Raw genomic sequence first — 72089 nt, 5'->3', positions numbered from 1 at the left:
ATGAAAAATCATTACTGCAAATATTGCTGTTTCAGGATGTATTTTACAAATAAAATTGCAGTAAAAGAAATTGAGAATTCCACCAGTCATGACAAATAAACAACTAAGAATATTAATTAACTATGTAAAACGGTTGAAATTTAATGCAGAAAATCTTGAGTTTGTCAGCATAATCCTCTGTTCATTTTTCACTCACTGGATTGAACAGCTTTACTTTAATTACATCTATACAGTTTGCCTGTAGAAACTGGTGTAACATTCTTATCGCCTTTTGGGTCTGGAAATTCCTCTGTGTTCTTTATAACTACCTTTCAAGAGAACTCCACGAGCTAATTTCTTAATCAGGATACATCTTCTTCTTCTCTTCATGTGTCTTGCGCGTTACGTGCTTGGCCGATCATGGATCTCCACATCGAACGATCCCTCGCAGCGTCAATGATATCTTGCACATTTAGATCTGTTATTTTTTTCACAGTGTCCATATATTTTCTTCTTTGCCTTCCTCTTCCACATTTCCCTGGTATACGGCCTTGTAATGTAAGGCATTCTATTTCTGTGATTTATTTAGATGGGATAAAATCAGGATACAGTGTTTCAATATATTATAAAAATAATGCTAACATTTCACAAAATGTTCAATAGCTGCTGCTTCAAATATTGCTCAACATGGTACTTGTGTGCCAGGAAAAGGAAAAAATGTTGAAATTATTTCAGTTTATTTAGATACAAATACATATAAAAAGTTAGAAATTTCTTGGTAAATACTTGCTCTCAGCAGTCAATAAGTATTGCCTGCATCGAAGAGCAATAAACTACAGGAGGTGTGAAATGCTAGAAGCACTAGGAATATCAGTCAGCAGTTGTAGAGAGAAAGCACGGTTAACATGTGAGATAGGTGAATTTTCATCAGAACTGGGCATGTTTAGAAAATAGCATGTTTTAAGTTATGAGAAAAGAACAAAATCATTAATTGTAATGGAATAGAAGCCAAGAGGAGATAGATTGGTCAATTGGGAAAGGTGGCGGAAGCTGCCTGAAGAAGGTGCAAATGGAAGGTAACCAGAGGAAAGGGAAAACAGCATTCTGCGACTCTGAGGTGCAGAATGAAGCAGTTGTTGTAAACCATAAGAAAAAGTGATCATTGGGCAAAACATTTGAGAAGCTGTTCCTCAAGCTCATATTTGACTCTACTGAAACTGTGTTAAAGATCAAAGACAAGGATTAACTGGAATTTAGAACAGGATGGGTAAAAGCAATTAAAACTATTTCCTCATAGGGAGGATAAACATCAATACGAGTTGGACCAACTGGCCAATTACTAAGTTGTAACTCAACATGTCACTATTTAAATATGGAAGACTGCCATTTTTTATGTGTATGGCAGAAACTATCTACGCCCAAGTCAGTAAACACTAACATCCATTTCTTTTTCCCACAAGACAAGTGCTATATGATACATTGGTGCTTTTGAAACCGTTTCGGTACTATATCAAGATAAAGTGGTTTTTAATTGATTACTATGAGAGGTGTGAACATTTATCTCAATCTGAATCAGGTTTGATATCACTGGCATATGTTGTGAAATTTGTTGTTTGTGATATCTGTGAAATGGTATTCTGCCAGATTGTTAGTGGAAATGCAAAGAGTGTCTGAAGCAAACATCTTTAAAAATATTAGTGACTGTTTTTTCTCTCTCTTCAGAGGCTGAGGACAGGGCTCCAAACAGGTTAGAAAGAAAATAGCTTTCTTTCTTGGTTTCTCTGACAGCCTGCAGACCTCCTAGGGCCATTTTCCATAAAAAGACATGAGACAGCAGGGCAATGACAGCCAGCAAATTATCTAAGTTTGGTAATCTTTACAGCTAAGTCTGACCTCTTCTCACCTGACAACTATGCACACATACCATCTAGAAGAGAGAGTTCAGTGAAAGAAAAGAAACACATTGAGTGCTTTCAACGACTTTTCCCATTACAATTTGAAGACACATTGCAATCACACATAATCATAACTTGGTGAGAGAAAGGGATGTTAAAATAGAGTGAGAGAATTGTCCATGAACTTCAAGCTCCAATCTGCTTTGGAACACCTTGATCTACAATATATGTGTCAAGTACATTCACTAGAACTAATAGTGACATTTAAATTTAAATGACGGAATTGAGAACTGATTCAAATATTAACCACAGGGTTCCATGGGCCTTCACTAAACTTGCCTATAACAAAAATTGAAACAAGGTCGGTCCATAATGCCAAAGCTATTTATAGATAAAGTTGTGTTTCAGAATGGATTGACGGAGAGAAGAGTTGATAACTCCTGCACAGTTCATTTTACATTTGTTTAAAAGTGTTCTGATTCCAACCTTCAACTCCACAGATGGCTTTTTGCATTCCCTCTGATAACATATTATAACTTGCGCAGAGTTAACATACTAAGAGATCTCAAAGTATATCTAAGGAACATCATTAAGCAGTTGGAAATCTTGCAGCAGATAATCCAAAGATAATTATAGAGGTCCATTTCAAAGGTTTCTCAGAAGTGGAAAGAAAGGATGAGAGAGAGATTGGTAATTGTTAATTGGTTTATTTCTTTTCACTTGTACTGAGAGACAATGAAAAGCTTTGTTATATGTGCCATTCATGCACGTCATTTCACAACATAAGTACAATGAGGTAGTCCGAGGGAAAAACAACATCAGAATGCAGAGTGTTCCCATTACTTTTACAGAGGAAGTATGGTGCAGGTAGACAAATAAGGAGGAAGCACCCTGATGAGCTGGACTCTAAGCTTATGCCATCATTAGTGATTATTATTTATTTCAGCAAAATACCATTTTCACATTCTCTGTATTCTTGGTGAGTTGTTATAAAACTATTTATAAAGTACTCACAAATCTGAATTATGTTTCTCCTCTACCTTAAGAATACTGTCTAGTCTGGAAATACCTCCTGCTTTTAGCTGCATTACCATGAGCTGCTAATGAATGGTGTTACATCTTCTGCATGCTTACTTTTATATTTGTTTAAGAATGGTCTGATTTCAACATTCAGTTTAGCAGAAATCCCATGCTCCCACAGTCCTGTGTGTAACACATTGTTCCGTCTTCAGTTTTTCTGATCTAGATCGTGACAAATGTTTGTCAACCATAGATTTCTATGATCTTTCTTGTTGGTATTACAATTGAAGTCCTATCACATCATCTGTTCATTCTAGGTTTCAGTAATCTTGCAACTATTGCCAGTATTGCTCCGAATCAGTGATTCATCCTTCACTGGGCTGGGCTGAGCTGGAAATGAACCCATGCTGTTGATATGTCTATATGCCAAGTGGCTTAGGTACGTATCTGAGCATGCTTATTTTGTCTTTCTCAAACAACATCCAGATTACAGCCTTGCCTACTTGCAAGAGACTATAATGATGTTTAATCCCCAAATTCTCTTTTAACTGCAAACTTACCTGAAGTGAACAGTGTCCATCACAACATTATCTCTAATACAGATAATCTAGCAAAAAGTCCAGCAAACGGAGCCTTCATCCTTGAAAGACAGCTGATGACATAAATGAATTGAGGTAGACTATTTCCATGAGGATGAAGAAAGTAATTAATAACCACTAAGTAATTTTGTCCACAGTTTTGAAGGGATCCATTGCTACACTCACTTAACTCCATCGATCTGCTCACATCATATTTTCATGTGAGATCCTTCACTTATATGTATCTGTTCCCAGCTAGAACACTAAGTTGTAAGATCTCCCTAAACAGTCATTCTCTCCCAGATGTATTGAGTGTGCTTGCTCTAGCATTTCTCTCTGCATAAACTCCACATCTGTAAAGCAATCTCTCAGAATTGCTGAGTTCACTTCAGATGTCCAGGCACATGGACAGAACAACAAATTTCACGATATATGCCATTGACATTATGGTTCTGATTTGAATGTCATCATCTGCAACTCTTTTTGTCTCTATCCATCACCTCTCATCCCCTGTTGCTATTTCCATTCGTCCCTCTTACATTTGCCTATACCATTTGAGCGTAGAAGGTGGAGGGGGGACTTGACAGAGGTATTTAAAATTATGAGGGGGATAGATAGAGTTGACATGGATAGGCTTTTTCTATTGAGAATGGGAAAGATTCAAACAAGAGGACATGAGTTGAGAGTTAAAGGGCAAAAGTTTAGGGGTAACATGAGGGGGAACTACATTACTCAGAGAGTGGTAGCTGTGTGGAACGAGCTTCTAGCAGAAGTGATTGAGGCAGGTTCAATGTTGTCATTTAAAGTTAAATTGGATAGCTATATGGACAGGAAAGGAATGGAGGGTTATGGGCTGAGTGCAGTTTGGTGGGACTAGGTGAGAGTAAGCAATCGGCATGGACTAGAAGGGCCGAGTTGGCCTGTTTCCATGCTGTAATTGTTATATGGTTATATTGCAGGACTTTGCGGAAGCACCTACTGCAGTTCCATCTATTTGCTCATAACAACTGTATGCAATTTTTGCAGCAATAATTTCTTCATTAATGGTTTTGCAGTAAGTACATAGATCTGCTCACATGTTCAAAATTTTTCAGTTTTGTGTATCTGTAATCTGACTTCTTTGTGGGAACATGAAGATGATGCCTTGTGTCTATTATGTACTCTTCACTCCCTGGTTGGTAGACAACATGTACATTTTTTATCTTTAGCCCAAGTTCTTACTGGGGCTGGGCAATGATTCTTCATTATTGCCTTAAAAGAGGTTTGTATTCTGTCTCCCACATGTGTGTGCAGGGAATTTTAAATATATCAGAGTCAATTAGTTCCTTTTCAATGTTCATGTTAACATCTCAAATCTCTCCCTATTTAAGCTATTGCTTAGCCATTTATATGAAAGCTGTTCCAAGATCATTTTGTGAAATGTTGACTTGTAGAATTAGATCTTTTTCTGTCCTGGCTTTGATTTCTTTGATTCGTTCGACTGTTTGCTAATATTTGTCATCTACTGCACCTTTCACATTGTTCCCTATCTCTTGTGTCTTTCGTTCATATATTAGGCAGAATTTTGCTTAGGTGGTTTGCAAGTACTTGCAACTAGTTTCACTGCATCTTGTTTGAGACAGTCTGTGGTGTCAGCTTAACCCTTGAAAAAAAACCTCCTCTATTCCAAAGGTGCATTGATCCTCACACCCTTCTGCAATGGTCTATGTCCGTCTCTACAACACAGTCCTTCTCCCAAGACAATAATGACCTTTTAGGGTCATTATGCCAGCAAAATCCTCAAGCTCCTGTTCAGGCTATACTGGAACTTTTCAGGTACAGTGTCATTCTGTAATGGCATCTCTAGCCTCTGATAGCTATGAAAAGGTGCAATAAAGCTCTTTAGTAAAAACAACTCCCACAGTCAAGCAGATTGTATCAAAACCCATTTTGACATACACTACATTGTAGATTTTTGCTCTTCATAACTCAATTATTTTGATCCTTTTTCTAACATTGTATATGCAACCAATCTATAGCTATATACACCTAAAACCATCGGACTGGCTTGTCTTTCCAGTCAGATTTTGGAGGCAATCTACCTTGTAGTATACAGCTGAGATCTGGCATTCTTTAGCGAGAGGATGGTGAATTTGAGGAATTCATTGCCAAGAATAACTGTAGAGACCAAGTCATTAGGTGTATTTGAAGTGGAGATTGATTGGTTCTTGATTAGTAAGGACGTCAAAGGTTACAGGGAGAAAGCAGCTGATTAGGGTTGAGAGGGACAATAAATCAATCATAATCAAATGGCAGAGAAGACTTGATGGGCAAAATGGCCTAATTTTCCTCCGGTGTCTTAGTAAAATCAATAGATCCTGACCAGACAAATAGTTCATAATGATATACCTATCAAACATTAGAATTAATCCGGATGTTCAGACATCCATCTGTGCTCAACAAACCCAACACAAAGTACCAATTGAATTTGAGATCATTCATCTAGAATCATAGTTTTTGGATAAAAATAGAAAGAAATCAGTGTAGAATGAAGTCTACTTGCCTTAAATTTTGTTCCACTCCCGGTGAAGTTTAAATTCTAACTCCAATCCAGTTTTATATGGTGTTTCCCATTGTAAACACTGAAATCAGAGAAAAACTCATTTATTGCTTAGTGGAAAATTGAACTCTCCGGGGAGGAGGCTGTAACTTTGAAGGTTGTGGTAGAATGGACTCCTGAAATGGGTCAAACGTCCTCCTGGGATGGGATTATGGTTCATCTCTATGTTTTCATGATATTTGAGAAGTACATTTCCACTAACTACTACTATTTTTCTTCTTCCATGTTAGGTCAATTTTATTGTATAGTGTGAAGTGTGCCACTGCTCAAAATCAAAACCTCTTTCCTTTTATAGTTGGACAATGGAAGATGAATGAGAATTAATTACTTCTCCCATTGATTACTACCCTAGCTACATCTAATTCCCAGTTGTATCCATTGTCTCCTTTCAAAAAACAGCTGTTACAGCACACTTCATGGACAATAAGAAGGATAATTATTCAAATAACCTGTACCACCATGTATTTATTGAACAGATTCTATTGTAAAATGATTTGATACAATAAAAGCTATCAAAATTATGATTTAACTTCAAAGCTTCAAAGCTGAAAAAATATAAATCTGTAAAAAATTTTTTTTGAGTAGATGTACAAGATTAAAGCTATTATTTGGAGTAGGATAACCTTGGAAAAATAGATCGTTTATTGAAATTTGTAATGAAGGATACACATTGAATTGCAGTGAAGGCAATAAGAACATGTTATTAGATTTCTCCTGACCCAGTAGAAATATTAGCTTATTAGATAGAATCATGAAGGGATCAGATGGTATGTCGGAGGTTATTAGAAAGCTAAGGTCTGAACAAGATTTGTGTAGATTGACAACTTTTTTTTTAAAAGGTGACAATTATGCAGACATAGAATGTTTATCTATTAGTAGAATGTTAGAGAAAGAATCACTCCCATTAGCTGAGATCATGTGGGAATTTTTATTTAGACTACTAATATAATTATTAGTAAAGTCACTAAACCAAAATATATTTTCAGCATGTTCAGCCTACTAATAAATATAAGACTTCTCCAATTTAAATGACTTCAGTAAGTTGAGTGAATGGGACCCAAGCATCTTAATAATATGCTTTATGGGAACATGTGGAACCAATAACTGGTATGACAGCACAGAGAAGTGAAGTACCTGGGAACTGTGCCTAAAATATGTCAGGCAGGATTCATTTGACTAGCTATGTGCCACCATGCTGTGTGTCAAATACAAAAATATTTTACATCTAGCTAAATAGGATATAATAATTCTGTATTGTTTTTAACTTTTATGAGTTTCTTTGTACATTTTATCTGTTATAGGTTTACAAAATTCACCAATTTGTGAATCTGGGACCACATAGGAAAACAAATAAGCAATCTAAATTGTACTTCACAAGACTATCCATGAGGAAGGGATTGCTTTAGTCTAGGGTGAGCATTACAGATAATAAGCACTTGCTTATGATTGCACTTATTAACAATTATTTTTTAAATAACAAAATTAATCGGACTGATCCCAATGAAGCTGCTGGATAAACTTTATTGGCTGACTGTGATTTAAGAAATTGAAGGCATCTTTTGTGAAACGATGGCTTGGGATGTCTCTCAAAAATGGAACCAACATGTTGACACCGATGGAAAGAAGCAATAATCATTAGGGGATTTTCTTATCTGATTTATTGGATATGAACTACAGAAAATAAGAACCATATTTAAAATCCTTAAAAATGCATCTGCAATGAGTTTTATTGCAGCATATGCAATCTACAATAAAAAAAGAAAATGCTGGAAACACTCAGCAGTTCAGGCAGTACCTGAGTCATTCCAACATTTTCCAATTTTATTTCAGAGTTTTGTACATCTGCAATTTTTTGCACCTCAGTAACAGTTCTGGACCATGATCCTCTGTTTTACTGAAAGGTCATCAATCTGAAGCATTAGTCCTGTAACTTTCCTCAAAGATCTTGCCTAATCTTTTGATTATTATTAGCAATTTTTCTTTTGATATTTGCCATTTTCCTTTTATTCTTAACACAAGAGGTTTTTGTCCCTTTATTTTAATTTATATAGTGCAAGTCACACTACTGAAGGGCATTGCTATGCCATTTGTAAATATTCCTTAGTTGTCTCCATGTTGAATAGAAATACATTCATGATTACTATTCACTTAGTTTAGACTTTACACTCAATTGTATTCATTCCCCTAAACTCAAAGTGCTCAATATTGGTGTGACTGGCTGAAAACACTTGTAGAATTTCAATCACATTCATTTACACTAGTTTTAAAAATATTCTACTGGAATTAGCTATTGCTCAAAATTCTGGAAATGCCAAAGTAAATTAATTATCAAAGACACTTTCCATTAATGATGCTCATTTGCAGCTTTTTGAAGCAATTCCAAAATATTCTGTTGAATCTTTGATTAAGCTATTAATTGGTACATTTTGAAATGCTTTGAACGTGCACTTTTACAATCATTTTTCATTAAAAATAGAAAATAGTTTTTATACTTTTGAAAAGTTATTTTAATTAATTTTAAACTGTACTTTATTCATAGGTTATAGATTTTTGTCACAAATTTGTATTCAAGTCTTTGTAAGCAAACCTTATAAGATAACCATTCTTAAATACAGGTTACAGGTTGTTTAAAAAAACAGTTGTTTTAATAATGAGTCCTGACGAACGGTCTCGGCCTGAAACGTCAACTGCACCTCTTCCTAGAGATGCTGCCGAGCCTGCTGCGTTCACCAGCAACTTTTATGTGTGTTAATTGTTTTAATACCCTGGTTTTGCATTCACTAGTATGCCAATATTTGAAGGTGAAAAAGAAATTTTCAGAATAGCCTGTATCTGATTGTAATTTCTATTGAATATCTGTGCTCAACTGAGGAGTTTAATACTTCTATATAGTCATACAGCATATAAACAGCCCTTTTGGTTTACTATGTCCATAAAAATCTTCAGGTAAGCATCCATTTCCATATCCATTATCAATATTTGGTCCCTAACCTTCTATTTATTTTACTTAATTGTCGCCAAACAATTGATACAATTATCACAGTGATATTTGATTCTGCGCTTCCCGCTCCCTGGATTACAAATCGATAGTAAATATTAAAAGTTTGAATTATAAATCATAAATAGAAAATAGAAAAGGGAAAGTAAGGTAGTGCAAAAAAAAACAAGAGGCAGGTCCGGGTATTTGGAGGGTACGGCCCGGATCCGGGTCAGGATCCGTTCAGCAGTCTTATCAAAATTGGAAAGAAGCTGTTCCCAAATCTGGCCGTACGAGTCTTCAAGCTCCTGAGCCTTCTGCCGGAGGGAAGAGGGACAAAAAGTGTGTTGGCTGGGTGGGTCGTGTCCTTGATTATCCTGGCAGCACTGCTCTGACAGCGTGCAGTGTGAAGTGAGTCCAAGGACGGAAGATTGGTTTGTGTGATGTGCTGCGCCGTGTTCACGATCTTCTTCAGCTTCTTCCGGTCTTGGACAGGACAGCTTCCATACCAGGTTGTGATGCACCCTAGAAGAATGCTTTCTACGGTGCATCTATAAAAATTAGTGAGGGTTTTAGAGGACAGGCCAAATTTCTTTAGTTTTCTCAGTAAGTAAAGGCACTGGTGGGCCTTCTTGGCAGTGGACTCTGCTTGGTTGGACCAAGTCAGGTCATTTGTGATATTGACCCCGAGGAACTTAAAGCTTTTGACCCGTTCCACTTGCGCACCACCGATGTAAATTGGGTCGTGCGGTCCGCTACTCCTTCTGAAGTCAACAAACAATTCCTTCGTCTTGCTGACATTGAGGAATGGGTTATTGTCTTCACACCATGTCACCAGGTTCTTAATTTCCTCTCTGTACTCTAGCTCATCATTACCCGAGATACAGTCTACAATTGTTGTGTCATCAGCAAACTTTTATATTGATTTCAATGGAAACTTGGCTGCACAATCATGGGTGTACAGTGAGTCCAGCAGGAGGCTGAGTACACAGCCTTGTGGGGCACCGGTGCTCAGAGTGATTGTAGAGGAGAGCTTGTCCCCTATTTTTACAGCCTGGGTCCTGCCTGTGAGGAAATTAAAGATCCAGCTGCAGATTTGAGTGCTAAGGCCCGGAGCTTAGGAATCAGTTTATTTGGAATGATGGTAGTAATTAGCAATAATTAGTAATAATAATTAATAATATTTAGTAATAATAATTAGTAATGATTAATAATAATAATTATTAGTAATTCAAATGCTTTGCAATGCTATGAATGTTAGGTTACGTCCACACTAGACCCAATAAATCCGTAACCGAAACTTTTTCTTTTCATTTTGACCCTCCGTCCACACTGAAACAGCGTTTTCCTCCCCCGAAAACAGAGCTTTTCTAAAACACTCCCCAGAGTGTGTAAATCTGAAAACACCAGTTGGCTGTTGTAGTGTGTTACGGGTAACTGGCTAATTTTAAAACTGCTGTCATGACGTGCCAGAACAAATGGTGGCGGCAGAGCGGCATTTCATTGTTTTCTTGAACACAACCTCCAACACCACAACAACAATACCTGACAATAGATGTGTAACAGCCTAATGTAACATTGTATGGAAATACAAGATAACACTGATGCAGACATGTTTTATACATTTAACAAGATGCTTTATTTGTCATGGTCCCTTCTGGCAATTCCCCCCCTCCCCTTACTATTTACCTCAGGAATTGGGCCTCAATCCTCTTGTTTAATTTCCAATCATTCCCAGGTTCCGCTAACTACACACACCTGCTTTCCAGCAGAAAATGCAGGATAAAGACCCTGTGATCACAACAATGAGCTGCCAGTTCGTTGTTTGACTCTGGTGTGAGTAACCTTGTTTCATGGTTTGTAGAACTAATAGTTCTAAGTCTAGCATCACTCCTTGATTCTCTTCAAACCCAAGACTTCGGGTAAAGACTCTCCTGGAAACTGATTCCACACCCGACTCTGACCCGTGTCCGTGTTCTGCACCTGGCTTCGTCCACCGCCACGCTTGTGTGTCATTATAAATATATTGCTTGTGCAAACATTCAATAGGTGCAATTGTCACTTTTGCCCAGTAACTCATTTTATTGCACATGTTAAATACAGCAAAATAATACACAAAGACATGGCAAAAGTAAAGGCAAACAAATGAGGTAACAGCAAATTTCACTTTTGCCCAGTAACAAGCCTTACTGCATTTAGTTGTAGCTGTCGTCCCTTTCATCGGTGAAGAGACTATGGCTGTAGGAAATGTTTCTGGACAAACACGCACCAAGTATACCGTTTCCTCTTCGCTTGTTTTCTGTGTGTCCTGCGCATGTCCAGTAGGAGGAGATTTGCCCAAATATCCATTCTAATGTGGACAGAGGTAGTCTGAAAAATGCCTGGTGTGGATGCCTATTGTTTTTACACGAAACCAGTGTTTTCAAAATTATTCGGTCTAGTGTGGATGTAGCCTAATTGTCTGTATTTACCATGCCCTCAGGCAATATGCTTTAGATTTTAACAATTCTCTGCCTAATTTGTGCAGAGATTAGGGAAGAAATTTTTCCCCAGATCTTTTTCAATGGCAAAAGTTGTTTCATTTAACTTTTTTTTTTGTCACGTAATCCTGTCCTAATAATATATGGTTTATCTAGTACAACACCAGTTCTGATTAATTTGGATAAACAATATATATTGTTCCTTTTCTGACACAAGGAGGTTACTGTTATAAATTACAAATTTGATCAGAAATCTGTGTCAATCTCGCTTGAAAGAACAGTTTGGATGCCATAATTAAAACTTAACTACACTTCAACCAAGAGAAGCAAGAGATTATTTCTTCACTTAATTGCTATTCAAAAATGGTTGTGGTTATTACATCAGAACCAGGGGATTTAGCAGTTTGTCTATTTGCATAATCTGCAAATTTACATCATCTTGCCTTGGTAATAAATAGTGATTATTTGACTGTGGAATGGAGGGCCAGTATTCAACCAAAGAGTTTTAGGTTAGAGTAGTGGCATTTCTATGGGCAGAGTTTAATTTAATGATCGCAGTTTTAATTTTTTTTTGTTCAATTTACGAAATGTAGGCACTGCTGGCATGGCCAGAATTTGATGAAACATTAGTGGTGAACCAACATCTTGGACTGCTAAAATGCTTCTAGTGAAAGTACTTCTGAATCAAAATCAGAATCAGTTCTATTATCACTGTCTTACATGATGTGAAAGTTGTATTGTGGCAACATTTCAGTGCAAAGATATAAAATTGGTATAATTTACAAAATAAGTAAATAGTGCAAACAAGAAGGAATAAAGATGTAGTGTTTATAGGTTCAGGGACTGTTCAGAAATCTGATGACGGAAGGAAAATTGCCATTTCTGAATCATTGAGTGTGGGTCTTCAGGCCCCTATACCTTCTCCAAGATGGCAGTAACAAGAAGAGGGCATGTCCCAGATAGCGAGGGTCCCTTGTGATAGATGCCACCTTCTGGAGGCACCACTCTTGAACTTGTCCTCAGTGGTGGGGAGGGTTGTGCCCTTAGTAGAACTGACTGAGTCTACAAAACTCTATAGCCACTTATGATCTTGGACGTTCAAGCCTCCATACTAGACGGTGGTGCAACCAGTCAGAATGCTCTCCATGGTACATCTGTAGAAATTTGCTAGAGTCTGATCAAATTTCCTCAAACTCCCAATGAAGTAGAGCTGCTGGCATGCCCCTTTCATGATTGCATCAATATGTTGGATTCAGGGTAGATTCACCAAGATGATGACAGCCAGGAATTTGAAGCTGCTCACTTTTTCCACCACTGATCTTTCAATGAGGACTAGTGTATGTCCTCACAAATTCCCCTTACTGACGTCCACAATCAATTCCTCGGAGTTGCTGACATTAAGTGCAATGTTGATGTTGCAGCACCATTGAACCAGTCAATCTAACTCATTCCTATATACCTCCTTGTTATCGTCTGAGATTTTAACAACAACAGTGCTATCACTTGCAAATTTATAAATGGTGTTTGAGTTATACCTAGCTATACAGTGAGTGTAGAGAGGGTAGAGTGGTAAGCTAAACAATACTGTTGGATGAGGAAAGCCAAGGATTTAGATCCACTGATAATGAGGATACAGCAGTATATTTCCTGTACATGATTTGAAGTGGAAACTGGAAGTAATTGATGCAAAGAGAATTTGTATTTAAAATATCCAATTACGTTGTTAGGCTCTCAGGATTTCATGATCTTTAGAAATGATGAAACCATCAGATGAACTGCCCTCAGGTCTTCTGAACATATGGGATTTTACGTGTGGATTGGAACTAGGAAAGAGCAAATATACAGCTGTGCACAATCTTACATGCAAATATAGATGCATTGGAAGTCCACGTTAAGGTTTTTGGCTTTCAATATAGATGACATTGTACACGTGGGCAAATCTGCATCATGTAACTTGAGTATTAAAAGTGATAGAAGTTCTTCATAACCAGTGCCATGGCTGTTGCAAAGATTGTAAATATGGTGTTAGAACTAGAAAAATTTACTATAACATTTTCATAGTTCAGGCATAGCTTTGCCAATGTTTTGGATTGTACCCTTACCACACTCCAATGTTTCAAGAAAGCAGCTCGCTCCTCCCTCCTCAGAAATAGCTGGATCTGGGAAACGCATCCCAGCCTTTTTGGCAATGCCCAGAGTTCACTTCTTTATTTTCCAAAATAAAACATCAGAAGTATCTCTAAGGCAGGTTAATTTGTTTGTCTACCTTCTTCCTCTTTTATACAACTGCTCTGAAATCAATATTTAATCATCTGAGTTTTAATTAATCTGCTGAATAGTTCACCTCCTAATCAAACAGCAGAAATTGGTTAGCTATCTGGCATGGCAGGAATAACAGAAGACTAGCATGCCTAGAAATTCCACTGCATGAGATGATATAGCATCAGGGATCAACATACCATCTTGTACCTATTTTTTCCAGAGGTTGTGGGAGACTGCCAAATCTCGTCACTTTAACAAGGTGGGGTTTGGGGGTGGGGTGGGTGAAGGATGAGGGACCGTAGGATGGGATAAGTAGCATAAGTTCAAAAAAATGAAGGGTTGAAGCTCATAATGGCAGTCTCAAAGATGGAGGAAGCCTATAGAAGCTATATCAGAGATCATGACATCATGGCCTGAGACACAACTGTGGACTCAGAAGGGTTAGGACCTGATGGGGAGGTGGATCTTGTGGAGAGCATGGGAGATAATGGATAGTGCCTGAAAAATGGGTGAAGAAATTCATTTGTTAAGGAAGTATTTAATTGAAAAAAACACATTTCTGAAGACTAACACCAGCTGCTCCTTGAACAATATGATCCAAATTCCACTGCTATGCTCCAGAACAGTTATGCCTAGGAAACAGTGTTATCGATGCACTCCTGGTGTAGAAATCATTTTTCCAGCACAAAGTTCACTTGTGCCATGAAATCACAACTGAGTTCCCAAATTCACAGTCTACTGGGAAAAATACATTTTGGAAGTAACAATCTTATGCAGTTGACTTTCTGGGGTGCAGGTACATAACAAAATGAACCAAGCCTGAGAACATAATGGATCAAGCAATAATATCTCCACAATGGAATCTGTATGAAAACACAGAACAGAAAGTAAGAGAAGAGTCAAGATGTTTAATTTCATTTTAAGTATTTGAGAATATAAATTTTCTTATTGTTTGCAGTAAAAATATCAATGCAAGAAGGGAGGAGGATGTACGTCTCCCACAGGATGTGGGAGTTTAGAGTAGCAGATTTTTGCACAGACAAAAATATCTGCAGGGTGTCTCCTAATGAAATTATTCAGCTCAAGATCTCAGAACCTGAGGTGAAATCGGAGACAGTCTGACATGAGGAGGGATGGTTCTGAAGTCAGCGTTTCAGAGTAGCCACTTCACTGAGAAATAGTGAACTGGAAATGAATGGGAAAGCTGGAAGTATCCAAAGTTCAGAGAAAGGTGAAGGGATATGTTAGAACAGAATAATTCAAGAAGATAAACTTACTTAACAAATTTAAAACACAGGCTTGCTGTAGGGATATTCAGAATTTTTTGTACCATCAACAAAATGGTATGTTATCCTTCATTATAAGAGAGTTTGATTATAGGGGTAAGGAAGTCTTGTTAACGTATAAGAGACCATACCCAGTGTATTGTATATACCGTAGTTTTAGTCACTTTTCCAAAGTTAATATGCCATTACTAAAACAGGTCTAATGTGTCATTGCTGTCACAACCAAAACCTAATTTGCCATTCTTCTAAACTCCAAAGAATATAGTTATTGGTTACTTAATTTGTCATCACTAGAACTAGTCTAATGTGCATTTTGGAGTGTCGTGTCATGTGGAAAGTACAGAAAAGGCACATTAGACTCATCCTAGTGATGGGGATGGCTAATGAAGGAAACCAAAACAGTAGTTCTTAGAGTTTAGAAGAATGAGTGAGGATCTCATTGAAATTTAGAAACTTCTTAATAGGCTAGATGCAGATAAAGATTCTGAAATTAGAAGTCACAGTTTTTGAGATACAAGGATGGTATTGCAGTAGAAAGATCGGCCATGATCATGATGAATGGCCAAGTGAGTGTAATGGAGCAGATTATTCGATTCTATAGTCTCTCATGTACCCTGTTTCTAGGTATTGCGCATTATGTTTTACAACATAACAGTGGCATCAAACACATGGTTCAGGAAGGGGTGGGGGCATGATGAAGATAGGTCAATCAGGTTGCAACATGGTAATTGTGAATATTCATTAATTAAGGGATACTATTTGGTAAAACAGATGGAGAATCCCGGTTGTCATTCTAATGAGAAGGTAATTAATATATTCCCAATATTGGAGAAAATACTAAGACAAAAAATAATCAATTTTAAAGCAATAGACTCTCACAGAAAGAATGTATTTATATTATAAGGAAGCTAAATTTGTTCAAACAAAAGTTCAAATGTGTTAATCTCTAGATGGCTAACCAATCATATCTTGGAACTATTTGTTAGGAAGATAAAGGGCTCAGCAGGTGATTAAGGGATATTGCCAATATTAGAGTTGCATTTCTGGAGCATTCACTCCAGTTCTAAGGAAATAAAACAAAACTATGCTAGAGGGATGGTTGACAAGTAAACAGGAAGTTAAGTAATGAACAGACAAAGGCAGAGCGGTGCGGCATTTCTCTTGGTAAAAAATGAAGTCAACTCATTAGAAAGAGGTGATAAAGGGTCAGAAGGTGCTGAATCATTGTTGATAGAGCAAAGGAACTGAAAGTGTAAAAAGACCCTAATGGGAGTTATATATGGACCCCCAAACAGTAGTAAGGATGTGCTCTACAAATTACAATAGGAGATAGAAAATGCATGCCAAAAGAACAATGTTACAATAGTCATGGGTTGAAGATTTCAGTATGCAGGCAGATTGGGAAAATCAGATTGGTGCTGGATTCCAGGAGGGGGATTTTCCAGAATGCCTAAGAGATTGCTTTTTAGAGCAGCTCACGGATGAGCCCACTAGGTGATCAGTTATTTTGGATTGGGTGTTGTGCAATGAACTAGAATTGAATAGAGAGTTTAAGATAAAAGAATTCTTTGAGGTAAATGATCATAATATGATCAAATTCACTCTGAAATATGAGGAGAAGCTAAAGTCAGATGTATCACTATTACAGAAGAGTAAAGGGAATTACAGAAGCACAAGAGAGGAATTGGCCAGAATTGATTGGAAAAGAACACTAGCAGGGATGGTGGCAGAGCAGCAATGGCTGGAATTTCTGGAAGCAATTCAGAAGGCACAGAATATATACATCCCAAAGAGGAAAAAGTATTCTAAAGGAAAGATGACACAACTGTGGATAACAAGAGAAGTCAAAGCCAACATAAAAGCCAAAGAGAGGGCATATAATAGAGCAAAAATCAGTTGGAAGTTTGAGGATTTTGAAGCATTTACAAAACCTACAGAAGGCAATTAAGGAAGTCACTAAGAAGGGAAAAACTGAAATACAAAAGTAAGCCAGCCAATAATATTCAAGAGGGTACCAAAAGTTTCTTCAGATACATAAAATGCAAAAGAGAGGCAAGGGTGGATATTGGACCCCTGAAAGACGACACTGGAGAGGTAATAATAGGAGGCAAGGAAATAGCGGATGAACTGAATAAGTGTTTTGCATCAGACTTTACTGTCGAAGACACTAGCAGTATGGTGGAAGTTCTAAATGTCAGGGGGGATAAAGTGTATGAAGTTACCATTAATAGAGAGAAGGTTCTTGGGAAACTGAAAGGTCTGAAGGTAGATGAATCACCTGGACCTGATGGTGTACACCCAAAGGTTCTGAATGAGGTGGCTGAAAAGATTATGGAGGCATTAGAAGTGATCTTTCTAGAACAACTAGATTCTGGAACGGTTCTGGAACACTGGAAAATCGTAAATGTCAGTACACTCTTCAAGAAGGGAGAAAGGTAGAAGAAAGGAAAACATAGGCTAGTTATTCTGACCTCAGTGGTTGGGAGGAACATGATAAAATAGGCCATAGTCAGCATGGTTTCCTCCAGAGATAATCTTCCCTGGCAAATCTGTTGGAATGCTTTGAAAAAATAACAAGCAAGATAGACAAAGGAGAATCATTTGATGTTATGTACTTGGATTTTCAGAAGGCCTTTGACAAGGTGCATCACATAAGGCTGCTTAACAAGCTACAAGTTCATGGTATTACAGCAAAGATTCTTGCATGGATAAAGCAATGGTTGATTGGCAGGAGACAAAGAATGGGAATAAAAGGACCCCTTTCTGCTTGGCTGCTGGTGACTACTAGTGTTCTACGGCGGAGTCGTGGTACCGATTTGGTACCAGTTCTTTTTACATTATATGTCAGAGATTTGGATGATGGAATTGATGGCTTTGTTGAAAAGTTTGCAGACGATATGAAGATAGGTGGAGGGGCAGGTAGTTTTGAGGAAGTAGAGAGGCTACAGAAGGACTTAGACAGATTAGGAGAATGGGCAAAGAATTGGCAGATGAAATATAGTGTAGGGAAGAGTATGACTATACACTTTGGTAGAAGAATTAAAAAGGTATCCTACTTTCTAAATGGAGAAAAAATACAAAAAAAACTGAAGTGTAGTGGGACTTTTCTGACTGGCTGCCCCTGACTAGTGGTGTTCCACGAGGATCTGTTTTGGGACCAATTCTTTTTACATTATACGCCAATGATTTGGATGATGGAATTGATGGCTTTGTTTCAAAGCTTGCAGACAATTTGAAGATTGGTGGAGGGCAGGTAGTTTAGAGAAGTAGAGAGGCTACAGGACTTAGATTAGGAGAATGGGGAAAACATGGCAAGTGGAATAGAGTGTCCAGAAGTGTGTGGCTTGCGCTTTGGTAGAAGAAATAAAAGGGTTCACTATTTTCTAAATGGAAAGAAAATACAAAAAACTGAGACACAAAGGGACGTGAGAGTCCTTGAGCAGGATTCCCTAAAGGTTAATTTGCAGGTTGAGTCTGTGGTGAGGAAGGAAAATACAAAGTTAGCAGTCATTTCAAGAGGACTAGCACCAAAAAGCAAGGATGTAACGTTGAGACTTTATAAAGCACTGCTGAGACCTCACTTGGAGTATTGTGAGCAGTTTGGGCCCCTTATCTCAGAAAAGATGTGCTGAAACTGGAGAAGGTTCAAAGGAGGTTCATGAACATGATTCAAGTATTGAATGACTTGTCATATGAAGAACATTTGATGGCTCTGGGCCTGTTTTCATTAGAATTCAGAAGAATAACTGGTGACTTAATTTGAACCTTTTGAATGGTGAAAGGACTTGATAGGGTGCATGTGGAGAGGATGTTTCCTATAGTGGGAAGAGTCAAAGACCAGAGAACACAACACTCACAACATGCTGGAGGAACTCAGCAGGTCGAGCAGCATCCGTGGAAACGATCAGTCGACGTTTCGGGCCGGAACCCTTCGTCAGGACTGAAGAATATGTCAGTGGACAGTCTGTCTCTCCAGAGATGGAGACTGAGAGATTGAGAAAGGGGAGAGAAGTGTCCGAGATAAACCAAGTGAATTTGAGGGCAGGGTAGAAGTTAGAAGTAAAGTCGATGAAATTGACGAGCTCAGCATGGGTGCAGGAAGCAGCACCAATGTAGTCGTCAATGTACCGAAGGAAAAGCTGGGGAGTAGTACCAGAATAGGTTTGGAGCACAGACTGTTCCATATAACCAACAAAGAGGCAGGAATAGCTAGGGCCCATGCGAGTTCCCATAGCTACACCCTTAGTCTGAAGAAAGTGGGAAGAGCCAAAAGAGAAGTTATTGAATATTAGAACCAGTTCCGCCAACCGGAGGAGGGTAGTGGTGGTGGGGAACTGGTGAGGTCTGTTATCCAGAAAGTAGCGGAGGGCTTTGAGGCCTTCTTCGGGGAATGGAGGTGTATAGGGACTGGACATCCATAGTGAAAATGAAGCGGTTGGGACCGGGGAACTGGAAGTTATTGAAGAGGTGGAGGGCATGGGATGTATCCTGGATGTAGGTGGGGAGAGACTGAACTATGGGTGACAAAATGGAGTCCAGGTAGGCAGATACAAGTTTGGTGGGACAGGAGCAGGTAGAAACTATGGGTCTGCCAGGACAGTCAGGCTTGTGGATCTTGGGGAGGAGGTAAAACCGAGCGGTACGGGATGTGGGAATTATGAGTTTAGTGGCTGAGGATGGAAGGTCTCCGGAATTGATAAGGGCGGTGATGGTATGGAAGACAAGGGTTTTATGTTTTTTGGTGGGGTCCTGTTCCAGGGGTAAGTAAGAGGAGGTGTCGGAGAGCTGCTGTTTGGCCTCAGTGAGGTAGAGCTCCGTCTGCCAGACTACTACAGCACCACCTTTGTCAGCGGGTTTGATGGTGAGTTTGGGATTAGTGCGGAGTGAGTGGAGGGCAGTGCGTTCAGAGGGAGTGAGGTTAGAACAGGAGAGAGGAGTGGTGAAGTTGAGACGGTTGATGTCTCGGCGACAGTTGGAGATGAAGAGATCGAGTGCAGGTAGAAGGCCTGGGCGAGGTGTCCAGGAGGAGGAAGAGGGTTGAAGACAGGAGAAGGGGTGATCAGTAGGGGGAGGGGAATCCTTGCCAAAGAAGTAGGCTCGGAGACGTAGCCGACGGAAGAAGAGTTCAGCGTCATGGTGGGCACGGAACTCACTGAGGTGTGGACAGAGGGGGACAAAAGTGAGGCCCTTGCTAAGGACAGAACGTTCTACCTCAGAGAGGGGAAGGTCAGAGGGGATGGTGAAGACACAGCAAGGGTTGGGGCTGGGGTCGGAGGAGGGTGAAAAGTGGGAGGTCTCAGGAGGGAGAGGGGGGTTGGGATGTTCAGGGAGAGCGGGGTTAGGGGAGGATGAGGGATCAGAGGAATGGAGGGGTGATGAAGGTTGGGAGTCGTGGGGAGGAAAGAGGGTAGTGGGGGAATCAGAAGGGCGGTAGGACCCAGCGGCAGTAAGAGCGGTCCCGGTCCGGAGAGGGTCGGGACCTCAGTCTGAGCTGGATCTGGAGCTGGGAGTGGCAGAGCCTGTAGTCTGCAGGGCCCAGAGCTGAGGTCAGAGTCAGAGGCGAGAGTCTATGGCCTGCAGGGGGCTGTTGCCCATGTCCGGGAGGCCGTAGTTCCAGTCGGGGTCAGAGTCAGAGGCGGATGGGTCTTCAGCCTGCCGAAGGCCTGAGAAGTCGAGGTCCCAGGGGTCGGGGTCTGGGCTGGAGCCGGTCGTCGTGGTGGGCTCCGGGCTGGCGAGCTTGTGGTCCTTCGTCCTTCTTGGACACGAGGAAGGAGAAGAAACGGCGGTTGGAGGCGTGAATCCGGCTGAGAATGAAGTGTAGGAGAGGTCCATGGCAGACCATGGAGAGCGTGCCCCAGAGTGGTGGCAGAGAGAGGGACAGGGCCCGTAGGTATCTCCACATGGCAGCGAGCGTGGCGCGGAGAATCCGGCGGGAGCTTCGGAGGGAGCAGCGGTCGGTGAAACGGAGGTACTTGGGATCCACGTCGGGTCTGAACTGGGAGGCCTGGAACCGGAGCTAGAATCCCTGCAGTAACAGATGGCAGCAGAGACACGTTCCCAGGAAGGAGACATGGCTGTGGTAGTGGGCCTGGGTGAGGATCTGGTCGAAGAGTCGGAGAGAGGCGGAGATCACAGAGGGGGAGCAGTGAGAGAGGGTCTCACTGAATTCCCGTTGAAGAGAAGATTTAAACTTCTTCAGGGTAGGCATACCTCGAAGAGACTTCGCAGCAGAGTAGCGAATCGTAAACACAAAATGATCTGCAGGTGCTGGAGTCAAAGCAACACTCACAACACGCTGGAGGAACTCAGCAGGTCGGGCTGCATCCATGGAAATGATCAGTAGATGTTTTGGGCCGGAACCCTTCGTCAGGACTGACGAAAACCAGAGAACGCAGCCTCAGAATAGCGGGGTATCCTTTTAGAATGATATGAAGAGGAATATCTTTAGCCAGAGGTTGGTGAATCTGTGGAATTCTTTGTTGCAGGCAGCTGTGGAAGCCAAGTGTTTATGTACATTTAAGACAGGGGTTGATAGATTTTTGCTTGGTCAGGACATGAAGGGATATGGGAGAAAGTACAAGATTGGGGCTGAGAGGAAAATTGGATCAGCCTTGATGAAATAGCGGATCAGACCCAAGGTACACGTGTCTTAATACAGCTCATATAGCTAATGGTCTTATAGTCTTATAAGACATGGTCCCTAATTCAGGCAGCATGCTAGTAAATCACCTCTGTACTCTCTCTAAAGCCCTCACATCCTTCCCACAATGAATCAACAAGAACTGAACACGATACTCCAAGTGTAGTCTAACAAGAGTTTAAAAGAGCTGCAACTGAAAGATGACAAGCTATGGCTTTTCATTTTGATGAAATAGTGGATGGAAGACCTTTGGAATTCATGTGTACAGTTTCACAAAACAGTATATGCAATAGGCCAAGTAAAGGACTGTAAGAAAAGCTAATTAAATATTGGATTTTATGGCTAAAACACAGAAATAGAAGTTAAACAGTTGTATTAGTTAATTAGTTAACCTTAAAAAATCTGTGGTAAGACCATTATTGGTATCTCGTACTCACTTTTGAACCAATGTTAAACTTTTAGAAGAGGTGGAACTCCAATTCATTAAAATGCTTCCTAGCATGATGGAACACAAGAGCTGAGATAATTCAAAAATTAGAGCTATTTTTATTAACATAAAGATGACTGGATAAGAGTCTTTAAAATTTGTTTTGAATGGAATAGAGTCTGTACAAACTGCCTATTCACAACGACTGAAGGGTCCCTCTCTTGCTGCAATTCTCCCTTGTTTCTGGAGACTGAACTTTGAGGATAAGTACCCCATGGGGCATGAGAAATTTGGAGAGAAAAGAATGCAAACTAATATGATTTAAAATTAGCTTTTGTCTTGGAGCATAGTTGTGTAATCACAGATAATTGTTGTCGGAACCCATAAGTCTGGACCTTAACCAACTGCAAATATCAATGTTCATGTGTGTGTGTCGATTTCAATAGTGTGAATTTCACTCGAGAGCAGCTGTTTTGGTCACAGCTGATATCAGGAGAGGAGAGGGGTCTCAGTCACACACCATCATGACATTGATGGCTGAATCTAAAATTTACAGCTCTGACTATAGCATAAGGCTTGGGGCAGTTGGCAGAGATTCATTTGCAAATAAGTAAGTGATGAAGTCTGTAACATTTTAAGAAACCTGTTGAACTATATAGGAGTTCTTGTTTTCCAAGCTACTTGGTTTAATATGTTGTCCTGTATTTATTTCATTCTTACATAATTTTGAAGAATTAAGTGGGGCTTTCTTCATCAGACATCCATATGGGTGGGAGTCACAAGTGCCATTGACCCCTAGCTCTCAGGGGTCAGAGGTCTTTGTGAGTCAGGAGGTCAAAGCCCAAAGGTAAAACCCGTGATCAACGAGTCTGGGGTTGAGGTCTGAAGTTGAGACCCATGATCAGCAAGTCCTGGGATCAACACCCAGAGGTCAGAGAATTCTGCAGGGCAAAGTTGATGATTGAAGTCCAGAGCTCAACGCATCTGGAAGTAGTAAGCTTGATGGCCAAAGACCGAAGTTGGTGAGTCCAGAGGTAAAAGAATTCAAAGTTAAACTTATCATCCGAGTACCTACAACTATGAGATTCTTTTTCCTGTGAGCATACTTAGCAAATATATAGAATAGTAACAGTAAACAGGACCAATAAACAAATATAAACAAATAAAAAACAAATATGCAAATATAAATAAATAGCAATAAATAACAAGCATGAAATAACAAGATAAAGAGCACTTAAAGGAGACCATTGGTTGTGGGAACACCAGAAATAGAATGAATGTATTTATCCCCTTTTGTTCAAGAACTTGCTGGTTGAGGTGTAGTAATTGTCCTTGAACCTAGCGGTGTGAGTCCTGAGGCACTTGTACCACTGGTAGAGGCTGGAAGGTGGAGTCTTTGAATCTGAGCCAGTTACTGGAGGTTGGAGGTCCAGCATCTGAGAGTCTAGGGCCAAGGACCGGAGGCCAGGAGGTGGCATGTCCTGGGGTTGGAGGCCTGTGTGTGTGTGTGTGTACGCACACAGGGGATGGAAGATTAGGAAAGGGGTTTGTTTTGCTGTTGTTTTCTTGTTTTGTTCTGCTGTTGTTGCTGTTGTTTGTGTTGCTCTTCTGAACATCAGAGGCAACCATTTTGACAATGGTAAGTGTGATGACGCTTATGGTCTGACCCCAACACATCCTTGGGTGCATTGGTCATTAACACAAACAACGCATTTCACCGTATGTTTCGATGTATATGTGACAAATAAATCTGAAGTTTGAGCTAATATGTTGGTCTGCTCTTGTATCCTTGTCTAACTCACCAAAACATCTACTAAAGTGATGCAAATTCAAACAATGAATGATTATCATTGAAATCTCAAATATTAAGCTAGCTTTTAAAATCCTTTGCATGTTGGAGAGTACTCAATCAAGTTATTTTGCTCCTTTGATGGAGTAATGAGATTTGTAATCTAAACCTACACTGAAAGCCTCTTCATGCAAAATGAATTTTCTCTGGAGCTTTACATAAACAATCACATTGAGGACCATCCGCATCAATCGTGATATTAACTAATTAAACTTCTCCAACAACTCACGTTGATCCAAAAGAACAAGCAGCATAACTCTGCTTGTTAAAGACAAGTCCAGCAGTTGGTCTATGCAGAATTAGTTTTCAGGTCTGGATTGAACTATGAAGCTCCCAGTATAGAGTCATAGAGAAATACAACACAGAAGCAGGCCCTTTGGCCCATCTAGACCATTTAAACTGCCTGTTCCCTTCAACCTGCACCAGGACCATAGACCTCTATATCCCAACCATAAGTGTACCTATCCAAACTTCTCTTAAACTTTGAAATCAAGCTTGCATGGATCACTTGTGCTGGCAGCTTATTCCACACTCTCACAATCCTTTGAGTGAAAAGGTTTCCCCTCATGTTCCTCTTAAACTTCTCACCTTTCAACCTTAACCAATGACCTCTGTTGTAGTCCCAGTTAACCTCAGTGGAAAAGTCTGCTGGCATTTACCCTAACTATATTCCTCACAATTTTGTGTATCTCTGTTGAATCTTCTCTCTGTTTTCTATGTTCTAAAAAATACAGTCCTAACCTGTTCAATCTTACCTTATAACTCAGACCTGGCAACATCCTTGTAAATTTTCCTTGCACTCTTTCAGCTTTATTTACATCTTTCCTGTAGGTAGGTGACTAAAACTGCACACAATATTCCAAGTTAAGCCTCACAAATGTCTTATACAACTTAACATAATATCCCATCTTTTGTACTCAGTACATTGATTTATGAAGTCTAATGTGCCAATGATCTTACCTACCTTTGACGCCACTTTCAATGAATTACGTACCTCAGTGCCCAATCATTAACTGTGCAAGACCTACCCTGGTTGGTCCTACTGAAGTGCAAAACCTCATCTGCATTAAATTCCATCTGCCATTTTTCAGCCCATTTTTCCAGTTGATACAGATCCCTCTGCAAGCCATGATAGCCTTCCTCACTGAGCACTACACCTACAATCTTGGTGTCATCCACGAATTTGCTGATCCATTTAACCACATTATCATCCAGATTACTGATATAGATAACAAATAACAAAGGAGCCAGCATCGATCGCTGCGGCACTCCACTAGTCACTGGCCTCCAGTCAGGGAGGCAAACCTCTTCTATCATGCTCTGGCTTCTCCCTCAAACCAATGTCTAATCCAATTTACTATATCATCTTGAATACCGAGCGGCTGAACCTTTCTGACCAGCTTCCCATGTGGGACCTTGTCAAGTGCCTTACTAAAGCTCATGTAGACAACATCCACTGCCTTGCCTTCATCCACTTTCCTGGTAGCTTCCTCAAAAAACTCTATAAGATTGGTTAGACATGACCTACAATGCACAAAATCATGCTGATTATCCTTAATCAGTCCATGTATATCCAAATACTTATATATCCAGTCCCTTCAAATACATTCCAATAATTTTCCCACAACTGATGTCAGGCTCACCAGCCTATAACTCCTGCTTTCTGTTTTTTAAACAGTGGCCCAACATTGTCTATCCTCCAGTCCTCTGGTACCCCTCCTGTTGCTGAGGATGTTTTAAATATCTCCACTTTGGCCCCAGAAATTTCTGCACTTGCCTCCTGTAGGGTCTGAGAGAACACTTTGTCAGGCCTGGGGGATTTATCCACCCTGATTGGCCTCAGAGTAGCAAACACCTTCTCCTCTGTAATCTGTACAGAGACCATGAAGTTGATGCCACTCTGTCTCGCTACTAAAGACTCTGTATCCATTTCCTGGGTAAGTACAAATGCAAAGAATGCATTTAAGATCTCCCAAATCTGTTTTGGCTCCTCTCATCGATTACCATTCTGGTCTTCCAGAGGACCAATTTTTATCCCTTGCAATCCTTTTGCTCTTACCATAAATGTAGAATTCCTTAGTAATCTCTTTCACCTTGTCTGCTAGAACAACTTCATGCTGCCTTTTAGCCTTCCTTAAGTGTTCTCCTTCATTTCTTGTACTCCATAAGCACCACATTTGTTCCTACTTGCCTATACCTGCTATGCACCTCCTTTTTTCTCTTAACCAGGGCCTCAATATCTCTTGAAAACCAAGGTTCCTTACTTGGTATCTTTATGTTTTATTCTGACAGGCACATCCAAGCTTTGTACTCTCAAAATTTTGTTTTTGAAGGCCCTTGCTTTCCAAGTACACCTTTGCCAGAAAACAGCTTGTCCCAATCCATACTTCCCAGATCATTTCTAATAGCATTAAAATTGGCCTTTCTCTAATTTAGAATCTCAACCCACAGACCAGACCTATCTCTTTGCATATTTACTTTGAAGCTATTGGCATTGTGGTCACTAGATGCAACGCATTCCCCTGCACAAACTTATGTACCTTGCCCTGTCTCATTCCCTAACAGCAGATCTAGTATCGCATGCCCTCTCTGGGACTTCTACATACTAGTGAAGGAAATTTTCCCAAACACAACTAATAAACTGTATCCCACCTAGTCCTTCTACAGTATAGGATTCCCAGTCAATATGTGGGAAGTTAAAATCACCAACTATAATATCCTTATGTTTCTTGCAACAGTCTGTGATCTCTTTACAAATTTGTTCCTCTAAATCCCTTGGACTGTTGAGTAATCTATAACATAGCCCCTTAACATGACCATACCTTTCTTATTTCTTACTTCCACCCATAATGCCGCACTAGTCGAACTCTCCAGTCTGTCCTGACGTAGCACTATCGTGAAATTTTCCCTGACTAGTAATGCCACTCCTCCTCCTTTAATCCCTCCTGCTCTGTCATGTCTAAAACAACAGAACCCCAGAATATTGAGCTGCCAGTCCTGCCCATCCTGCAAGCATGTCTCACTAATGGCTACCACGTCACTATTCCAGGTATTGATCCCTGTCCTGAGCTCACCTGCCTTTTCTATGATACTTGCATTGAAATACAGGCAGCTCATGACACTAGTCGCACCATGCTCAACCTTTTGATTCCTGACTTTGTCTGAGGTCTTACCAACATCTATCTGCCTCTCCAAACTCTCCACCAACTGTTCTAGCACTCTGGTTCCCATACCCCTACAACTCAAGTTTAAACACCATCATGTAACATTAACAAACCTTCCCACTAAGATCTTAGTCCCACTTCAGTTCAGGTGCATACTGTCCCTTCTGTACAAGTCCAACCTGCCCTGGCACCTGGGAGGCAATATACTATCCAGGAATCTCATCCTCACCCACTGACCCTCCTGTCAGTTCCCTAACTAACGAATCCCGTATCACCACGGCGTACCTCTGCTCCCCCCTCCCCTTCTGAGTTACAGAGCTGCTGTCACCACCCAGTTTCCTGTGTCCTACACCTTGGGTGTAACTACCCCTCAATATGTCCTATCTATCACCCACTCAGCCTCCCGATTGATCCGGAGTTAATTCAGTTCCAGCTCCAACTCCTTAACGCTGATTGATAGAAGATGCAGCTGCAGCTTCTCACAGTTGTAATGGTCAGTGGTCCTTTCCACATCGTGCAAGTGAACCATTCAGTTATCCTGCCTGTCATACCTACTGTCCTAGCTGAGCAGGTATAAAGAAGGGAAGGGAAAAAGAAACATAACCTGGAGTTTTTGTTTTCTTTGCCTTTGCTGACTGAAGCCTTTCTTCACTGAAGCCTTGAAGAGCTAAAGCCTCAAGATTACCACTTTGACTCTCCGCTCAGACAATAGCTGTTGAGATGATGGCCATCGTTCTCGCCCCAGACTTCCTTTAATATGTTGTTGCTAATCAATCAAAAACGTAGATTGGTCACTGGCCAAAGCTCAAGTATGCTGCCGTGACCCACTGCTGCCTTTTACTACTTGGGCAGTGGACCTGAGTGAAATCCCTTCCTCTCAAACTTCTGATATCTGGTTGGTCAAAGCTCCGTGATGCATAGGAAACCTTTGCACATTTTAAAGGTTGAGGCATGCACACTTGGATTCACCTATCGCCTGTCATCTCCTGTCTCAACCCACCCCGTCAGCTTTTTACTGGCTATCTCCCCATAATATTCTCAGTTTTGATGTAGGGTTTCGAGCCAAAACATCCTTTCTCCGCACAGTTGTTGTCCGACCTAATGAGTTCTTCCAGCAAGTTTTTCTTTTTGTTTTTGTTGCTTCTACACAGCTGAAATAGTAGTCAACAATATCCAGCACTGAAAAAAATTTTGATTACAGAAAATGAAGTGTCCCTAATACTCTATAATTTGAGAGTTTTCCTTTTGTATTTGAGTGTAGCATTTATGAAGAGGTACTGAATATAATGTACATGAAATAAATTGTTTTTAGTTTTATACAACTTTTGCAGGAAAATAGCAGTTATTCACATAATTTCAGACATTTCAACCCTTTTAAACTGCAGTACACTCTGCTTATAGATGACTGCAAGGGCAAACACCCGAGCAATCACATTGTCAAGTTTGCATATCTTGCACAACCTCACATGGTTCCAGAACATGTCCTCTGCAGTCAGGCAAGCCACCAATGCCTCTACCTTCCGAGGAGGTTGAAGAGAGCTGTCTTATTCACATCAATTCTCATGGCCTTCTACAGATGCTCAGCTGGGAGGATCCTAACAAGCTGCATCACTGTATAGTACAGAAAATGCGCTATGGTGGACAGGCAGGTTCTTCAACAGGTGGTTAGATCTGTCCAATGCATCACCAGCAACAACCTACCCAACATCAAGGACATATATACAGAAAGGTACCAGAAAAAGGGCAGCAATATTGTGAAGGATCCCACCCACGTGGCTGGGGGCGAACCCAAGAGCAGGACACAGGCACGGAGACAGGGTCGTGAGGCATTCGCGCAGCCGCAAACATGGAACAGGTATTCAGGAGAATCTTTACACGGAGACAAAGTTTATGTAGATTATTCAGAGAATGGTTCGGAGCTTAGAACTGACAGTCCTAAGGGATCAGAAAATGAGGTTTACACACACTAGAATAGACCAACAAACTGGTGAAGCATGACAGTGACACCAGGGTTCTTATCCTCAGTTTGCTGATGGAAAGCAGGTGTGCTGTAATTAATGAAAACTGGGAACAATTGGAAATCAGACAAGGGGATTAAGACTTAATCAAGGAGATAATAGCAAGATGGGGCATTGCTGGATGGGACCACGACACACCCTGCTCATGGACTGTTTGTCCCACTCCCACCAGGGAAGAGGCTACCCTGCATCCACAACAGGACCACCAGACTCAAAAATGGATGCTTCTCCTAAGCCAGCAGTTTGATCAATGCTTCCACCCACTAACCCACCAAACGACCCCCCACCTCCATTACATACGCACACCTTGTGACAGTTTATGTACATATAATCAGTCTGTGTATACAGCAATTACTTATACATTGTGTGTTATAGGATTGCTTTTATATTTATTGTCTTATTCATTGCTGGGAAACTGCACAGGGTAAGTGTGGACCTTTCTTATGCGCCATGATGTAATCTTAACCTATGCAATACTATTACTAGCCAATGAAATAATACTCAACATGTTACTTGAATTGAAGTATCATCATCATCATCATTATGTGCCTTGTTGTATGATGTGGACAATCATTGTCTTTCCATGACCATGACTGTTAGTTAATTTTTTTTTACAGAAGTGGTTTGCTGCTGCCTACTTCTAGGCATTGTCTTTACAAGACAGGTGATGCCAGTCATTTCCAGTACTCTCCAGAGATTGTCTGCCTGGCATCAGTTGTTGCATAGGACTTGTGATAAGCACCAGCTACTCATACGACCTTCCAGCACCTGCTCCCATGGCCTCATGTGACACGGATCGAGAGCACTAAGCCAATGCTGTACCGTGCTCAAGGGTGATGTGCAGGCTCGTGAAAGAAAGGAGCATCTTACATATTCTTTGGTATCTCCACCACGCCACCCAGAATTGAAGTACAGATGAGAGAAAATTTTGGATATCTCAACATTTTATAATGACATTTTAGCAAAATAGTATCTTTGCAATGACAATGCAATAAATGCTACTAATCCAGCACCCTATTAGATCAAATATTAAACTTTTCCAGTGTAATAAATTCCATCAGGTTAAAATTATAAATTCCTTTTCATCGACTATATAAGCCTACCACACCAAGTCATTTATTTCTAAATCAGCAGAGCAATACAAACCCACCCATTTTGTTTAACATTGCTGTAAATAAAGATAACCCCATCTCTAAAGCAAAGATGTCTTATGGTGATAATCTGTTGTGAAACGTCAAGTTTCGGTGTAATGCCATAAAGGAAACAAAAGACTCCTATAATGTAGATAATGTAGATGAACAGCTCTGTAACGCAATCCTACTTTTCTTTACTGTATGGTTACAATGATGATTTAACAAACTTACATTTGAAAACATATAGAAGGCGGGGAAATAAAGAATCAATGCAATCAGATGTAGTAAGTTCTTCCAGCTAATTCAGGTCATGAACGCTGACTACAGTTCACTGATAATAAGTTCAACATTTTCCATTTTGAAAACAAGGGTCAAAAATTGATTTATGTGCTGCGACTGAATGAGTCACCAGAGAGAGGCACTCAAGCTGGTGAAGTAAAGTTCTTAATTCAACAGAGCAGATCTTCTGGAGAGAACCCAGTTCTCTTATAACTCAATTTATACGTCATGAACAGAAAAACACCAATAAGCAATTAACTACAGTTACAATGGCTATAATCACTAACTTTGAAATTTTGAATATAGACAGGTAACTGCAGAATTACATATTTACAATTGTAGCACATCCCACCTAGCAGTATCTCCTTCCTTGAATACTCAGTAGTGGTGGTAGGTCTGAAAGCTTCAGATCACAAACACCAAACCCTCAAAGTATCTCACTTTTATTACAATTTTGTGGGATGGCTTCTTGAATATACAACTAGCCAAAATATTCATTGAGTGATAAAACAGACCTGACCTGAGCTATGCATTAAGTGGTAGGATATGTATTTAACCATATGTTAACAGAGGAGATGGTCACTTAATTCTTTTCCTGACCTCATCCTGAAGTTTCAATGACTACCAATTAACATGAATAATCATCTGTTTTTTATCCCTGTTCTGTTTCAATTGTACAGAATCAGAATGTCCCACGCCCAACAATGAGTTTCAATGGTCTTAAAATATGAGATGAAGTTAAATTGTGAACAGGCTTTACTTCTTGAAGAATGGTTCTCATTTTAATTCATATCTGTTATATATAATTTCATAACTCCAGCATAGTCCTTAACAGTATGCATTATGTGGAGCTGCAGAATCCTGTGGTGAGCTGAAAAGAAATTAAAATGAGGATGGATGAATGCATAGAAGCAACTACAAAGTGTTTAGTTACATTTTTTAACAAAGGAAATGTATTAGTGGTGTATTGGTGCAATTGGCGAAGGTGGTGTATTGTTAGAGAAACAGATGAAGAATCAAAAGATCACATTGTTGTATGATGTATTGAATGTCTAATTCCATATCAAATATTGTGTAATTCTCATTTAACATAAGGAAGGATGTTACAGTATCATTTTGAAGATGCTTCCAGAACTAAGCAACATATCCGATTCCGAACAGCAGCAAAAATTAACTTATGAAGAGCTATGAATGAATCCGAACATGTTTTCTGAGGCAATTAGATACTGAAATTTTTCATGTTTTCAAGATTATGACAGGAATTCACTCTGGTAAAGAGCTTGCATTAATATTTTTTAATTTATTTCATTATTGAAGAATAGAATTTCAAACTCAATCCTTCTGCTGCAGCAAATTTAGCAGAAACTCTGCATGAGCTTTGAAATGATAAATCGACATACAGCACTTCCTAAAAAAACACATCCAGCATTATCTGTCAGTGCTAAAACTCACCAGCAGGAAATCAACTATAATAGAATATACCAGTGACAGTAAAGATATATAAATGGAATTTTTAAAATGACTGATCTTTGATTAAAATCTAAAAGGCCCATTCCCAGTTGGTGGCTCTCTAGTTACTCCTCTATGTAATATGATGCTAAACAATAAAGAACAAGCAAAGAAGTCTACATTATATAATTGATGGAAAGTAAGTATTCATGGAAGTTGGGAGGAATGGATATGACTTGCCACGATATAATAAGAGCTTAATAATCTACCAAGCAATTCTACAACACATTTGGTAAAGATACAACAAAAAATATTGCTAACTGAAGAAATGTTTGGAAGTCGAATTTACTATCATTGAGAATAGATGAGAAAGAAGGGGAGGGTAACATACAAAGAATAGGCATTGAAAATGTTGTGTGATATGATTTCTAAATGACTACTTTTTGCGATAGCTTTTTAATTGTCTTGTTAATTTTGAAGTTTGTAGATTTACCCTGTGCATTGCTATTTGAGAAGTTAGTAATCAAGATATGCTGGTGATCTTCCGTAATTGCCACACAATAATTTTCTGTCCATTTATGCATCGGTGATTGCGTGACTCGAAACAAATGTTTTAAGCCAATTGATGCTTGCTTTAAAATAATCTGTATTCTGGTTGCGTAAAATAAACAGAGAACAAGTAAAGAAGTTGTAAGACAATTCAAAATTTTAATTGACTCTTCTCAATACAGGGCAAGCATTCCTGCCCTTACTGAAGGTTATATTGCCTGTTTGAAATGATTACAGTGAGCTTGATTCAGTCTCCTCACAGCATGAGTTCAGTTATTCCTTACATTTCAAGACACTTCCTTCATTACGGTCACATATTTCAACAGAAATATTCTTCTAAATGCTTCAAGTTAAGATCAATTCTTCATATATCAGCTTTGATCTTAATTTTAGATAGGATCTGGGTAAAGTGGTAATGGTGAAATTCAGTAGTTGGGGAAATAATATTTAGGATGTTTAAAATATAATGGGATATTAAAATGATAGAATTGTGGGTGGGTGAAGGATTTTTCCTCTATTCGATTTCCTTTATGTTCTTTTGTTTGCCAGTAATACTAGGTTTTTATAAAAGGTATCTAAGTTTTCCCTATTATCAAAATAACTTTCATGTAATCTTTTAGTAACTCTTAAATGAACACTATTCCTCATTCCTGTAGCTAATTTATGCTGCAAAATGAATTGCTCTGTCCTCCATTGCTATACAGCGGAATTATGATAATCAGAATTAGTTTGAAAATGTCCACTAACTACTATCTGAATCTGCATACCGTGTAACCTTTTATCACTGATCATCAATGACCTTCCTGCTAACATTAGACCCGAAGTGGGATGATCACTGATAGAAACATAGAAAGCCTACAGCACAATACAGGCCCTTCAGCCCATGATGCTATGCCGAACATGTACTTATTTTATTGATCAAGTTTGTTTACATTTGCAATCCCTCAGAAGATGAGGCAGTTTATGGCTGTATTTGTCAAGATCTGGATCATAGGCTTAGGCTGATAAAATGGTATGTTAAATTCCCAAGCAAGAACCATCACCAACAAGAGAGACTAACAAGAGACTCTTGATATAATTACCTTAAATATCCTGAGGGTCACCATCAACTAGAGTTTCAACTGAAAAAGCCACATAATTATCGTGGATGCCAGAGCAGATAAGAGGATGGGCAACTCACATGCTGACTTTACCTCCAAGGCACAAGTCAGAAGAGTGATGGAATACTTTTCATTTGTCTGGATGAGTGTATTTTCAGTAATGTTCAACAAGGTTGACATTACCTTCAGTAAAGCAGCCTGCTTGACTGCTTTACCATCCACCATCCTAAGCATTCATTCCCTTCACCTGTATACAGTGGGTCTGCTGCTTGTGTGTACCATCTCAGTCAGAATCAGGCTTAATATTCCTGACATATATGTTGTGAAATTTGTTATTTTACAGCAGCAGTACAGTGTAATCCAGAAAATACACTATAAGTTACAATAAGAAAAAAAAATTAAGTTAAGTAATAAGTGCACAAATAGTGTGGTTGTGTCATTGGTTGTACAATCTACAAACGTACAAAGTTCCTATTTGCTATTCATCCCGGCTACGCTGATACTAAGTTGTTGACACATGATCGCTACCACCAAGAAAGATCATTGCAGCATTCTCCTCCCCATACCGAACTTAGCCACTCATCCTCACCCCAGAGTCATGTCATCCTGATATATCACCTGTACTTTGTTGTCATTGAGTCCAAATCTTAGAACTCTCCATCCATCAGCAGTTGTTCAGGAACATAGTATTGCACCATCATCTTGAGCATTTAATTCTGATTTCATCATTGATACTGCTGTGAATAAATGTGAATAAATTCAAAAGAAATGGTAATAAGAATCATGTGTGCATAAGACAGCTGAAGTCATCTGAAAGAAATACCTATTTGTAAATTGAAAAATTCAGCTCATGCATTCAGAAGTGAAGTGAATAGCTACTTTGCTGTTCTTTTGATAAGTGGGATTGTCTTTTCCTATTTTAAAAAGGCTGAGTGACAAAAGCAGATTGCTCACATGTGGCTTCTAGTGGTGGAACTGGAAACTTCACCTACCTTCACATTGTAATGAGACAGCATGCAGGTTTCTAAATCTTATTTTATTCAGTAATAATGATGTGTCTTTTAAACTTGCACTCTTCAATTTATTAATGTTTATTCCTTGCCAGTCTGATATTAAAATATAACAAAAGCTGATAAAAAAAAGCATCCATGCCAGATGCTATTTTATTTAATTCTGCACTGTATTTGTCAAATGAGGCAAAAGCATTTTAACTATCCCCTACTTACAGTTTTTCAACCATGGAACCATTGCTTTGTTCTCTTATATCTCTTGTTTAGGTCTGAGAAGATACTTTCAATACTTTGGATCAAAGCTGAACTTTCAAGTGCTTGCATTGGCTTATAAACACTTTTTATGAACTGGAAAAGCATTGTTATCTTTCCAAACTAGAGGGTGAATTCACTTATCCCACTTCTTATTTTATACAAAAGTTCTCGATATTTTGCAAATATTTTTCCTCATTTTCAGAAAGCATGTTGTTCAAAAGAATTTTTTTTCAAAAGAATATGTTTTTTTTAAATTGCTTCAAAGTGGAAATTGACCAACTAGAAAAGACCTCCTATATTCTCACTCTTTATCTATCGCTAGTCAGCCAATTTTCTAGCATGTTTGATTTGTGATTTAAATAAATTGTATTTTAGCATTTAAATCCAGATAATGCACAATGCTACTCTCTTTCCTGTAATATATAGGCTCTCCTTCCAAACGGGAAGGCACCAGCAAACAACAATTCCTCGGGTGACATCTTCCAAATAACCAGTCTCTTCAATTATCTCACTTTCTTCACATCTTCTGCTCTTTCTTTTTGTCTTGATTGTATTTAAGAAACTGTTGGAGCCTGTGATATGCAGTTTGGAATTCAATCGAATTATCTAGCGCTTTGCTGTCCCTGTGAGGTCCAAGAGCATGAACAGCCTCATGGAGAAGACCAGAGACAAGATTAACCCCATTTCGGAACATCAAGGAAGATTGAAGCATCGAGACAAATGCGGAGGAGGTCAGCAGTCACTCTCCATGGAGACCAAAGGTTTGACAGCGGTCACTATCTGGGTCAGCGGCGTTTGGAGCCAGTGTGCTGATCGCTCTTCATGGAAGGACCGAGTTTGGGCAGCTGCTCTCTTTGATGCTGATAGGAGGATGTCTTCAAAATTCTGAAATTTATATGATTATTGCACAGTAGTTTAAATTGGCCTCCTTCAGTTTTCTGTGGGTTTTTTTGTTGCCGATTGTCAGGTGGGCAATATGCTACTTTTTGTGTGAGGGAAGGTTTGGGGATTTGGGGTCTGATACTCTTATTGGTGTTTTTCTGCGTTGGCAATCTGTCAGCTTTTCTATGTGAGGGAGGAGGTTTGGGGGTTTGATGCTATTGTCGCTGTTCTTTTTTCTGAGGGAGGGGGTTCAGGGTTTGATGCTATTGTCACTTTTTTGCGAGGGGGTTTGGGGGTTTGAAGTTTTTGATGTTCTCGGTGCCAATTTCTAGGTGAGCGATCTGTTAGTTTTTTGTGTGAGGGGAAAGATTTGGGGTATGGAGTTTGCTGTTCAAGCCATCGTTTTCCCTGTGGATGATCTGTTAGCTTTTTGTGTGAGGGAGCGTGATGGGGTGTTTGGGTTTGCAAGTTTTGTTTCTTTTTCCTTTTTTGTGAAGGCGGTCTGTATTCCATGGCTATCTGGAGAAGATGAATATCAGAGTTGCATTGTACATGCATACTGGGACAATAAAAAAATGAACCTTTATTTAATTTACCAGCCTCATGAGTGGCACCTCACCAAGGTCTAAAAATCCAAGTAAACAACATCCACTCCTTTGTCTACCCTGCCTGTTATTTCCTCAAATAATTCCAACAGATTTGTCAGGCAAGATTTACCTTTAAGGAAACCATGCTAATTTTGGCCTATTTTGTCATGTGCTTTTAAGTATCCCAATGCCTGTTAATGTTAAAGACATTATTATCCTCAATAATGAACTCTAACATTCTCTTTCCTGTCTGTTACCTCCCTCTCTCCTTAAGGAGTGGGGTGATATTTGTAATTTTTTAATCCTCTGCATACATTTCAGAATCTAGTGATTCTTGAGTTCTGAAAGAAGCATTAGTCATAATCTTCCAAGGGTGCAGTCCATCTAGTCCAGGTGAAACTTTTTGGCAAACTCTTGTTTGCATAGGAAAAATGAAAAAGCACACAGCAAAACTAATACGACAAATTACCTTTAAAGTGTTGGAGAGCTGATGAAAGCTATATTCTGGACTGTGCGTGCGGGGTGCCTAGAGACGACTCGAGTAACGGCAGTACTCTCAATGGATACGATTAAATATTCTCATTTCAGCCTGATACAGCTGAAAAGCACAACTGCTTCCAAGGTCAGTGCAATCAACAAAGATGTCTTAATGTGTTTAAATGAACTATCACTGTTTAAAACTGATGGAAACAACACTGATTGTAGATGGAAGTGTCCATGGAGGATTCCATGGAGGAAGTGTGGCTGTAAATCGGGGTAATGAGTGCATTTAATGAATTGGGGTTTTAAACTCCCAATATCAACTATCTTGTTAGCAAACGTGAATAAAATCGATGATCTCAGAGCTAGGGTGCTGAATCAAAGGGTCACTAGGGCCGCGTGTGTCCCTTGTTTCATGGAATCCTGGTTACCCCCTTCCATACCAGATGCAGCGATTCAGAGCGACAGGTTTACTATACACCATCAGTATCAATTTATAGAGTCTCTCAAAAGCAGAGGTGGAGGAGTATGCCTCATGATCAACTCTTTTTGGTGCACAAGTATGTCAGTGCTGTCCCAATTCTGCCCATCAGACCTGGAATATCTAGCAGTTAAGTGCCCACTTTTTTAACTACCACAGAAGATCTCTGGGGTCATTTTGGTAGCAGTATACATTCCACCTCAGGTCAATGTCAATCAGGCTTTAGATGATCTGAGCAATGGGATCAACATGCACGAAACAGCGTATCCTAACACCTTCACCATTGCTTTGGGAGATTTTAACCAAGCCAGTCTGAAAAAATCACTTGCATTACTAGAGGAGGCAACACACTGGACCATTGTTACACCACCATCAAGAATGCCTACCATGTGATTCCATGCCCTCACTTCAGGAAGTCTGATCACCTGGCTGTATTTCTACTCCATCAGTATAGGCAGAGACTGAAGACTGCAGTACCAGCAGTGAGGACAAAGAAAGTATGGACAAGGGAAGCACAGGAGTACCTAGAAGACTGCTTTGAATCAGTGGACTGGACTGTATTCAGGGATTCATCTTCAAAACTGGATGAGTATGCTGCAGTTGTTACTGACTTCATTAAATCTATGTGGCTGAGGGTGAGCCGACAAAGACATACTGTACATTCCCAAACCAAAAGCCAAGGATGAAGCAGGAGGTACGTCATCTGCTGAAGGCTAGATCTGTGGCATTCAAGTCTGGTGACCCAGACCTATACCAGAAAACCAGGTATGATTTATAGATGGCTATTTCAAGGGCAAAGAGACAATTTCAAATTAGGTTGGAGGCGATATCGGATGTACAACAACTCTGGCAGTGTTTGCAAGACATTAGTTTTTACAGAATGAAACCCAATAGTATGAATGGCAGTGATGCTTCACTACCAGATGAATCAATGGCTTCTATGCACACTTTGAAAGAGAGAACAGAATTACAGCTATGAAGATCTCTGCTGCACCTGATGACCCTGTGATCTCTGTCTCAGAGGCCAATGTTAGACTGTCTTTAAAGAAGGTGAACCCTTGCAAGGCTGATGGAGTACCTGGTAAGGCTTTGAAAACTTGTGCCAACCAACTGGCGGGAGCATTCAATGACATTTTCAACCTCTCACTGCTACATGTGGAACTTCCCACTTGCTTCAAAAGGGCAACAATTATAACAGTGCCTAAGAAGAATAATGTGGGCTGCTGTAATGACTATCACCCAGTAGCATTCACATCTACAGTGAAGAAATGCTTTGAGAAGTTGGCCATGACTAGAATGAACTCCTGCCTCAGCAAGGACCTGGATCCATTGCAATTTGCCTGTCATAACAATAGGTCAAGGGCAGATGCAACCTCAATGGCTCTTCACACAGCTTTGGATCACCTGGACAACCCGAACACCTATGTCAGGATGTTATTCATTGACTATAGCTCAGCATTTAATACCATCTTTTCCATAATCCTGATTGAGACTTTGTAGAACCTGGGCCTCTGTACCTCTCTCTGCAATTGGATCCTCAATTTCCTAACTGGAAGGCCATAATATGTACGGACTGGTGATAACATCTCCTCTTCGCTGATGATTAAAACTGGTGCACCTCAGGGGTGTGTGCTTAGCCCACTGTTCTACTCTCTATATACCCATGACTGTGTGGCTAGGCTTAGCACAAATACCATCTATAAATTTGCTGATGATACAACCATTGTTGGGAGAATCTCAGATAGAGACGAGAGTGTACAGGAGCGAGATATGCCAACTAGTGGAGTGGTGTCACAACAACAACCTTGCACTCAACGTCAGTAAGACAAAAGAACTGATTATGGACTTCTGGAAGAGTAAGTCGAAGGAACACATACCAATCCTCACAGAGGGATCAGAAGTGGAGAGGGTGAGCAGTTTCAAGTTCCTCGGTGTCAAGATCTCTGAGGATCTAACCTGGTCCCAACATATCCATGTAGTTATAAAGAAGGCAAAACAGCGGCTATACATCATTAGGAGTTTGAAGAGATTTAGTTTGTCAACAAATACACTCAAAAACTTCTATAGATGTGCCGTGGAGAGCATTCTGACAGGCTGATTCACTGTATGGTATGATGGCGGCAAGGCTACTGCACAGGACCGAAAGAAGCTGCAAAGGGTTGTAAATTTAGTCAGCTCCATCTTGGGTACTAGCCTACAAAGTACCCAGGACATCTTCAAGGAGCGGTGTCTCAGAAAGGCAGCGTCCATTATTAAGGACGTCCAGTACCCAGGGCATGTCCTTGTCTCACTGTTACCGTCAGGTAGGAAGTACAGAAGCCTGAAGGCACACACTCAGCAGTTCAGGAACAGCTTCTTTCCTGCTGTCATTCGATTCCTAAATAAACATTGTACCCTTGGAAACCACCTTACTTTTTAAAAATATATTATTTCTGATTTTTGCACGATTTTTAATTGATTTAACATAAGTATACTGTAATTGGTTTACTTATTTATTATTTTATTTTTATTATGAATTTCCTTGAACTGCTGCTGCTGTTAACAAATTTCACGTCACATGCCAGTGATAATAATCCTGATTCTGATTCTGAGTGAATATTAATGATTGTGATGAAATATTTTTATGTTAAATACTATCGTCAGATTTCAGCAAATGTTTCATAAAGCATTTTTCTATCTAAAAATTAGATAAAGACTTAGTGGTATCATTAACATACTTTAGAAAATTATAATTGCATTTGAAACAATCTAGATTGATTATTGAGCTCTACCTTCTAATGATATAGGTAAAAATCTTTTCAATGGAGTATATGAAATTTGTAGATAACTGTGAATTTCAACTCAGGGTTCATCAGAGTAAATCATATCCAACACAAACTTATTGATCCATTTGACTTTTTCATCTATTTGTGGTTGGCAACTACATCAGGAAGACTAGTCAACTTCTTCAATGTTTGATAGTTAATTTAAAGGGCATGTTTGATTTGTGATTTGAAGAAACTGTATGTTAGCAAGTAAATACAGATAATTTGTAATGCAGCTGTGTGTTTTGTTATTTCTAAAATATTTGCAAGACAAAATAATTTATTATTCTAGTTGGATGGATTTTATTTTTTAAAATACATTTTAAAATGGTATGAGAGAGGATGCAACAAATAAAGATGGTTGTCCAAAAAGTGCCAGCTTGCCATTTTAATGCAAGGTAGCAAATGCATTTTGCCATTTTAATGCAAGGTAGCAAATGCGTTTATATTTGTGTCAGATTGTTTGCTACAAACTAAATTATCATATTTGCAAACATAAGTTCAACTTGATCTTCCCCCCTGTTCTTGATCCATTCCTCAATGAATGTATTTTTCAAAGAATTAATGTTTTGCAAAATCTAATTTCATGCTCTAGAAGACGACCCATTGTTGAGTCTGGCAGGAGGTGAGTAAACAGTCAAAGTTTCAGACTCAGCCTAAAACGGTGACTGCTTATTCCTCTGCCTGACTTGTTGAGTTTCTCCAGCATTTCGTGTCTATTGCTTAGCATCCCTAGCATCTGCAGAATATCTTGTGGTTGCTCATTACTGAGTATTTGTCCTGATGCCATAAACCTTTAGTTTTTTGTTGTCTATTATGTTTTGTTCCACCAGAAACTAATCAAAAGAAAAGCGCAGGAGCCCGGATGGCGTCCGCTTAGTTTCTTTTCCTTTTTCTTAGGGAAGCACTCACATAGGACGTAATGATGTATGCCATTCACATACTTTTTATATGTAGTATAACCCATAATGAACTATGTAACCAAACAAAGAATGCATAATCAAAAGATATATTCACAATATTACTTAAATATTGAATATACTACACTGTCCACATGCAGTTGTTTGCTTGATGATTGTGGAAGAATGCTGTCGTTATTAACATAAGGATAGAATACTCATGGTGTTCAACCTTAGGCAAAACTTGGCAATGCAGCTGGTTAGGGGAATTCAATTCCCTGTAAATTCAAATGACATTGCTGAACCAAAAGCCATTATTGAAATTTTGCACAATGGGTATTCTAAGACATTTGCTCTTGTTTATCTATTACAATGTACACACACAGTAACAAAAAATATAACTTTTGTTCATGTTAATGTATTTTAAATGTTTCAAATTGTTGCTTGTGACTGCATTAGACAAAGGGTAAAGCCATCCCTGAAATGCATACTATACTGTATATGCTATGCATTCCAGAATTTAAATTCTTTCTCAGCACAGATGATTTTGTGCAGACAGAAAGTCATAAGGAATGACAATATTGTTCAGACCAGCTACAGCATTCTCAATGCCTGGACAGTGTGTGATCTCTAATATGAGAATAAGTCATATAACTTCATAGTAAGGCATTTACTCAGCAGTTGGACCTTATATTTAACTAACATCAGCAGCAATAGCATTTTGTACATTCTCGAACATCGAATGAATTTTAATTATGAAATATTATAACACATCGAATCCATGAAACTACCTCACTACTTTTTTTATTTCTATTTTGCACTACTTATTTAATTTATCTATTACATATATTTACTCTAATTCAGTTTTTTTCTCTCTATTATGATATTGTACTGCTGCCAGAATGTTAACAATTTCATGACATATTCCGATAATATAAAACTTGATCTGATTCTCATTCTGATTCTATAGTAATTCACAGTTTCTGTATTAACGAAGTCCAACACAAATCAAACCATTAAGTATATAGGTTTCAATTACAAGAAAATTTTAAACAAGCTATTCACTAAATTTTGTTATTTAATACAAACTTAATTACTTAAAAACAAGTTATCAACTGAATATCCCTTTTGTTAGTGATCAATTGTTGATGGTCTTTGCATCCACCATTTTTTTCAATTTCTTATTTCATACAGCAATGTGCCATTCGTCTTGGAGAAGTGGGTGGAAAATGGACACTTCATAGAATTTTGCATAGCCATTCTTCCCTTCCAAGAAAATAATTTGTGCTGTCACAAATTCAGTAGAATTTGTAATAACACAAATTTGGTTTCTTCATTGAGGAAATAAAATAAATTTCAAACCAAGTTACACGTTTGCATTTTGGCACTTCTTTGATTAGAATTTGGTTAAATGTTTTGTTTGAAATTAAACTTTACTGGAGATTTATTTTATAAATTTGTTGCCCTATAACTTGTTACAAGTGTGATATGATGGTGAGTGATGTGAAAAAAGGGCACCTGGGATCTTAGCAAATAGCGGGACCAATAAATTTTGCGAACCGAGGAATAGAAAGCCACAGAGAAGGATTAATAAAAGTAGGCATATTAAAGCCAAATCAAATACAGAAAGAGGAAAAGAAAAAAAATGAACAGGATTAAGAAAATGAAAATGATACAAAGAAGTATTAATAGTATGAATGACTTTAAATTTGACAGTTTTACAATCTGAACGAATGAAAAGTGCATATTATTTACTTACTGGGCAAAAAAAAGTTAACAATTGCTACATTGATAGTTATGTATTTCTGCTATTACTTCTTGGATTGAGATTTCTGTCATAATTTTAATGGACAATTAATATGTAAATGTAACTGGTTCTTAATAGTAGCATGCGGCTGGAGTGAAAGGTGTTCTTAAGAGGAAATATTGACCTGTGAGGGTCATGACATAAATAAATAAATAGGTTGGCTGGAACTTATAGGAACTGCTAGCATTTGCACTTTTAAATCCCAGCAAGTTCCAGATTGTCATGGAAGTTCCCAACTTACTGACCAAGCCCTGCTGGGTTTCCCCAGCAGAGGTATTTGTTGGACTGTTGTTGGATATCATGTGGAAATGGAGCATGAACATTTTGAATGCATGGTGTGGGTTTTGTGAACTATTTATTTGAATGGAAAGTAATGGCCACAGCTCTGAGAGAAAAAAAAACAACAAACATAAGAAGTTAAAATTTTCTAAATTGCCTTTAAAGTTCATAATTATTAAAAATCTTACATTCAAAATGAAATAGTTTGTTAATGTTCAACCATTTTTGTTCTTAATTATTTAGTGGATTTTAACACTTTTTCAACATGCAGAAGCATTTGAAAAACATTAAAACTTTGACAGATGACAAAGCTAGGGGTGTAATTTTGTAGGCAGATAGGTTTTATAAGGTGTTTTAGGGTGGGGTTTGTGTTGGCCCACTAATGTGATCTCCAACATTATGCAGGCAGACCAAGTTTTATAAGGTGTTTTGTGGATGGTGATGTTCTGGCCCACTAATATGATCTCATACATCATGCAGGATCTGGTGAAACACATTCTGAATTTGGACAGTTTTCAACAAATCCACATTGCTAAATTCATATACTGTAAGTTCATAGCTTTTGTGTATCGTGGTAGCAAGTCTGGGCATTGAGCTGCTCTCAAGTGTTTGTGGGCCACCAGGTCATTTACAGAATGTAATCTGTAAAGATGTTTAAATTTTCTGGCATGTAACTTGATTAAAATAATGCTTTTGTGTAGAGTCTATCTTACCCTAAGGATAAACGCTAACATCCCACAAATTAGCAAAAGTGAAAGAAAATATCCTAGTAGACAGAAGTGTGATATGATACCCATTTAATTTCAAAAAAAGGTTGTTAGTTTAAGGAAATTCAAAGCCATGTATCTGTACATATTTTGCTATAGGCCATTATTTTATCTGTAGGAATAAATGAAACATGTTACTATCATTTTTTAGAAACATAGAAAACATACAGCACAATACAGGCCCTTCGGCCCACAAAGCTATGCCGAACATGTCCCTACTTAGAACTATCAAGGCTTCACCCATAGCCCTCTATTTTTCTAAGCTCCATATAGCTATCCAGGAATCTCTTAAAAGACCCCATCGTTTCTGCCTCCACCACCACCGCTGGCAGACCATTCCACAAACTCACCACTCTCTGAGTAAAAAACTTACCCCTGATATCTCCTCTGTACCTGCTTCCAAGCACCTTAAAACTATACCCTCTCGTGCTAGCCATTTCAGCTCTGGGGAGAGGCCTCTGACCTTCCACACGATCAATGACTCTCATTATCTTGTACACCTCTATCAAGGCACCTCTCATCCTCCGTCATTCCAAGGAAAATATGCCGAGTTTACTCAATCCAGGCAACATCCTTGTAAATCTTCTCTGCACTCTTTCTATGGTTTCCACATCCTTCCTGTATTGAGACAACCAGAACTGAGCACAGTACTCCAAGTGGGGTCTGACCAGGGTCCTATATAGCTGCAACATTACTTCCTGGCTCTTAAACTCAATCCCACGATTGATGAAGGCCAATGCACCGTATGCATTCTTAACCACAGAGTCAACCTGCATAGCAGCCTTGAGTGTCCTGTGGACTCAGACCCCAAGATCCCTCTGATCCTCCACACTGCAAAGAGTCTTACCATTAATGCTATGTTCTGCCATCATATTTGACCTACCAAAATGAACCATCTCACACTTATCTGGGTTGATCTCCATCTGCCACCTCTCAGCCTAGATTTGCATCCTATCAATGTCCCGTTGCAACCGCTGACAGCCCTCCACACTATCCACAACACCACCAACCTTTGTGTCATCAGTAAATTTACTAACTCATCCTTCCACTTCATCATCCAGGTCATTTATAAAAATCACAAAGAGTAGGGGTCCCAGAACAGATCCCTGAGGCACACCACTGGTCACTGGCTTCCATGCAGAATATGACCTGTCTACAACCACACTTTGCCTTCTGTGGGCAAGCCAGTTCTGGATCCACAAAGCAATGTCCCCTTGGATCCCATGCTTCCTTACTTTCTCAATAAGCCTTGCATGGGGTACCTTATCAAGTGCCTTGCCTAAATCCATATACACTACATCTACGGCTCTACCTTCAGCAATGTATTTAGTTACATCCTCAAAAAATTCAATCAGGCTCGCAAGGAACAACCTGCTTTTGACAAAGCCATGCTGACTATTTCTAATCATATTATGCCTCTCCAAATGCTCAGAAGTCCTGTCTCATAAGACCATAAGACATAGGAGCAGAAGCCAGCCATTTGGCCCATCGAGTCTGCTCTGCCATTTAATCATGAGCTGATCCATTCTCCCATTTAGTCCCACTCCCCCGCCTTCTCACCATAACCTTTGATGCCCTGGCTCTCGGGATCTTCTCCATCAACTTACCAACCACAGAAGTAAGACCCACTGGCCTATAATTCCCTGGGCTATCCCTACTCCCTTTCTTGAATAAGGGAACAACATCCATAACCCTCCAATCCTCCGGAACCTCTCCCATCCTCATTGATGATACAAAGATCATTGCCAGAGGCTCAGCAATCTCCTCCCGCACTTCCCATAGTAGCCTGGGGTACATCCCATCTGGTCCTGGTGACTTATCCAACTTTATACTTTCCAAAAGCTTCAGCACATCCTCTTCCTTAATATCTACATTCCCAAGCTTTTCAGTCCACTGCAAGTCATCCCTACAATAGCCAAAATCCTTTTCCGTAGTGAATACTGAAGCAAAGTATTCATTAAGTACCTCCGTTATTTCCTCCTTTTCTAGTGAGTTATTTAATTATAAAGAGATATTCAAGGTAATTTTCATTAATTAGGAAAAGTATTGATACTGCATGATCTAATTTTTTAGTATTGATAGATTAAACATAGAGACACTAAACTAGACAACTAGACATATTGAACTAGACAAATCTCAAAAATGTAAATTCTTAATATTTAAATACTTCATTCAAAACATGGAAGGTGAAACATTTTTTCTCCCTTATGTAGTGAAGACTACCATAATATCTAATTGTATGCACCAGTGCTATAAGAAAAGCACATATACTGTATTTGAAGTGTGCATATATTTTAGAGCTTACATTGAATAACTTAAATACTGATAGGGATAATTGAACACTAATGGAAAATAAAGCAACACACATCAAAGTTGCTGGTGAACGCAGCAGGCCAGGCAGCATCTCTAGGAAGAGGTACAGTTGACGTTTCGGGCTGAGACCCTTCGATGAAGGTTCACCTTTTGAAGTTCTTCAAAAGTCAAAGGAACTTCGATAAGCAAAGGCCAGAGAAGCTGCTGTTTTTATTGTCTGAGTGTCACAGACACCTTCCATAGATACAGTTGGGCATGACTGGTGAGAATCTTCAGTATGTCCCTGTAAGGACATGAGTAAACATTGTGAATGTTAGCACTTTGAAGAAGACTCTAGTGCCAGTAGATCCCCTGCTTTCTTTGACTACTCCTGTTGGCTGGAAGAAAACCAGGTGAAGTCTTTTTTGTTTAAAAATGGAATTTGGATGACCTCCTTAGATATCAGTGCACATTAAACTGAGATCAGTATTAGCTGGAAAGTTCCTAAGGCCTAGAAGCCGTGAGCAACTGTGACCTCAATGGACAAAGCAGCCAGTCTGTATTTAACATGTACAACATAAGGTGGTATTTAATTCTTGGGATGTCATACAGGTAGATCACAGTCAGGACAAAATGAACTCTGAATGTTGACTTATTAAATAACAGAGATAGATATTTTCAAAAATTGGTACATGGGGAAATATTGTCATTTTTCAAACCATTTTGGTTGATAAGTAACATGCGTTGCACTCCCATGTCATAGTTGGGGAGAATTTCACAATGGAAAGTAAGTACTAGGGAGAATGAAAATCCTCACAAAAAATGTTGTGATTAATTTCTTTAGTGCATCCAGACATGTCTATACAATTGTTCTACTCTGTATTTATCTGATTTTCAATTCCATAGCTATTGTTTGAAATTGTGTGAACAAGTTTCTTCTGCTGAATCCATTCAGCAGTTTTCTGAGAGGCCAATATTTATTTCTCACAATGATCATGCTTTGAAACTCAAGAAGTAGAATTTGTAGATTTATCATACATAAACTAGTAGAGCAAACAGTCATTCAATGTCAATCACCAGCATTCATTTGTGAAATACCATAAATTATGCATTGAAGTTTGTCAAAACATGTCCCCATTGCCTTAGTGGCGTGATTTTTGAAACACTTTTAGTATATGTTTGGAATTGTTGCTGATAGGTTAAGGTCAGAGAGATAATATAGACCCAGAAGGAAAACTTTCAATGAGATCCTGAATCATAACTGATATCTCCCACTCATATTTTGTTTTTTTTTAAAACCATAACTAGGACATGGTACTACAATATTAATTGACAGGTATAATATTCAGGCATTCATGATTAAGCTTTTTATTATTTAAAAAAATCTACTCAATATTGGAAAGAACCTTGTGGCTTGTATTTTCCAGATGCTATTTGGTGAATTATTCCATTGTGGCTCATTATATACTTGCTAAATAAAAAAAGACATAATGGATATAGCTAATTAGGTAAGGCAGAATAGTTATTTTACTGACAACTGTAGTGTACTACCTATTGAGCAGAAAGAACATGTTGTGCTGTTAAATAGCCGTCAACACCATGTAACAATTTGGAAGCTTCTGGAAAGCAGACAATGCATCAATACATGGCCACAAAAATACTGCAGCAGAATTGTTGAGTAAATTAAGATGTGAACAGGAGTCAATATAGACCAAAATATCCAACGGATGATGCATTTATCTGAGTGTTTGTGTATAGATTTTAGCGCTATGAAATACAGTACTTACTTTATCAGTGCAAAAATGCTTGAGTTCCTTGGATCATAGAAATTTCAATATAGTCTGAAGGTGTTTGACATTTCTTGCGGCCAAACAGCTATGTCGTAAGTCTCTTTCCCACCTCTTTTCCTATACCTTTTTAAGATTTTACTGTGCAATTCTAATTTTCCTCTAAACACTGAGGTTAATTTATTTTTAATAGTTGGTTCACTAAAGCAATTGTGCATTGAAATCCATCTGAGTCTGGAACATTAAACTCATTATAAAATAGCATGTCATATATTGCCTTTGAAATTCATTCTATGGCAGAGCAGAATGTGTAGTCACTATTATGTAATACTCCCAGTGTTAAATTTTTCTTGGTATTTTATTAATCTACATATGAGGGAAAAATCTTTATCTTTGCAGCTCGTCTTATAATAGTTACTTTGAGTTTACATCTCCTTGTCAATTGACCAGTCAAAATAATTGTCGTTGCTCAAAGTGCTATCCATAGGTTCACGTGAAGTCAGCTGAGTGTTACTAGGAGAGTTGGCAAATACTTTACTTCTTCCAGAGATGACTCTTTTGGTGTCCAGTGAATCCTGTTTGCCAGAAGGTGGGTTGCATTTGATGCCTTGTGCTACAAGGAAGTGAAATATCAATAACCTGGGCAGCCAGAGCTGGATTAGGATTCAAAAATGTGCGCAAGTTTGCACCTGAGGCTGCAGTCTAGAGTTTGAGCTGAGTGCGCATCCAGATCCAGGGTTGAAGTTGGTGCAGGAACATGACTGGGTTTTGCAGCTTTGCCATGTGCACACTAAAACTACATAGAAGTTCTTAGATCCATGGGAGGGTTCACCGTATACCATTGCAGTCTTTATCCTTGGTGCTATCAGGGATTTTTTACTGTCTGCAGAAGGTCCATGCCCTACCCCTCATGGATAATGAGAACTTAGTATAGCAAGCTGCCTCTAGTGTATACTTGGGTGTGTTTGTTGTTAATGGCAACTTACCATAATTCTGAATTGCCATTTGAAATACTATGTCCAAAGATGTGTGCCCTATTGCAGCTCAATTGATCCACTCAATCCATCCTCACTTTAAACCGCACCAACTTTCTGCTTCTCTGACTGTCTAACACCCCACTATTCACATAATGAGATTGTGAGGTGAATGTACCTCGCTACCAAAGGAGGTGTAAGGCATTCCTTCCCCATGCTAGCCTGCAGGTCACCCTTGGGCAAGGTGTAGCACCTGCTTAACCGCTTGATCAGGGTCACATGAAGCCATGGAAGCAGATGGTGGATATCCCAAGTCCTGGTTTTGCAACCACTGACACCAGGCAGACAATCTCTGAAGAGTATTGATAATGGCTGAGGTCACCCCTTTTGTAAAGACACTGCCCAGAAGAAGGCAATGGCAAACCACTTCTATACAAACTTTTGCCGAGAACAATCATGATCATGGAAAGACCATGATTGCCTACATCATATAATATGGCACATAATGAACGAACAAATCATGTAACACAGAAAATGCAAGAATATTCATATATTTCCCTATCACTGAAAGCCTACTCATCAACCAACATCTCAATGTATGATCTGCAACTTGCCTGAGTCCAGATATCCAATATGAAAACAATGACTAATATTTTAAAAATCTCACCTAGATCCAGAAGATTGCTGGAACAGAATTGACCAATGCAGCTGTACCAAGAAAACATCTATTACTGTACGACACCTCATTCCTGATTTCAAAATATCTCTAAAGTTCCAGAACACCATCAATTATTTCAGCCTATCCATAGTCCATGAGCAGAGAAGCCAAAATTTTCCCCTGAGTCCCAAATAATAAGCGCAAGTGGTGTCCTCTTCTTCAGCAATGGAATGTGTAAAGTCATATGAACACCTTTGCTGTGTTGGGCAGGTGGCCAAGTGGTTAAGGCATTCATCTAGTTATCTCAAGTTCGCTAGTTTGAGCCTCAGCTGTGGCGGCGTGTTTGCGCCCTTGAGCAAGGCACTTAATCACACATTGCTCTAGTCTGTGCGAGGAGTGGCGCCCCACATAGACTTCCAATCTGCGCCTTGTAAGGCATGAAAATGCCCAATGCAGGCCTCTCATGGTCTGAGTCAACGTTCCCCCCGCCTTTGCTGAGGAGCATTCATGCTAACCTTAAGTTCAAACTGATGTTTCACTCCTAAATGTATCACCGTGTACAAGAATTAATATTACATCTGCAGTTTTTATCACAAATCTTTCTTGTACATTTCTCGAGATTGCTGAAATAAATGTTCTGCCTTTTTGTTTGCAATCCAGAGGATTTTGTGTACTTAGAGACATACATTGAAATCTGTCAACTTGACAAGTGCCCATTCTTTGCTCCTGTCTCCTTTATCTAGCTGTTCCAGTAAACTACAATACTTTTAGTATCTATGACTTTCACGTGGACAGTAAGTCTCACATGCAAAATTTTTTATCATTTGTAAGTCCAAAAATGTCATATCTAGGGCATTGCATTTTTCACTAATTTCGCTATAGTTGTCAAATAAAATTAGGCTCTTATAATTTAAAAGCTAAAATAATACAGATGTTAGAAATCTAAAGCAAAATGAGAAAAGGCTGTAAACACTCAAAAGGTCAGGCAGAGTAAGTGGACAAAGTAACAAGGGACTAGCATTTCTGGTTGATAACCTCTGTGGATCCACATACAATACTTGCAGCAGACATTTAATTTAATCTGTTCAAGAAGACACTGGTGAACCACAGTGACATGTTGCAGGCAGTTTAGAAAACTTTTAAATACATCTCTTTTGAAGTACTCCCACTGCTCTCTGCAGCCAGAAGGGACAACTCTAAGGTAGATTGAAACACAGGCAATGAAACTTCCTCTACCCTGCTTCTTATTAGCAAATGTGCAGTCACTAGAACAAGATTGGGGACTTAAGGGAAAGATAATTGCATTGGAGGGAAATGAGAAATTGCAGCGTTATCTGCTTCATGAAGACATGGCTCACTCCAGACACGCCAAATACATTGATAATACACAAGGGCTTCTTGATACACAGAATGGGCCAGTCTACTAATTCAGAGAAGGCAAAAGATGGGGGTCTGTGTTTCATGATAAACTCTTTGCAGTGTTCAAATGCAGCTGTCTTGTTGCTGTGTCGTTTCCCCAACCTAGAACATCGAACGATTAAGTTCCAACCATTCTACTTCCCAAGAGAATTCTCCTCCAAGATCCTGACCACAGTTTACATATCTCTGCAGCACCAGGAGTCCCACACACTCGACCATTGCTATACTATGACTAGGAATGCCACAAAATCTATACCTCTGACACTATTCAGGAAATCTGATCACTTGGCTACACTCACAACACGCTGGAGGAACTCAGCAGGTCGGGCAGCATCCTTGGAAACGATGAGTCAATGTTTCGGGCCGGAACCCTTCATCAGGACTGAAGTTCGAAGGGGCAGAGGCCCTATAAAGAAGGTGGGGGAGGGTTGGAAGGAGAAGACTGGTAGGTTCAGTTGAAAAAACAGTAATTTGAAAGACAAAGGGGTGGGGGAGGGGAAGCAGGGAGGTGATAGGTAGGAAAACAATGGGTAGTAGAAGAAGGCAGAACCATGAGGGAGGTGATAGGCAGCTGGGGGAGGGGGCAGAGTGAAATAGGGATAGAGGAAGGGAGGGGGAGGGAATTACCGGAAGTTGGAGAATTCCATGTTCATACCAAGGGGCTGGAGACTACTTAGACGGTATATGAGGTGTTGCTCCTCCAACCTGAGTTTAGCCTCATCATGGCAGTAGAGGAGGCCATGTATGGACATATCTGAATGGGAATGGGAAGCAGAATTGAAGTGGGTGGCTACCAGGAGATCCTGTCTGTTGTGGCTGACGGAGTGGAAGTGCTCGACAAAGCGGTCCCCCAATCTGTGTTGGGTCTCACTGATGTAGAGGAGGCTGCACCGGGAGCACCGGATGCAATAGATGACCCCAACAGACTCACAAGTGAAGTGTTGCCTCACCTGGAAGGACTGTCTGGGGCCCTGAATGGTGGCAAGAGAGGAGGTGTAGGGACAGGTATAGCACTTATGCTTACAGGGATAAATGTCGGGTGGGAGATCCGTGGGGAGGGACGTGTGGATAAGGGAGTCGCGGAGGGACCAATCCCTGCGGAAAGCGGAGGGGGTGGAGAGGGAAAGATGTGCTTAGTTGTGGGGTCCTGTTGAAGGTGGCGGAAGTTGCGGACGATAATGTGCTAGATCCAGAGGCTGGTGAGGTGGTAGGTGGGGACAAGGGGAACTCTGTCCCTGTTGTGGTGGCGGGAGGATGGGGTGAGAGCCGAAGTGCGGGAAATGGAGGAGATGCGGGTGAGGGCATCATTGATGACGGTAGAAGGGAAACCACGATCCTTAAAGAAAGAGGACATTTGAGATGTCCTGGAATGGAAAACCTCATCCTTGGAGCAGATGCGGCGGAGACGGAGGAACTGGGAATAGGAAATGGCATTTTTGCATGTGGCAGGGTGGGAAGAGGTATAGTCGAGGTAGTTATGAGAGTCAGTGGGCTTGTAGAAGAGTCACTTGAGACAGTCACTTGGCTGTCCTCTTCCTACCTGCATACAGTCAAGACTCCAGAGATAAAGCTAACAAAGTGATGGTTGCTAGAGACAGAGGACTGGCTATAGCATTGCTCTGCATCAGTGGACTGCACTGTGTTCAAGGTCTCATCAAAAGACGAATGAATACACCATGGTTGTCATGGACATTATAAAACAGTTTTAGATGAGTGTGTCCCCTCAAAATTATTCAGAATTTCCTCCAACTGGGAGCCCTGGATGAACCATAAGGTCCACAAGCTGCTGCTGGCCAGATCAGTGGCACTCATATCTGGCTACCAAGTAAGATGCAAGAGGTTCAAGTACAATTGCTGGAAGGTTATTTCACATGCAAAGTAGCGACTCTGAATTAAACTTGAATCATCGAAGAATGCTCCACAGCTGTGGCATGTCTTGAATGTTATCACAGCTTACAAATGAAACCAAGTGACATACTGTAGGTGGCAACAAGGCTTCACTCCCAGATGAGCTCAGAGCCTTTTATGCTCGCTTTGACCATTGAAACATGGAGGAACCTTCACGAATTTCCACAGCCCACAATGACCCTGCGATTTCAGTCTCTGAAACTGCCATGAGAGCATCCTTCAGTCGGGTGAATTCACGGAAAGCATGCCACCCAGATCGGGTACCTGGCCGAGTACTAAAGACCTGTGCTGAGCAGCTGGCTGGAGTGTTCACTGACATCATTAACTTCTTGCTTGGGCTCACATACTTCAAGGATGTTTCAATTATACCAGTACCTAAGAAGAATGTGGTAACTTACCTTAATGACTATCATCCAGTAGCATTTACTTCCATTGTGAAGAAGTGCTTTGAGAGGTTGGTGATGAAACATATCAACTCCTGCTTGAAAAGTGACTTGGATCCATTCCCATTTGCCTGTCCTCACAACTTGTCCACAGCAGATGTTATTTCGTTGGCTCTTCACTCACTCAACCCTGCAACATCTGAACTGCAACAATGCATACATCAGGATGCTCTTCATCAACTTAACTTGGTATTCAATACTAATATCCCTCAATTCTAATCAATAAGCTTTGAGATCTTGGCCTCAATACCTCCTTGTGCACTTGGATCCACAATTTCCTCACTTGCAGACATAGTTTAGACAAAAGCATCTCCATCACAATCGTCATTATCAAAAGTGCACCACAAGGCTGTGTGCTTAGCCCTGCAGCTCTACTCAGTCTTGTTACATACCTCAAGGAGATCTTGTGATTTCCTTTGTGAGAATGATGTAATGGTCTTTTGGAGGACACCTGATGTAATTTTCCCACTGACGTGAGGTCACGTGAGGACATGTTCACCACGGGTATAAAGGGAAGACCTCAGGTGACGCAGTTAGTTTTTAGTTTTCCAGCTAGAACGTTAGTCTGTCTCCGTTTCTGTTGCGTATTTATTTTATGACGCAGTTTCATTTTTAAAATGGAGTGTTACGTTCTGTTGCAAGGTACAATAGTGCTGGACTGGCAATTTTTGCTAGATGTGTTGATGTACCTTTTTCCAGCAGTACTGGAGAGTGAAGACTTTATCGAAGTACAGGATATGAAGGATTAGGAGAAGTTGGGAATGTTTTGCAGTTTAATAAAGGACCGATCTTATTGAGGATTCGTTGAATGAGTAGCGACCTGCATCGACGATAACTCCTGCTGAAAGAGCAAGGTAGTTCATGCAGGATTTGTTCTCTAGAAATTCAGGTCAGTTGTTTTAAGCCGTTTATTTCCTTCCTCATGATCCTTTGGACCGAACCAGCAGGAACGTCACGTCTATGAAGAAATCTTTCTCCAGAGAAGTCTTTCCCAATTGAACGTATAAATCTGTTGGACTTTCGAATTTACCATTTTAAGAACTGTATCTGACTTTACCACTTTAAGAAATGTTTTCGCATTTAACGCTTTAAGAACCAGTGCTGAGTGACGATTTGTTAACGGCTGCATAGCGGTTAACTTTCGGTTAAGGTTTTCGTTTGTTTTTTTTTTATCCGTGTTTAATAAATGTTCGGTTGTTTTTATATAACCTGACTCGATTGATATTCATTGTTGCCGGTTACATAACAGTCTATATTTACGACTGTGAGGCTAAGCGCAGCTCCAATGCCATGTTTAAATTTGCTGATGACAGCACTGTTGTTGGCTGAATCAAAGGTGGTGATACATCAACATATAGGAAGGAGATTGAAACTCTGTTTGAGTGGTGCCACAACAGCAACCTCTTACTCAATATAACCAAGACCAAGGAGCTGATTATTGATCTCAGGAGGAGGAAACCAGAAGTACTTGAGCCAGTCCTCATTTGAGGATCAGAGGTGGAGAGAGTCAGCAACTTTAAATTCCTCAGTGTTATCATTTCAGATGATCTGCCCTGGGTTCAGCACGTAAGTGCCATTATGAAGAAAGCACAGCAGCACATCTTCTTTCTTGGAGGTTTGCAAAGATTCGACGTGTCATCTAGAATATTGATGAATCTCTATAAATATGTGGTGGAGAGTATATTGGCTGGCTGCATCATGGCTTGGTATGAAAACACCGTGCCCTTGAGTGGAAAATCCCAAAAAAGTAGTGGTTAGAGCCCAGTCCTCCATGGGTAAAGTCCTGACCGCCATTAGGCAAATCTACATGGAGCGTTGTTGCAGGAGAGCAGCATCCATCAAAAGAGATCCCACCATCCAGGAAATGCTCCCTTCTCATTGCTGCCATCAGGAAGAAAGTTCAGGAGCCTCAGGACCCACACCAACAGGTTCAGAAACAGTTATTACTCCTCAAACATCAGACTCTTAAACCAGAGGGTATAACTTCACTCAACTTCACTACCCCATCACTGAACTGTTTTCACAACCTATCGACTCACTCTTAAGGACTCTACACCTTGTGTTCTCCATGCTTATTATTTGCTTGTCTGTCCGTCTGTCTGCTTGCCTATCTATATTTATTTATTTATCTATCTGTCTTTCTATCCCTCTATTTGCGCGCGTGCATAGTTGCTGTCTTTTGCACATTGGTTCTTCATCCGTCACTTTTGTATGTGTTCTTTTAGATTTACTGTGAACGCCTGTCGGAAAGTGAATCTCTGGGTTTTGTGTGGTGACATATATGTACTTTGATATTAATTTTTCTTTGAACTTTTATACAAAATTATTTCGTCTTATCACAGCTATTTAGTTACTCCTTTCCACCTGTCTAGACAACTCTGATGCTAGTTTCCTGGCTTTCAACATCTTGATTGATTGATTGCCAACATTACAACATTATGATGATTGTATCTTAAGATAAGAAGATAAAGTTAAAGAGAAAATCAAGCACATTCACACAAACATCTGTTAAAAAGACTGCTGGGATTCAGTTTGCTTGTTCTTCATATCACATAATTATTACTTATGCAATGCCCATGTCGTGATGAGAGAGGAGCTTAATGCGAACAGTTTTAGCTGCGTACCTCCTCAAAGATTAGCCCATTCAAGGGCACAGCTGATTTTCTTCTTCTTAAACTATATCTGCATCTTATGATTTAATTTGGATCTCTCATGTGTCATTTTAGCTGACTTTCTTCTGCAAAGTTGATAGCTTGCCCATATTGTGTTGTTATGCTAAATAAAAAGATGGACTTGACTCAGTAAAAATCAAAGCCAGAGGGATGCATGCCAGTGAGAGTTAATGCCAGAGCATTTAAAGCCTCAAAGAGTCATTGCCAGGCCAACAACTTCAGCAATTATTGGTGCCAGGATAATTTAAGCATTATGAACATAGGTGGCAGAATAATTACAGCTTCCATGTTAAGTGTATATGGAAAAAGTCATTGCCTGTGGAACTTCAAGTAAGTGGGAGCTGGTGCCAGTGCCAACAAGGTCACGACCACCATTTTGGTACAGTTGAAGAGTTCTGATTAGTTCACATCTCCATGTGTAAGGATGAATGTGAATGATTTGACAAGGATTTGAAGCATTTTACCAAACTGGGTTAGCAATGTGAATAGACTAAACACCTAGTTGAGAGGAAGTAGCTAAAGGAGCGTCGAGGTACTTAAACAGATGAAAGGTAAAGATGAGTAGAAAAGGAGAAACTCTTTGCTGGAGGGGTCAGAAGCTATGAAACACAATGAAAGTGATGCAGAAAGAACTCAGTGATATGAGTAAAGTGTCTTTAAACATCAAGTGACTGGAACATATTGCTAGGTTTCATACTGCAGGCAGACTACATTACTGGATAAAAGTGGAGTTGGGTAAGTATGCAAAAAGAGAGAATTTTCAAGGCTATCATGAGCCAGTGAGAATCTTCAAGCATCTGGATTGCTCTTACTTGAATATAGTATAAGCTCGACAGACCAAATGGCCTCACTTTGTGTTGTAATTATTGTGTGATTTTCTACATAACTCTGGTTCATTCAAAATCAGTACCAGAACAATTGTACCATAGTGAGTATTAGTGGCAGGTTTTGTACCGCAGTAAGGGTCAGTGGCAGTTTACCGCACCTCAATGCCTGAGAAAATGTAGCCTAGTAAAAGTCACTGCCTATTACATTTTAGCCAATTGCAATATGAACTTCATAATTTCCTGTAAATTGCTCATGGGAATGCAGAACTCTGATTCTGATGATTGGCTGTCAAAACTGAACTTAGTTTAAAATAAAAACTGAGAATAATGCAGCATGTCAGCGACCATATGCAGAGAGTTAGAACTTCAAGTTGATGACTTCTTATCAGATCGGAATCAGGTTCAATATCATCGGTACATGTCATGAAATTTGTTAACTTTGAGGCAGCACTACAGTGCAATACATGATAATATAGAAAAAAAATTGTGAATACTGGTAAGTATATATATCCTGAATCATTCAGTGTGCCTTTAGGCTTTTGTACCTCCTTCCTGATGGTAACAATGAGAAGAGGGCATGTTCTGGGTGGTAGGGATGGATGCTACCTTTTTGAGACACTGCTCCTTGAAGATATGTGAGAAGTTAGAAATAATACAGCAGGTTATAACTTTTTATTTAGAGATACAGCATGGTGACCGACCCTTCAGGCCCAATGAACCTGTGCCACCCAATTAAAAGTTCAAATTCAAACTACATATATTATCAAAATATGTATGCATACACAACCCTGAGATTCATCTTCCTACGACAGTCGTGAAACAAAGGTACACCGTGGAACCCATTCAAAGAAAGCATCAAAAACCAAATGCACCAAAAAAAAGAACAAATTATGCAAACAGCTAAAAACGGGCGAATAACACACAGAATATTAAACAGCAAACCACAAATTCCTTCAAACAGTTTAGTTCAGTTCAGTTCAATTTAGCACTGTGTTGCTCCTTGACTGAAGGCCACAGAGTCTGTCTGTCACAATCAAGATCACACAAAATAGCAATAAAAAAAGGAGTACCTCAAACCAGAAACACATTATAACGTGAACTGCAAAGTCCTCCAAAAACAAATCACCCATGTGACCAATTAGCCTACTAACCCATAAATCCTTGGAATGTGGGAGAAAACTGGAGCACACAAAGGAAACCCATGTGGACACGGGGGAACATGCAAATTCCTCACAGACAGTGGCAGGAATTGAACCCGAGTCATGGGCGCTGTAATAGCATTGTACTAGCCACAATGCTACTGTGCTGCCCCGATAAGATAGGATGAGGCGAGAGGAAAACCAATATGGAAGTCTGAAGAAAATCAACAAGAATGAGGTGATGAAAGAGATGTTGATGTTAGGCAAAAATAGGGTGGCTGTGTACCAAATAAGGGAACAAGCAGTCAACATGGGCAGATGTAAATGGGAGAAACTGAATCATAATCTTAAGTTAACCAAAGAAAACCAATTTGTGCAATTTAGTAAACACAAGAGACTCTGCAGATGCTGGAAATCCACAGCAACACACACACAAAATTCTGGAGGAACCCAGCAGGTCAGGCAGCATCTATGGAAATGAATAAACATTTGACATTTCAGACCAAGATACTTCAGCAGGACTAGACAGGCAGGTGGGAGAAGCAAGAAGGTGGGATTCAGAGGGGAAGGAGTACAAACTTGAAAATGAAGCCAGGAGAGTGGGGGAGGTGGGATGAAGGAAGAAGTTAGGATGTGAGAGGTAGAAAAGGTAAAGGGCTGAGGAAGAAGGAATCTGATTGGAGAGAAGAGTGGATCTACTGTTTCTGATACTTCTAATGTGGCCTCCTCTACATTCGTGAGATCTGACATAGATTGGGGGGACTGCTTTATTGAGCACGTTTACTCCATCCACAAAAAGCAGGATTTTCCAGTGGCCAACCATTTTAATTCTAATCCGCATTCCCATTCTGATAATGTCTGTCCATGGCCTCTTCTACCGCCACAATTAGGCCACTCTCAGGTTGGAGGAGGAACACCTTATATTCCATCTCGATAGCCTGATGACATGAACGTTGATTTTTCCAATTTCTAGTGATTTTTCCCCCTCAACTTTCCGCTTTTCTTCAACTCCACACTCTGCCCCCTCCCTTACTTCTTCTCTTCACCTGCCTGTCACCTCGCCCAATGCCTCTCCTCCTTCTCTTTTTCGCATGGTTCATTCTCCACTCCCATCAGATTGCTTCTTCTCCAGCCCTTTACCTTTACCACCTCTCACCTCTTAGCTTTTTAGTTCATCTCCCCTCTCCCCTCACCTGGCTTCACCTATCATCTACCAGCTTGTACTCCTTCCTTTCCCCTCACCCTCCTATTTTTGCTTCTTCCCCCTTCCTTTCCAGTCGTGATGAGGTGTCTTGGCCCAAACTGTCAACCGTTTATTCATGTCCATGGATGCTACCTCACCTGTTGAGTTGCTCCAATACTTTGTGTATGTTGTTGTGGAACTCAGTGTTCAGCTCAGAGGCTGTAGTTTGACTCACTGAAAGATAAGCCACAGTCTTTTTAGTTTATTTTAAGCCTAATTGGAAAAGTGTAAGAGACAAGGACAAAGAAGTATTTGAGACAACAAATTAAAGTGACAGACCTCTAGAACCCAAAGGTAAGCTTGGAGATTAAAAAGATGACTTTTTCTCAAAATGGCCATCCAATCAGTGTTTTTGTTTCCTCCTGTTGAGGAGATCTTAAATTGAGTGGTGAATAGAGTATACCAATTAGAAAGCAATATAAAAAATCATCACATCATGAGTGTGTGAGGCTTTGGTCAGTGGGAAGGACCGATGAAAAAGGGTATATCTGCATCCTCCTAGGTTGCACAAAAAAGAAGACATGTAAGTTGCACCTTCCATAGTGTCTGGTCTGTTTGAATGTGGGAGAGGTGAAAAAGTGCCCAGTATTGTTACCACATTGGAAATTATTGAGGGTGAACTGAAACAGAAGGTGAGGACAAGCAATAGCTAAGGAGTAGGTACAGAAGTGAGAGACATATGAGGGACGTGATGTTTGTTCAACCTGGCTAGGACCTTTAAAGCCTACCTTCCTTGTAATTTTAGGTCATTAAAGAGGTAAGTGTCCGTAAGGTAGCAATACTTACAAATGTATGAGTTCTGCATTTAAGAAAATGATGACAGTTATATTTTTTGTTATTTTCTCATTTTAATTTGTGACAGATATATCAAAATTCCAGGATGTTTTCTGTATTTATTTGGTTCTTGTTCCAGGCTATTGCTCAAGGAAAGTCATTGGAGTTGATGTTCAGTAACAATGGGAATTTACTAACATGAAACCTGAGCTTTAATCAGCAGTGTGTGCTAATGTGCTAGTGTTCTGGATCTCCACATCTGCCAGAGAGCAAAGCTAGCTTTCATCTCATTGCAATAGCAGCTGTTTGTGCAGTTGGCACATTCTTTACTTTTCTCAGTTTCATTCAGGCTCTGACTTTAAGTGGTGCCAGTCTATTGGGTGTTTGCCAGTTTTATGACCAGTCGTTGTATTATTCAGCTGAAAATCTACAAATAACATCATTGCAGTTATTTTTGTGTGAAGAGTTTAAATTAACCACCTTGTTATTATAAATATTTGTTCATGAGCCAATCTCTACCTAAAAATAACACTGAATCTCTGTAGCCCCTAGTATTGCAAACCTCAACTTCTATTATTAAATCACCCTTAATCCTCTGGCCTATGAACACAGTCTGCAAAATATAACACATTAAACTGGAGAATCTCAGGTTGACTTCAGAAGACCTACTGGTTATAATATTAAGTGGTTGTTAAGTCACACATTCATCATGTCCAGATGGTTATTTTCCACACCTCTCACTTTGTCTTAAATGCAAAATAATTTAGAAATTTAATATTTTGGAGCTGAATGAGAAACATTAAGCATCTTCCAATTCACAAAAGCTGGAAGAAGTTCTAGATTGTATATAGATGGTGTCTAGAATTACTGGCAGAAGATGGTAAGACTAGGTATTTTCTATCATCGGGAAGGTACAGCAAAGAGCCTGGGACTATTAGTGAGGTGGAGTCTGTATTATTCATATTCAATTCCTATTATAGGGAAAGGTGTGTTAGAAATGGTGGAATAGTGAAGAGGAGATGCCAATGCATAGTAAGGTAAGGAGATAATTTTAAAAAGTGATGCCATTATAAATACCATCTGTTTTAATGCAAAGAACATTCAAATGGTGATTGATAGATGAATTACTTTGAAGAATATCTGATTGGCGTAAATGTTGATAGGCAGTTTTTAACACCGAGTAAATATGTTTTTTTTTAATATTCTGGAAGCAATGAGCATTAAGTGGGGGTCATTTGAAAGCAACAACATAGCCACGAGATTCATGGAGCATTTAGGAAGAATCTGAAAGAATTGGAAAAAGTATTACCTCAGTGAGAAGATTGAGCTTTATGTAAGCAGTGCAGAAATATACAGGAGCAAAGCAGGAAAACATCATGGGATTTGGGAAAAAGGCAATGTGTTTCTGGAAGATTGAATGTGTGGGATATGGAGTATTCAGGAGAACTAGATTATGATGGCCTTCTGTAACATAGGAACTGATCTATGAGACCATCTTAGGTTGAAGCAATATTCAGGTAAAATTAAGGTTGTACAATTCTGATTCCCCCATGAATTTCCAGAAAAATGCTTTCACAATTCATAAGTGAAAAGCTAATATGCATTTAGGATTTTCTGTGTTATGCAGTGAAAACAGGCTCTATGTTGAGAAAGGTTTTAATGAAGTGGGAACAAATGGAAGGCCACTCAGTCTCACAGACCAACTCTGCCATTATTAAGATCCTGGCTGATCTAGACTGTGTTCTTCTCCACAGATGAGCAAACTTAACTTTTAAGTTCTTTAAAATGCAATATGTTTGTAATGATAAAACAGGAAGCAGGGCCAATGAAAATTGTTCACAGCAACTGAAATGAATGAAGAGGGGAAAATTCCTGATTGTTCCAACTTCTCAGTGTCATGTGAAGTGGATTGTGGAGACCACTAAACATGAAGTGTCTTAATATTGAAAACTTACACAGCATTTTCCTTTGACGTCACAATTTCTGTGTAAAATTATTGGAATTCAGAACACCTTTAAATTAATAAGAAATAAATGTAGAAACATTAGGATGAACTTTAACTCTGCAGCAACTAATCACCTCTTTCTGCCTGCAGGATTCCTAAATTATTTGGAAAATGGTCTAATTTTTCTGGGCCATGCTTCCCTTAAAATTGCAAGCTGAGTCCCAACCATGTTGGAGATAGTTGCCACTAGTGATTTGTCTAAATCTCAGTGCATTATTAAAAGTTGTGAGTGATAAGAAGTAACAAAAATCTCATGTTGAAACAGTTACACATGAACATGATTTCTTTAGAAAGTTCCACAGGGCTAGAGGAGGATGAGAGTGGAAAGCAATCTGGTCCAGGACCTCAACCACAGATTGTGCTGCATAAGCACTGTGAGGCCCTTCTTATTAGATTACTCAGCTATGAATGATGGATGATACCTGAGGCAAAGTCAACTGCATTTTTTTCTTATTTTCATTTCATATTATTTTTCTTTGTGGTATGAAAATGGGATATGTCATGGCATTGGATTCCCACACTTAAGTACCTTGTTTCTCAGTTTGTAATTGATTATCTGTTCTTCAGCTAGTTTTTTTCCCAAGGATATACACAGTAATCTATTGAAGTCATAATGCACCTTCTGTTTACACAAGAGCTTGGCAATGGTTCTCAGTTACAGAGAATTGTTCGATATTCTTATTGATTATCTTTGTGGGAGAAAAGTCAAAGGCAACCATGATCTATATTTTTACAAATGCCCTTGACTGGATAACTCATAAGTCATGAACAACTCACCAATAGATGCAGTATATGGTTTGTATTTCAGAGATGGATGTAACAATAATTGGATCTGATATTTAAATATTTCTTCTCTAACTTCACTTTGAGAGCTCATTTTTAGACACAATTTTTTTGTGTATAATAAAATAAAATCACCCTCCACCTCCGCACAGACACTATTATGTAATGAGAACTTTCTTGCTCTTTTATAAATCAACCTCGTTGAAGATTTGGCATTCCATTAATAAGGCCTTCTGAGGCTGATTAAAAGTTGCATTACCAGCAAATTACTGGCAGGAAAGATTGTTTTGCCTAATGTAAACAGAAAACCATGAAGATCATTAACAAATCTAATCAGGGCAAGAAGGAAGCTGTTACTGAGGTGAAATGATTTTCACATGAAAAGCTATTCATGATTTTCCATCACAGTTTTTCTATGTTTCTTATGTTTTCAACATTTATTTTTCCACAGTTATCTATGACATATTGAATCTAACTTCGTTAATCCTCAGACCAAGCTCTGATTGTTAGTTCCTGCCAGTATAGGAAATAATGTGGGAACATCGGTTATCATATCTCCAAACAGTGAAAAGAAAAGCTTCTAGCTTCCAACTTCCCATTGTTGACAAATACATAGTGTGCCCTGTTATGAAGCCTAACTTAATGGATTTTCATTAAAAATAGGAACAGTTCTGAAAATAGTTGCCCAAATACACTTCCATTGGCTAAATATTGCAGATGTTTGAAAATATGAAAACAAGAAAAGCAAAATTCTGAAAATACTTAATTGCTCAGTCAGCTTTTGTCAGCTGATTGATATCTGCTCAGCTGTGTATTTCTATATTTTCAGCTTTTAACTACGTCTAGATTAGAAATGACAATTTATCCATTTTCAACCATAAAAATGCTGGAAGATTACAGATAGTGAAAGAAGTGGTTGGAAAAAAAAAATGAGAAGAATTGGAGGAATGAGAAACTTACTGTTTTGAAAGGTATCAGGTTGGAGAAAGTAATTGAGGATAATGTGAAACTGATATTGACTGTAATTTCCTTGATAAGTGCCATGTTAAAGTCACGCTTCAAAATATGCTAGTTGGTTGAATCTGAACATTGTTAAAGTATAACATGGTAACCTAGAAATTGGCACATGGGAGGTAAACTTCAGAAGGGTAGTGTCTTGGAGATACTTCCCTACTCCACATTATTGAAAACTATACAGAGGTAAACTTCTGGTCAGTTTGGTACTGATGTTGGGTTTGAAGGGAGGGGATCCATTAAAGTCAGGTTGGGGTCAGAATCAGCGGAGCCCAACCTTCTCAGCTCTTCCTTATAAAGCTAACATTTCATTCCAGTGAACATTCTCTGAGCTAGAACTGGAGTTTCAATCACAATCAGAGGCTGGGGACAATGACTGTGATTGAGACTCTGGAGGGACCGGTATTCTATTAGAGAATTGATGCTTGATTGAAACAGAAGAGTCCAGGTCAGGAAGTTTGATGGGAAAATTGAAAAAGAGGTTAAAAAAAAAAGAGCTGACCGAGCTGAACTTCTCAGTCCTGGGATAGCACCTGCTCAAGGAACTTTACTGAAATAAGGTTGTAAAGAAAGGTCTCAAGATTATATGCATCTCAAAACAACCTATTCCCATTTTACTGGACAACACTCAAAAGAAGTATTGCATGAGGTATTACATAATTCAATGTTTCAGACAAGGAAATTAAATTATTTTTTCAGTGCATGTGAATTGTCCCAAGAAGGTCTAATTTTCAGATCAGTGTTTTTTGACGAAGTCACCACAACCACTTTGCACAGGCAAAAAAAAGCATAGAGAGCCTCTCCACCCTATTCACTGCTCTCTTCGTTGTGAGTGGAGACCTTCTCAGATTGCACCAGGAGCTGACTCTGAGCAGGAGAATGTAGACAGTAGAGACCAGACACCGGCCACTTACAGCTTATTACTTGGGTCTGGAGGTTCAACTGATGAACCAAAGACTAAACAATTTTTTTTTAAAAAAACTGCTGATACTAGAAATCTAAAATCCAAATAGAAGGTGTTCAACAGGCCAAAGCTGTGAAAAGATTAACATTTCAGGTTGAAGGTGCTTCATCGAAACTGGGAAGGAGAAAAGAGAAACTTACAAAGTTGCAGGGAGGGTTGGGAAGTGGCTGCCTCTGATAGGGCAAAACCCTGATTAACTTTCCTTCAATGTTTTGGTGCCTGAATGAACCAATAGAATCCTAATCATTATCTCGGTATAGCAACACCATTGGCAATTTGATCACTTTGCAGTACAATCTCTCTTTTGTTCTAATTGTGTTGTTTCTTGTTTAATGTTGTATAATTTACATTGTTAATTTATGTTCATCTTGTGAATATTATGTATCAGATGCTATGTGCCTTGGTATCGTTGGAAGTTAAATTTTTCATTGCATCTGTCCATACATGTACTTGTTATGCATGACCTTGACTTTGAATAAGGTGTAAAGGAGGTTACTTTGTTAATGAGTGGAAATGTGACAGAAGGTGAGAACGTAAACAGAAACATATAGTCAAAAGAATGTTGAAATGTGTAAAGCAAAGCAAGAAGCCATGTTCTCCACTGCTGGAGAGGGAAAACAAACACACAGACAATATCGCAGATGGATGACTGATGCAAACTGAGAAATTTGTCACAGGAAGAACATGCAAACTCCTTACAGGCAAGACCCACTGTGAGGAGGCAGCTCTGCGAGTTAATCATTGGCTGAGTATGTCGGCAGTTAAATGCTGGAGAAAACAATTCCTGTTAGCTTTAGTTCACTTTATAGACTGTGGAAAACATTTGAGCAGCTTGCAGGGGGTTCCTAAGCTGTCTAACCGATATCTATGTCCGCAAAGTGTTCCTTTAAATAGCAGTAGAACAGCAAAGTGGACTCTGTACTCCTAGATGTACCTATAATTCCATGGCACTTGGCAGAAAAAGCTTCGAGCTACAGTTTTATGTCAGTAACAGAGGAAGTGAGAACAGCACAACAGTGATGGCATTATGCACACCTCTGACACTGGAGAAACATCACGTATGGTACTATCAAAACCCATAAGCAGTTAGCTCAATTTCCCACTCATTTCACTTAAAATGAATCTCCAGGACCATGCACACTTGATTAATTTGATGTTTTGCACAATTAGCAAATAAGAAAATATGATTAACCTGATTTCTAGTCATCCATTTCTTTGCTATGATATAGATGGTGAGCTGCTCTCTTTTGCTTAATATTTGATTTCCAGTTCACTCCAGGAGGAACATGTTGTTCTCAGTACTTGATTGTAACTTTTTTTCTGTTAATTGCGGTACTTGGGATCAACCAGAGTACAACTTAACCAGATGAAATGGAATAAAGGAGTTTAAAACCACCTGTGTTGTGAAATTTAATTAAACAAACCACATTTCCTCAGAGTACTGGGCTGTGAATAAGTCATTCATTGAATAATTCCCTCATTTGAATGGTAAATTCAAAGAGTTTATTTTTAATGCTGTTGGACTGTAGTGACTGACCAGAACTTTAAATCCTCTCTAGTTAGCCAAGAGAGAAAGCATTTGCACTCTTTATTTGGACAGTATTCTAATCAAAGTCATTCAAATGATGCACTATCCATTCTCGGATGTGAACTAGATCAGCTGGCTGAGTGGTGATGCAACACCAACCTTGCACTCAGCAACAGTATGACCAAGGAATTGGTTGTGAATTTCAGAAAGAGGAAGTCCAACCAACGCATACCAGTCCTCATTAAGGGATCAGCAGTTGAAAAGGTGAGCAGCTTCAACTTCCTGGGCACCAACATTTCAGAGGGTCTATCCTGGGCCCAAAATGTTGAAGCAATCATGAAGAAAGCACAACAGTGACTTCAGGAGTTTGCATGGAGTTGGTTTGTCACCAAAGATGCTCGCAAAATGTTACAGATTTACTACAGACAGTTTTTTGATTAGTTGCGTCACTGCTTGGTATGGAAGTTCCAATGATCGCAAGAGGCTTCAGACGGTTACGACTCAGCTCCATCATGGGCACAACCCTCCCTATCATCGAGGACACCTTTAAAAGACATTGCCTAAAGAAAATGGCAACTCTCTTTAAGGACCGCCACTATCTGCGACATGCTTCCTTCCAATTACTACCATCAAGGAGGGGGTACAGAAGCTTGAATACAGACACTTAATATTTTCCATACAGTTTCTTCCCCTTCCTCATCAGTTTTCTGAACAGTCCATAAAATCACGAATGCTACCTCACTATTATTTTTTGCACTTTTTATTATAACTGCTGCTTCAGAGAAGGCCTGTGTTTCATGATAAACTATCTGCGGTGCTTGGACACAGCAGTCTTGGTCTTAGACCGTAAGACCATAAGACATAGGAGCAGAATTAGAACATTCAGCCCATCGAGTCTGCTCTGCCACTCCATCATGGATGATCCCGGATTCCACTCAACTGCCTTCTCGCCACATCCTTTGATGCCCTGACTGATCAGAAAACAATCAATTTCCACCTTAAATATACACACGGACTTGGTCTTCACCAGAGTCTGTGACAGAGCATTCCACAGATTTACTACTTTCTGGCTAAAGTAATTCCTTCTTACCTCTGTTCTAAAGGGTTGCCCCTCAAGCTTGAGGCTGTGCACTCTAGTTCTGGATACCCCCATCATAGGAAACATCCTCTCCACATCCACTCTATCTAGTCTTTCAACATTTGGTCAGTTTCAATGAGATCCCCACGCATTATTCTAAATTCCAGTGAGTACAGGCCCAAAGCTGACAAACACTCCTCATATGTTAACCCCTTCTTTCCTGGAATCATCCTTGTGAAACCCTTTTGGACTCTCTCTAATGACAACACATCCTTTCTGAGATAGTCTTGTTGCACTCTTGTTCCCCCGACAAGGAATATCTAATGATTAAGTGCCAACCGCTCTACTTACAGAGAAGATAACTTCACTAAACTTCACTGAACTGTTCCTACAGCCTACTGTATGGACTCAAGAACTCTTCATCTCATGTTCTCAATATTTATTATTTATTTATTTAGTTATTTATTTGTTGTCCTTTGCACATTGGTTGTTTTTGGGTCTGGTTGGGTGTGGTCTTTCACTGATTCTATTGTGTTTCTTGGACTTATTGTGATTGCTGACAAGCAAACTTATCTCAGGGTTGTATATGGTGACCTATACATACTTAGATAATAAACTGACTTTGAACTTTGAGTAATTTCTTTATGTTTTACACTGTACCGCTGCCACAAAATAATAAATTTCATGGCATGTAAGTGGTAATGAACCTGATTCTGATTCTGAATATATGATTTCTGCGGCACTAGTTGGGACTTTGTTCAGCAAAATCTTAAGTTTAGGTTGCTGAATATATATTAATTCAGTCAAATGATGTAGCAGTGATAATATTGTATTTATATGGCATCGTTATTTTTGATGTCTTGCACAATTGGTTATTTTCTATACAGGAGAAAAGCTACAATTTAAAAATTCATCCAGTGCCAGAAATGTTAATCAGAGCTATGCGTTGGGTGAGTGAAAATGTAGTTAAGGGGCTGATGTTGTAAACTTCTATCATGCAAGAGGCCAGCATATTGTGCATTGTAGACTAAACTTGCACAAAGGAGAGCAAATGAGTTGCAGGTTACAGAAAAATTGTTCTGGGTGACAGGAGGGTCAGGATATCAGTAAGACTGGAAAATAGTGCAATCAATGGCAGACATTCAAGAATAGGCTTGAGATTAAAGTGTGATAGAAGTGGAGGATTGAGGTAACAACTGAAGAGGAGAAAGAGTTAGGCTTAGAATCGTGTAATGATAGGCCAATATACACCAGTGATCGGAAATAGGTTGAGGGTGGAAACACCCAGGGTAGAAGTTGAGTGGTGACATCCAGTTTATTAATCAGGTGAATAGGAAGATGTAAAGGTATGATCCAAGGTAGAGGGGGCTAAGGGTGGGGTTGGGATGGGCTGAGGTTTAATCAATGGACAGATCCAGTTTCAATGAGATTGCAAGGGCCTTCAGTACACTATAATAGTGTGTTTTTTATGTATGTAACAAAAATAATGGAAGTGTCACGTAGTTGTGCATTTTGCCACTGTACATATCTTGTTACCTTTCTGTGTCAATACATCAGACGTATGGAAGACCCAGAGTCCTTGAACCGGCAACAAGTCCATAATTTTCATTCGTGATTTCTCTTTAATTATAAACGTAACCAGCATAAACACTGGGCTATGCAATAACATTTCTAGACCCAAGTTTCATCACAGATATTGACTCAGAATGCTTAGATACAATAGATTTCAACTATAGGCATGATTTGTCTTTGGGGAAACTATTTTACATCAAATCTTTGCAGGTATTGTTTGCCTATATTTTGATTGGCAGTACTTTTGAGGCATTTGTTTAAATTTTTGCTTGAGGTCTTTTTTCCTGCTCTGAACTCTCTGGTTCAAATTATCAGGAAAAGGAAGAAAGCTGAGGGGATCAGTCAGTGAGCAATCAGCTCCCACACAAAGTTTACTGTTGCATTGTAGTATAGAATAGCTGGCATTTCCATCTACCAATGTTGTTACTATAAATCTATAGCTCAAATTATCCTTTTAGGACTACAGAAAGTCCACAACACTGAAAGGAACCATTGATCTGATATCGGACATGCTTGTTGAGAATGAATTACTCAGCCTCACTTAGCCTTCCAGCCTCAGGTTCTAAGCTTGCAGGTCACAGTCTAGAAATCTCTTTCACTTTTTCTGAGTATGATCAAGATATATATATATATGACTTGGATGTGAATGTAAGTGAGTTGGTTGATAAGTTAACAGATGACGTAAAAAAACTACTGGAGTTTCAGACAGTGAGGACATTTGTCAAAGGACACAACAAGATATAGGCCAATGACAATGGAGAAATGGATGAATGGAGCTTAATTCAACAAGCGTAAGGTGTTGCACTCGGAGGTCAAATGTAAGAGTAAAGTATATAGTTTACTTTTATAGGACCATTAAAAGCACTGATGTACTGAGGTACCTTGGAGCCCATGTCCATACATCTCTGAAGATAGCCAGACAAGTAAATGGAGTAGTAAAGAAGGCATATGACATGCTTGTCTTTGTTGCTAGGGGCATTTAGTGCAAGAATCATCAAGTCATGTTGCAGTTCTTTGCGCAAACACGAGGAAATCTGCAGATGCTGGAAATTCAAGCAACACACACAAAATGCTGGTGAACGCAGCAGGCCAGGCAACATCTATAGGAAGAGGTACAGTCGACGTTTCGGGTCGAGACCCTTCGTCAGGACTAACTGAAGGAAGAAATAGTAAGAGAGATGAAAGTGGGAGGGGGAGATCCAAAAAGATAGGATGAGACAAGAGGGGGAGGGATGGATCTAAGAGCTGGAAAGTTGATTGGCAAAAGGTATGCTAGGCTGGAGAAGGGAGAGGATCATGGGACGGGAGGCCTAGGGAGAAAGAAACGGGGAGGGAAGCATCAGAGGAAAATATAGTGAGAGGGACTGCGGGAGAAAAAAAGAGAGGGGGGGAAGAGGGAGAGGAGAAATAAATAAATAGACAAATAAATAAATAAATAAATAAGGGATGGGGTACCAAGGGGAGGAGGGGCATAAATGGAAATTAGAGAAGTCAATGTTCATCCCATCAGGTTGGAGGCTACCCAGATGGAATACAAAGTATACTGTGTCCAGTGCTTCCGGTGTGGCCTTCTATATATAGGCGAGACCCGACGCAGACTGGGAGACCGTATCACTGAACACCTACGCTCTGTCTGCCAGAGAAAGCAGGATCTCCCAGTGGCCACACATTTTAATTCCACGTCCCATTCCCATTCTGATATGTCCACCCATGGCCTCCTCTACTGTCAAGATGAAGCCACACTCAGGTTGGAAGAACAACACCTTATATTCCATCTGGTAGCCTCCAAACTGATGGCATGGACATTGACTTCTCTAACTTCCGCTAATGCCCCACCTCCCCCTCGTACCCCATCCGTTATTTATTTATTTTTTCTCTCTCTCTCTCTCTCTCTCTCTCTCTCTGTCTCTCTTTTTTCTCTCTCTGTCCCTCTCTCTATACTCCTTGCCCATCCTCTGGGCTCACCCCCTCCCCCTTTCTTTCTCCCTAGGCCTCCTGTCCTATGATCCTCTCCCTTCTCCAGCCTGGCATCCCTTTTGCCAATCAACTTCCCAGCTCTTGGCTCCATCCCTCCCCCTCCTGTCTCATCCTATCATTTTGGATCTCTCCATCCCCCTCCCACTTTCAAATCTCTTACTATCTCTTCTTTCAGTTAGCCCTGACAAAGGGTCTCGGCCCGAAACGTCGACTGTACCTCTTCCTATAGATGCTGCCTGGTCTGTTGCGTTCACCAGCATTTTGTGTGTGTTGCAGTTCTTTGTGTCAGTCTTCACTATGGAAGGAAATAGAAGTATGCTAGAAATTCAAGAGTGTTGGGGGCAGAAGTGAGTGTCATTACTATTACTAAGGAGAAGGTGCTTGGGAAGCTGAAAGGTATGAAGGTAGAAAAGTCAGCTGAACAAGACATACTACACCCCATGGATTCTGAAGAAGGTAGCTGAAGAGATCGTGGAGGCATTAGTAATGATATTTCAAGAATCACTAGATTCTGGAATGATCCCAGAGAACCGGAAAATTGCAAATGTCACTCTACTCCTTATGAAGAGAGGGAGATACAGAAGAAAGAAAATCATTGGCCAGTTAGTTTAATTTCGGTAGATTTTCAGAAGGCCTTTGACAAGATGCTGAAAATTAGGCTGATTTGCAAGATAAAAGATTATGGTATTACAGGAAAGATACTAGCATGGGATGGAAGACTGGCCAACTGGCAGGAGGCAAAGAGACGAAATAAAGGGGAACTATTTTGTTTGGATGCCAGTGACTTGTGAAGATCTACAGGGGTCGGTATTGGGATCATTACTTTTCTCATTATCTATCAATGATTTGCATGACAGAATTGATAGATTTGTAGCCAAGTTTGCAGAGGATACACAGATAGGTGGAGAGGGAGGTAGTGTTGAGGAAGCAGGAATCTGCAATACTTAGACAGACGGGGAGAATAGGCAAAGACGTGGCAGATGGAATATAGGGTAGGGAGGTGTAAGGTCAGACACACTGGTAGAAGGAATAAAGGTGCAGACTATTTTCTCAATGGAGAAAAAATTCAAAACTCAAAGGTGCAAAGTGACTTGGAA

This window comes from Mobula birostris, chromosome 4, assembly GCF_030028105.1.
Source record: "Mobula birostris isolate sMobBir1 chromosome 4, sMobBir1.hap1, whole genome shotgun sequence".
Classification (NCBI taxonomy): Eukaryota; Metazoa; Chordata; class Chondrichthyes; order Myliobatiformes; family Myliobatidae; genus Mobula; species Mobula birostris.
Note: the sequence above shows the minus strand (reverse complement) of the source record.